General features: G+C 42.6%; 3 protein-coding genes across 3 annotated transcripts; 1 reads left to right on the forward strand and 2 right to left on the reverse strand.

Moving 5' to 3' along the window:
- Positions 1 to 5,010: 5,010 nt before the first annotated feature.
- Positions 5,011 to 43,067, reverse strand: LOC127640062 (retinoblastoma-like protein 2). The gene is made up of 22 exons (XM_052122439.1): positions 42,763 to 43,067; positions 42,060 to 42,190; positions 39,336 to 39,536; positions 38,978 to 39,042; positions 29,091 to 29,219; positions 28,801 to 28,961; positions 28,393 to 28,457; positions 28,128 to 28,299; positions 27,763 to 27,926; positions 19,787 to 19,899; positions 19,568 to 19,671; positions 18,999 to 19,136; positions 18,754 to 18,918; positions 17,205 to 17,292; positions 16,873 to 17,103; positions 12,896 to 13,149; positions 12,632 to 12,808; positions 10,248 to 10,319; positions 9,646 to 9,748; positions 9,291 to 9,505; positions 7,482 to 7,646; positions 5,011 to 6,693 (listed from the first exon to the last, which is right to left on the reverse strand). Exons 1-22 carry the CDS (start codon positions 42,898 to 42,900, stop codon positions 6,520 to 6,522), a joined length of 3,225 nt encoding a protein of 1,074 aa, XP_051978399.1. The 5' UTR covers positions 42,901 to 43,067; the 3' UTR covers positions 5,011 to 6,519.
- LOC127640075 (uncharacterized) lies at positions 7,653 to 9,280 on the reverse strand. Its single transcript, XM_052122464.1, has 2 exons — positions 8,168 to 9,280; positions 7,653 to 8,083 (listed from the first exon to the last, which is right to left on the reverse strand). Exons 1-2 carry the CDS (start codon positions 9,091 to 9,093, stop codon positions 7,777 to 7,779), a joined length of 1,233 nt encoding a protein of 410 aa, XP_051978424.1. The 5' UTR covers positions 9,094 to 9,280; the 3' UTR covers positions 7,653 to 7,776.
- Positions 43,068 to 55,813: 12,746 nt separating the features above from the next.
- On the forward strand, positions 55,814 to 62,117 carry rpgrip1l (RPGRIP1 like). The gene is given in 7 exon segments (XM_052123093.1): positions 55,814 to 55,831; positions 56,405 to 56,455; positions 56,593 to 56,715; positions 61,589 to 61,623; positions 61,625 to 61,703; positions 61,807 to 61,825; positions 61,828 to 62,117. Coding segments are annotated over 7 exon segments (615 nt in total).
- The last annotated feature ends 9,972 nt before the right edge of the window (positions 62,118 to 72,089 follow it).

Raw genomic sequence — 72,089 nt, forward strand, 5'->3', positions numbered from 1 at the left:
TTATTTTATTTTCAAATGCTTACTATTATGCTTCCGTGTGATTCTGGCCCATGCAGACAAAGCAGTGCTTATGGCCGTCAGACCAGTTGAAAACATTTGTGAAATACCATCTTTGAAAGACTTTGTTAAGCAAACCCATTTTTTTTCATTTAATGAAACATATGAAAAAACACAATAGCGTTACAAATAAGAAGATTGTTAAAAAGATTCACTGTTCGTCGGAGCAATGACAGGAAGAAAATAATCCATTCGCTGTTCAGGTGTGTATCACCTATTCAGGCATTCGGGCATCCAGAGCACAAGAGATGTTATCCCAACCCTGAAGAGAAAATTGCAGATGGAATGGCACTGTGCTCCGATTTATATGCCCAAGATGAGGCGTGCATCAGGAGAGGAGTATTAAACACTGTGTCACTAGATTGCCGTGATTTCATCTGTTTCAACGGCTGAAGAGCCTGAGCACCCTGGTCCCTGTGGGTGCATAGTAACTCTCGCGAGTGGGCCAGGATGAGCCAGTCGTCGAGGTAGTTGAGAATGCGGATGCCTGCTTTCCGAAGTGGGGCAAGGGCTGCCTCTTCGACCTTTGTGAAGACGCAAGGGGATAGGGACATGCCGAAGGGGAGGACTGATAGATTATAGATTTTACTGATACGCCTGGCCGTCGAACGCGGACCGTAGAAAGGGTCGATGTCAAGGAAATATTGAGACGTGGAAGTACGCGTCCTTCAGGTCTTCCGCTGCAAACCAATCTAGATGCCAGACGCAAGTTAGAATGTGTCTTTGTGTGAGCATTTTGAACAGGAGTTTGTGCAAAGCCGGTTGAAAACTCACAAGTCCAAGATCGGTCGTAAGCCGCCGCCTTTCTTGGGTACGATGAAGTAAGCGTTGTAGAAACCTACGTCAGCTCTTCATGTACTTCCAGGAAGAAAGGAACCGGGGGGAGGGGGGCAGGGCTGTGAGCGAGGAACCAATCATCCAGCTGCGAAGGCTTTGCGGAGGGTTCCAGTCCAGCCCCACGCTGACGGAGGCTCGGGCAAGCATGTCGGACATCTGGGCGTCAGCCTCAGACTGGGCATGCTGGCCCGAAGGCAGTGGATAGCGTCAGAGGCCGGACCACTCTCTGATGCAGCGGCGAGCTCATCCGGCTCGGGGGGCTCAAGAGGATAGGCAGGCTGGCCGTGAGTGTGTCAGAGGGCGGGTGGTTCGCAGGGACGTACCCGACGAAACCGAGCCCGCTGCCATCCCCAAATCACCTCCATCACCAGACGGATCGTCCTCAATCCCGTAGGAAGAAGGAGCACCAGGAAGGAGCGTCAGGAGCGGAGAGCACTCTACCGCATCCAGGAACTACACGGGGCGGAAAGGATGTTCAACGCCGCTGCGTATTTGCTCTTTTAGAGAAAATAACTCTTTTAGAGAAATAACTCTTTTAACTGCACTGTCGAAGCGCCCAAGGGCAAGCTGCACTGCTGTGCACAGAAGGAGATAGCCGCTAATATGCGCCGTAGATCCAACAGCAATCGCTCAGAGATGGGAGGAACAGACTGTGACTCGCAGCTCACTGCATACACAACCGATCGGCTCTGAAGAAAATTTCTGAATGAAACAGACCTCTCTTGTATGTCCAGGGGCGCGAGATATAAATTCTGTTTGCCAATTTTGGCCTTTTCTCATAGATCAGAGATGCAAAAGGCGCTCAAGAGAGACCCCTAGTGTCGCTTCTTCAACACAACGCCGAAGTGAGCGTCAGATGGGGAACTCAAAATTACATAACCCAATTTTATACATGGCGCTGGGTTGGATTTAAAGATGATATATTTATTAGTGTGTTGGAAAGTTTTTAATTCATATAGTATGTTTATGAGTAATGTTGAATCACAAAAGATGACAGGTTTATGTCTGGCTACAGCTATCTTCTGGTTATTGTAAGATTATGTTATTGTAGTTTTATAACTTGTGATATTTGAGGGCAGAGGCAGACAGACTCTTTGTGTCTGCTTCAGATGACTGCTTTGAAGTTTGTTGATGACACATAGGCTGTGAGCTGGCACTCAATGGACACTTCTTCCCTATTTGGGTAGAAATACAAGTAAGCATATCCTTCCCAGGTCTAATAAATAAATAATGGGTTATTATATTTTAATGCAATGCTTTAAAATGTCTGTGTGAAATGTGACATTCATTGTGTAAAGGTGTAATAGTAGAAATACATAACTCTAGTGCTCTATCTGCTGGTAAATATGAGAATGGGAATTAAATGACCTCATGGGTAAAAGCCACAAATCTGGAAGCAAGGTGTAGGCCTAACAGCAGAATTATCCATTAATCAGTTAAGCTTAAAAAAGAAATGCATATTGTATTTATTTGTATATTTGTAGTTGTGTATACTGTCACATATATTTCAGGCTTTCTTGGTCTGGAGAATCTTACAAACTTTGAGATTGCCTGGAATGTGATTGGCACACAGTGACTTGAGTTGCTACTGGCTCCAAAGCAGGAGACGACAGGCGAGTTGTGACATGTGATGGGAGCATATGCCGCCTTGGCAATTTATGTATGCTAATGGTGGTGGTGCTGTCTGATCGGATCAAGACGGGTTTGCCCTGAATTAGCGGGAGAAACCTCCGCAGGGCAAAAAGCACAGTCAACAACTCTAGGCAGTTGATGTGCCAGCGCAGCGGGGTCCCTTTCCAACGGCCTGCGGCTGCGTGCCCATTGCACACGGTGTCCCAACCCAATTTGGAGGCGTCTGTGGTGACCAGGACACATCGGGACACCTGCTGCAAGGGGACTCCTGTCCGTAGAAAGCAGAGGTCTGTCCGGGGTTTGAAAGTTTGGCGGCAGGCGGGGGTGATGAACACACGGTGCATGCTGAGAAAAGAGAAGCTCTGAACCGGGGTGAGCTTGCTCTTTTCCCAGTTGACCTGAAGCCCTAAATGGCTGAAGAGCCTGAGCACCCTGGTCCCTGTGGGTGCATAGTAACTCTCGGGAGTGGGCCAGGATGAGCCAGTCGTCGAGGTAGTTGAGAATGCGGATGCCTGCTTCCCAAAGTGGGGCAAGGGCTGCCTCTTCGACCTTTGTGAAGACGCAAGGGGATAGGGACATGCCGAAGGGGAGGACTGATAGATTATAGATTTTACTGATACGCCTGGCCGTCGAACGCGAACCATAGAAAGGGTCGATGTCAAGGAAATATTGGTACGTGGAAGTATGCGTCCTTCAGCTCTTCCGCTGCAAACCAATCTAGATGCCAGACGCAAGTTAGAATGTGTCTTTGTGTGAGCATTTTGAACAGGAGTTTGTGCAAAGCCGGTTGAAAACTCACAAGTCCAAGATCGGTAGTAAGCCGCCGCCTTTCTTGGGTACGATGAAGTAAGTGCTGTAGAAACCTACGTCAGCGCTTCATGTACTTCCAGGAAGAAAGGAACTGGGGGGAGGGGGGCGGGGCTGTGAGCGGCATGCAGAGCCGAGGAACCAATCATCCAGCTGCGAAGGCTTTGCGGAGGGTTCCAGTCCAGCCCCACACTGACGGAGGCTCAGGCAAGCATGTCGGACATCTGGGCGTCAGCCTCAGACTGGGCATGCTGGCCCGAAGGCAGTGGATAGCGTCAGAGGCCGGACCACTCTCCGATGCAGCGGCGAGCTCATCCGGCTCGGGGGGGCTCAAGAGGATAGGCAGGCTGGCCGTGAGTGTGTCAGAGGGTGGGTGGTTCGCAGGGACGTACCCGGCGAAACCGAGCCCGCTGCCATCCCCAAATCGCCTCCATCACCAGACGGATCGTCCTCAATCCCGTAGGAAGAAGGAGCGTCAGGAAGGAGTGTCTCGGAGAGCACTCTACCGCATCCAGGAACTACACAGGGGCGGAAAGGCATCTTTATAAAGACGTGTCCTGAAAAGGATGTTCAATGCCGCTGCGTATTTGCTCTTTTAGAGAAAATAACTCTTTTAGAGAAATAACTCTTTTAACTGCACTGACGAAGCGCCCAAGGGCAAGCTGCACTGCTGTGCACAGAAGGAGAAAGCCGCTAATATGCGCCGTAGATCCAACAGCAATCACTCAGAGATGGGAGGAACAGACTGTGACTCGCAGCTCACTGCATACACAACCGATCGGCTCTGAAGAAAATTTCTGAATGAAACAGACCTCTCTTGTATGTCCAGGGGCTGAGATATAAATTCTGTTTGCCAATTTTGGCCTTTTCTCATAGATCAGAGATGCAAAAGGCGCTCAAGAGAGACCCCTAGTGTCGCTTCTTCAACACAACGCCGAAGTGAGCGTCAGATGGGGAACTCAAAATTACATAACCCAATTTTATACATGGCGCTGGGTTGGATTTAAAGATGATATATTTATTAGTGTGTTGGAAAGTTTTTAATTCATATAGTATGTTTATGAGTAATGTTGAATCACAAAAGATGACAGGTTTATGTCTGGCTACAGCTATCTTCTGGTTATTGTAAGATTATGTTATTGTAGTTTTATAACTTGTGATATTTGAGGGCAGAGGCAGACAGACTCTTTGTGTCTGCTTCAGATGACTGCTTTGAAGTTTGTTGATGACACATAGGCTGTGAGCTGGCACTCAATGGACACTTCTGCCCTATTTGGGTAGAAATACAAGTAAGCATATCCTTCCCAGGTCTAATAAATAAATAATGGGTTATTATATTTTAATGCAATGCTTTAAAATGCCTCTGTGAAATGTGACATTAATTGTGTAAAGGTGTAATAGTAGAAATACATAACTCTAGTGCTCTATCTGCTGGTAAATATGAGAATGGGAATTAAATGACCTCATGGGTAAAAGCCACAAATCTGGAAGCAAGGTGTAGGCCTAACAGCAGAATTATCCATTAATCAGTTAAGCTTAAAAAAGAAATGCATATTGTATTTATTTGTATATTTGTAGTTGTGTATACTGTCACATATATTTCAGGCTTTCTTGGTCTGGAGAATCTTACAAACTGGATTTCAGACTCAGTTTAAACTAGAATAACAGCTTAATCAGTTCACAGGGTTTAATAAATGCTGGATGATCATTTAATGCTGGGTTGCTGTGTAAAGTGTAAAGCATAGAGCTGATCAGGAAAGGCAAACAGTCAGGAGAAAAGGCACTTACAACAAACACGCGTCATACTCCAGAATAAAAAGAAAGAAAACGTGTTGTTTTGTTAATAAATAGAGATTACTGAAAGAATTCCTTTCAGAACTGAAGAGGGAACAACAATTGATTTGAACACATCTAATACATGCAAAGAACAACATGACAAAATAAATATGACATTTCTGAGCACTCACTTTCTACTTTAAACATGATTGTTAGATGCCCGATGTTGCTCGTCACTATCTTTCCTAAGGTTAGAAAAATAGCATAAATATATAAACCAGGCATACACATACAAAGATAGCAAATACACAGACACATAGAAAGAGTTGACAGACATCTCTTGATTTCTGAATATTAACTCTGATACTATACTTTATAAAACTCTTTATGAAAAATAGCTCTTTATAAAACACACATGGTAAACTCAGCGCAAGATTTGCAACCAAATCCTTTAAGTGCTTTAAATCTCCTTCAAATCTTGTCATGACTCATCCGAGCAATTCTACTGCACACAAACTCTTCTTCTACAAAATACTTTTTTTATATTGAGAGTATGAGTCAATATCATTGGTTGACTATGACAGAAGTTTTGTTTTGACTTCATTAGCTGGTGCTTTTTTAAATGAAAACAGTTCAGAATTTTATGAGCAATGGTTATAGATAGTTGACACAAAAATGAAAAGTCTGTCATTATTTACTCACCTGCATGTTGTTTCAAACCCATATATTGCTTTATTTATATATTTTTTATATAAAACCATAAATGCAGTCCATACAATTTAAGCACTATGGTATATTCCAAGTCTTCTAAAGTCATATGATAACTTTAAATGTGTTACAAAATTTATCTAACTGATTATTTCCTGAAATACTTCTCTTGAAAATCTTCGGAATATTTGCGATCAGATTAACAAGTGGCAGGTCAATGTGTCAGGCCAAGTCAATAAATGGGTCAATAAAAAGACCTCATTGGTTTTTTGAGTGTGCCATAACAAAACGCGATGGGCCAGTTTGAAAATGCAGAATGGGATTTGTGAGCTGCATTGAAAGGGAATATTATCAGGAATAATAACTTAAATTGGTTTGTAAGCCAAAAAGACAACTTTTATGTTTTTTGTTTTTGTTTTGTCCTTTATGCAGCTGGACAGTTGTGATCACTTTGAACTGTTGTTGTATGAAAAAAAAGAGATGCATAGACATTCTTGAAAAATATAAATAATCATTCTATTCAAGAATAATTACAGAATTTCTAGTTTTTGGGTGAAGTACTCCTTTAACTATGAGGCCTTTTTGTGTAGGATGAATTGCTTGTATTTGTCAGTTGCTTTGGGTAAAAGCTTATCCTAAAAATATTTTGGGTGAGTTGTATGTTTAGATGTATTTGTAATTCTTATTCCAAGTATGGATACATCAGTGTGAAGAACTGCGATCGCTGGCTACGTCCTGCAGGCGTCTGAGCAGTGCTGTCTGGTTCTCTTGACAGAGTCTCTTGGCAGGGGACTGCTGCTCCTCCTCCAGGGCGATGCTGCGCTTTTTAGTGGGTGTCTCACCTGTCTGGATCATGACGTTAATCTCTCGCAGCCGCTGAGAAGGAATGAGAAATTCAGTGAAACATCTAATTAGATACAATTAATTAAAATATGCACTCAGTAGTTATTCTGAACTGGTTCCAAAAAAATTAAAAAATAATAATAATACAGGAACTGAATTAATTTCATGACTTTTGGTTGCATTAACGATTCTTAAACATGGATTCTTCACTACTATTTAGTGACAATGCAACACTGATACTAAAACACGATTAGCCGGTTCTTTTGAATCTACAAAAGAACTGACGGGGTTTGGGGTTCAGGTCAGTTTGTCAAGTAGGACTTCGGGTTCGGGTCTGGTTTGTAATTAATGAAAAAACGGATGAGTTAGGGGCCGTTCACACTGAATGTGTATTTTGCGTGCGTCTGTTCTGTTTCCCCATTGTTTAAAGACATGCTGGATGAATGTCTTTTACATTTGCACCAATCTATAATCTATAATCTTTTAAAATGTTAAAGAACAAGGATAGTGCTCCAAGTATCACTGGCTGTTATAAAATTAAAATATAAAACATTTATCTTTAACTGTTGAGGCCATTGCAAGTTTCCAACTTGTAATTGTGAGTTTGATGAAGGTGACATTATCATGGTTATTCCATCATGATGTGAACGCACCATTATACTGACACATAGGGGCATGGATGCATTACCATGCGAAGGCACAATTTTTCAGTTACCAATGCCACTGTAGAAATGTTTTACAAATTATTTGACCTTCAGTTTACATACTTTTGATCTTGAATTAAAAGATATGCTTTTCACATTGACGTTATGCTGTTTTACGTTTGATGGGCTGGAGCTGATGTAATAGAAGATCTTGTCTCGAGGTGTGAGGGGGCTGGCGCTCTTGTGTGGAGAGATGTAGATGGAGTGATTGTGGGAGAGGAGGACCCGGCGAGGAGAGCCAATCCGGGGTGATGGATATGGACACAGAGGAGGAGCTTCAGCCTAACAACACAAATATAAATTACAGTTAAAAGAACATTTCCATTTCTTCTTAAAAACCTAATTTAAATGTCTAGATTATTCTGATTTTCAGAAAAACTGTAAGGTACAGAATTCAGTGTTTACATATTATTTAAAAAGTGATAAAGTCAATATGAAACGTCATTTGGAACCGATTAAAATTTTGCCTCACAAAAAGTTTTGCGTTATGTTGTAATAGTTTGCGTTGCCTCACAAAAAGTTTTGCGTTCTGTTGAAATAGTTTGCGTTGCCTCACAAAATGTTTTGCGTTCTGTTGAAATAGTTTGCGTTGCCTCACAAAATGTTTTGCGTTCCGTTGAAATAGTTTGCGTTGCCTCACAAAATGTTTTGCGTTCCGTTGAAATAGTTTGCGGTGCCTCACAAAATGTTTTGCGTTCCGTTGAAATAGTTTGCGTTGCCTCACAAAATGTTTTGCGTTCCGTTGAAATAGTTTGCGTTGCCTCACAAAAAGTTTTGCGTTCCATTTAAATAGTTTGCGTTGCCTCACAAAAAGTTTTGCGTTCCTTTGTAATAGTTTGCTTTGCCTCACAAAATGTTTTGCGTTCCGTTGAAATAGTTTGCGTTGCCTCACAAAATGTTTTGCGTTCCGTTGAAATAGTTTGCGTTGCCTCACAAAATGTTTTGAGTTCCGTTGAAATAGTTTGCGTTGCCTCACAAAATGTTTTGCGTTCCGTTGAAATAGTTTGCGTTGCCTCACAAAATGTTTTGCGTTCCGTTGAAATAGTTTGCGGTGCCTCACAAAATGTTTTGCGTTCCGTTGAAATAGTTTGCGTTGCCTCACAAAATGTTTTGCGTTCCGTTGAAATAGTTTGCGTTGCCTCACAAATAGTTTTGCGTTCCATTTAAATAGTTTGCGTTGCCTCACAAAAAGTTTTGCGTTCCTTTGTAATAGTTTGCGTTGCCTCACACAATGTTTTGCGTTCCGTTGAAATAGTTTGCGGTGCCCCACAAAATGTTTTGCGTTCTGTTGAAATAGTTTGCAGTGCCTCACAAAATGTTTTGAGTTCCGTTGAAATAGTTTGCGGTGCCTCACAAAATGTTTTGCATTCCGTTGAAATAGTTTGCGTTGCCTCACAAAATGTTTTGCGTTCCGTTGAAATAGTTTGCGGTGCCTCACAAAATGTTTTGAGTTCCGTTGAAATAGTTTGCGGTGCCTCACAAAATGTTTTGCGTTCCGTTGAAATAGTTTGCGTTGCCTCACAAAATGTTTTGCGTTCCGTTGAAATAGTTTGCGGTGCCTCACAAAATGTTTTGAGTTCCGTTGAAATAGTTTGCGGTGCCTCACAAAAAGTTTTGCGTTCCTTTGAAATAGTTTGCGTTGCCTCACAAATGTTTTGCGTTCCGTTGAAATAGTTTGCGTTGCCTCACAAAAAGTTTTGCATACCGTCGCAATTATTTTGGGTTCCATTGCAAAAAAGTTTTGTATTCCCTCGCAATAGTTGGCGTTCCCCCCTCAAGTTTTGTGTTTTAAGAAAATAAATAGGCTCAATTTTGATTTCACGTTGAATGAAAACATAAAATAGTAAACAGTAAAAATTATGCATAAATAAGAGAACACTGTTTTCATCACATTGACATTAAATTGTGTAAATAGGGAATAGTGACCCCGTTTTTCGTTGAGTTTTTGGAGTAACGCAGTGCGAAATGTTTGATCTGTTTGATGTAGACGTGGTTATAGAAATGAATAAGGTCTCCTCGCTCCTCCTCCTGATCTTGGGGGCCCCCAGGGACCCGGGTCGGGGTGGAGGGGGCACTGCTGGGCTGAGGAATTGGCAGAGTGCTGCTGGAGCGCATAGACACGGGACTGCTCTCACCACTCACTGCAAAGAAATAGTAAATTACTTTTTACTGGACATAAACTGAGGGAACCGTCACTTTCATCTGAACTCGGTGTACTCTAAATGGTTGTTTGGATGAGTCTGCAAAAATGTCTGCAACAAATTTCTGTAATGTGTGTTACCATGTTCTGGTGCTGTGTCAGTGGGTGAGCTCTGTATGTGTGTGTGATCACTGCTTCCTGAGCGACATCTCCTCCTCCCAGAGATCAACACACTCCTGTACACCTGAAATCATCATTATAGTCATAAATATCATATCATCATATATCAAGCTACATGGGGATTGGTTGTAATGTCTATATTTGCAGAAGCATATTTTCTAGAAGCAGCTTACTTGCTCTGCAGCAGCAGCATTAGCAGATCTATATGTCATAACCACATTAACATGCTAAAGAGTTGTCATGACTGAAATGATATTAGAAGAACAACTTGAGTGAACCAATTAAATGAAAAATTAACATAAGAGAGAAATTAGCTTCTTTGACCTGTGACCTAGAAAGTGCAGAATATTAAATATTTATTCACTTTATGTCATAAAGCTTTTTTGCTTTGCATTTGACAAAATCCTAAAACTTTCTGTTTATTTCCAGGTTTAAATGTAGATTTTCAATTTCAGATTTTCAATGTGGACTTTTAAACCCCAATGTATATACCTTGAATACACTGTAAGTTGCTTTTAATATGAATAAATTAATAAAAAAAAAAATAATACATTCACACTCACAGTGCTGCTGGCCTGATGTTGAGATCTATAGCACTTCATGATGTTCTGGAAAGACTTGTCCTCCTTCGTTACCTACACAATGGACAATTTATTTGTTTTTTCACCCAATATAAATGTAAGAGTTTAGATGTAGGACTATATTTTTATGACAAAACAGGGTTCCCACACTATTTGACTATTTAATTTGCATGATATTTCCATTCATTTTCCATGATCTTTCCAGTCATTTGGATTACTGGATAAGGATTTTGTTAAATCATTTTATATAGATTGCACTCACAAAGAGCTATTGTTAAATATTTTAGAGCACAGCATATCTACAAAAACCTTATCCTTAAAACCTTATCCTTAAAACCTTATACAAAAATCCTTGGTTTCATTTTACTTTGGTTTTGCCGCACATCCAACAGGTTGCGATACCCAAATTTTCTATAAAAGAGCAGTTTCCTTAGGCTCTATTTCCGGTCTCCCTGGCCGTCATTATCACAATCGTCGCCCTAGATGTGATGGTCTCCACGGGCTTCGAGAAAGGCTTTAGAAGCTCCGAGCAGTTTTCTGCTTCGGTGGACAGTGGAAAGGAAGCTGTGACAGGACGTATGGTGGGGCCGGGTCGTGATTTACACACCTGGCCCCTTATCAGTCTAATCAAGCCTCCGAGAGGGATAAAGGCCGACTGCGGATGGTGGCGCGACAGAGAGAGAACGTTTACGCAGCTGTCCGTCCTATGTGTGTGTTTGTATCTTTTTGTTTCCGTTTTCCATTAAAATATAATTTATATTTTCAAGCCGGTTCTCGCTTCCTCCTTTCCATTTTTCCCTTTACAGAAGCGTTGTCTCCAAACTCACTGGGTTATCGATGCCATTACTATGGCATAACATGCTCAGCATGTGCTGCCCCTGCTGGCCTGCGAGCCCACTCTACCATGCGTGTTGTGGCTTCTTGGGCGTTGTCCCGCGGTGCCTCTCTAGCAGACATCTGTAGAGCTGTGGGCTGGGCAACACCTAACACGTTTGCAAGGTTTTATATCCTCAGGGTTGAGCCAGTTTCATCCCGTGTGTTATTAGATGACACAAACAGATACGTTCGTGTCAGCTGGCCAGTTGTACCGCTTGTGCATAGCGCCTTTCCCCTCCCTTGAGGCAAAGACGTGCAATCTTTCCCAGTTGCATTCACAAAAAAGTGAACCCTGGAGGCTCTTCCTCCTTAGCCCAGCAGCCGACGAGTCTTCGGAGAGGCTCACCGCTGCCCCAGTACATTCGTCACTTCGGCCCCCGTACTGGTAAGTGCTCCACATGTGCTGGTTGCCTCCTTAGGTAACCCTGTGTGATGTATATGCCCGCTGGTAAACCACATCTTCCTTGGGCAGAGGGCTCTCTCTCTCTGGTCACCGTATTTGTAGTAACTCCTCCCCTCCTTGGGTAGGACCTACCTCGGTGCTGCTCCACACGACGTGCTTCCGCTTCGACCCAGTAAGACTCTTTGGAGGGACACCCCCCAACGTGGACCTTATATGGCCTCCAACTGAACGATTTCTTTCCTTTTTTCAGTGAGAACAATAGAGAGAAGGCCACGGCTGGGCCAGCCAGTCCTTACACTTCTGAGCAGTTAGCCGCTCCCCAAGGTGTAGTGGGACCACATCATGCCTGCCAGTGTGTTGGGGTAGTTACGCGATGGCTTGCTGAGCTGGCTATGAGGCACACAGAGTTCTGCCCGTCTCGCAACACCTGTCTGCGTAACTGGGTTAGGCTCTTATGGCGTTTTCCATTTGGACACCTATGTCAACTCATCGACACAATGTCATGGTTACTGATGTATCCTCCATTCCCTGATGGAGGGAACGAGACGTTGTGTCCCTCTTGCCACAACACTGAACCAACCACTTAAATTGCCAGGTCTTTGGCTCGGCTCCTCAGAGCGAAACCTGAGTGTGTGTTTGCAAGCAGCACTCCTTTTAAACCTGTATGTCCGGGGGAGTGACATGCAAATTCCACATGCCAATTTTCAATGGCCTTTTCTCAAGATCAGAGACGTCTAGGCTCCCAAGGGTGACCCCTAGTGGGAACTCATCGACACAACATCAGTAACCATGACATTTTCCATGACTGAGGAAACCCTGCAAAAATGATAACTTATTTCCCTTGATATTGCAATTGCGATTTTAGTTTTTATTTAAAATAATATCAAATTTACAATCAAATACTACAATACAGGGCAAATTAATTTGTTGCTCTTTTATCTGTGATTCAAGACAGCATCTTTGCTTTATAACCCTTTTAGCATCTTCAAAACAAAATTGTTAGTCAAATTTTGAATAAATAATATACAATAACTGCAATCTTGATTATTTTTCAATTACTTGTGTAGCTATATTTAGAAGTAAATACCTTGGTCATGACATAGACGGCACACATGAGCAGCTGGTCTAGATGTCGATCCATCATGAGTTCAGTGCAGTGCACTAGTGAATATTCAAAACACGTCCAGATCTTCCTGCGCAGATCTGCGCTGATGTCCAGTTTAGCACATAGATCTCTGAGCCGCACACTGGCGAGGTGATAGACCTGATGGGGTTGAAATGAACGGTATTATTTTGGGTTGAATGACGATGTCCAATGTTGAAATGATACGAATGATATAGAATTAAACACCTTGCGGAAGAACAGGCTCAGTGACCCGGTCTTCTGTGCTCGGGTGGGTGTTCCCTGCTGAGGGCTCTTCTTGTCTTGTTTAGCAGGGTTGGGGTTGTTCTGGACTGTGCCCGCGGGAGTAGTGGTCAGATGCTGGGCGATAAGGGTGCCTGTCAGACTCTGGGCACTCAGAGTTGGTAGAGCTGCCCCACTTTGACCTGTTACACTCAATTGTACCGGGATAAACGTAATGCCTCCACTCTCATTTGCTATTCCTGCAAATTAAGTTTAAACAAAGATGAAAATAATCAGGCTTGTTTATTTATACATAATTATGATCGAGCAATTCAAATCATAATCATAATTTATTATTGAAAACATCTAGGTTACATATGTAACCTCCGTTCCCTGATGGAGGGAACGAGACATTTTGTCGAAGAAGCAACACTCTTGAGCACCGAGTATACCTCTGATCTATGAAAAAAGGCCAATGAGAAGTTGGCAGACAGAATTTGCATGTCCCGCCCCCGGACATACGGGTATAAAGGCGGGGAAATGCATTTGTTTCATTCAGGATTTTTCTGAGTAGCCGGAAATGGTCCGGTCACAACAGTGGCTTGGCTCAGCGACGTGGCAGACACTATGTCTCATTCCCTCCATCAGGGAATGGAGGTTACATACGTAACCTAGATGCTCCCCGTCTGTCACTCACTTTGATATTGTGTCAAAGAAGCAAAACTAGGGGTCCAATTTAAATCACGCCATGCGCTGAGCCGTGTATGTGTACTGCTGACACAGGAGCAGGCAGGTACTTGACGTGCCAAAACGACCAGCTGTATCAGACTGCATGTACCCTTCCCCAATGCCCCTTAAAGTTGTCAGAACCCTTACAGTTACCCTAGACAGGGGAACAAGGCGACGCTTACCAACCAGAGAACGGGCCGAGCCTAGCCAGGCCTCTTTTCTCTCAATGTTTCTCGCATAGAGCAAAATGGCTGGGGCCCTTACACGCATCATGGGAAGGGGGTCTTACCCAGTTTCCTATTCTTTCAGGGGGAAAAGACCCTGTGGAGACCACACCGGCCCGGAGAGGGGGAGGTAAAAGTGGCGAAATACACCACATGTGCTTTTAGGTCATATGTGGGAAGTGGTGCGGTGGTAGATCCCGCCTCTTCGGAGGGAGTTGCTACAGACACAGCGACCGGGGGGCAGCGGGAACTGCCCAAGGGAGACGTGGGTCCACTTGTAAGGAGACCGTGGAAAATACACACAGGAGGCAAGTCCACGTAGGAGCCCTAACCTGTCGAGCTTTGAGTACCCACAGTGGATTGGGTCAGCAAATTCCTCCGCCGAATTGCGGACCCACAGGGCTAGGGAGGAGTCATTTCAGAGAGCCGAGTGAGTGGGCTCTCCTGGGAGAAAAAGCGCACGGTATTACCTCAGCCGAGGGAAAGGGCACTAGGTTTAAGCAATTCACCTGGTCAATCCATCAGCGTGTTACCGAGTTCTACCGGCTCGGACTTTAGAAAACACGGGACGAGACTGACTCTACCCTGAGATTGTAGAATCTCGCAAATGTATTATGTGTTGCCCAACCCGCTGCCCTGCATATGTCTGCCAGGGAGATGCCTCCAGCCAGTGCCCACGAGGATGCAACACTCCTTGTCGAGTGTGCTCAGACCGCAGGGGGGGTATGTGATAGGCCAATGAAATGGCATCTACCACCCAATGGGAGATCCTCTGTTTGGAGACAGCATTCCCTTTCCGCTGTCCACTGAAGCAGACAAAGAGCTGCTCAGAGTGTCTAAAGCTCTGCGTGCAGTCGATACGCAAAGCACGTACCGGACACAGCAATGAAGGGTCGGGGTCTGCCTCCTCCCGGGGCAGCGCTTGCAGGTTCACTACCTGATCTCTGAAGGGTGTGGTAGGAACCTTGGGCACGTTGCCTGGTTGTGGTCTTAGGATCACATGTGTGTCTGCTGGACCGAACTCCAGGCAGGTGTCACTGATAGAGCACGCCTGCAGGTCACCGACCCTCTTGATGGAGGCAAGCGCGATTAGCAGGGCCTATTGATTCTAGCGGCTCAAAGGGGGAACTCTGAAGGCCTGAGAGGACCACTGAGAGATCCCAGGAGGGGAACAGGCATGGCCAGGAGTGATTTAACCTCCAGCGCCTCTTAGGAACCTGATAATCAAGTCGTGCTTACCCAAAGACTTGCCATCTACTGCATCGTGGTGGGCTGCAATAGCAGCCACATACACCTTCAAGGTGGATGGGGACAGCCTCCCCTCCAACCTCTCCTGCAGGAAGGAGAGCACCGAGCACTGACTACGCACTTCTGTGGGACTTCAGCCCGGGAAGAACACCAATTCGCGAACAAACGCCACTTCAGGGTGTAAAGTTGCCTGGTAGAAGGGGCTCTGGCTTGGTTGATCATGTCTACGACAGCAGGTGGTAGATCAGCTAGATCTTCCATGTCCCGTCCAGGGGCCGTGACGGCTGTGGGGAGGATGGAGGGTTCCAGTCCAGCCCCACGCTGGCGGTGGCCCGGGCAAGCATGTCGGACATCTGGGCGTCAGCCTCAACCTGGGCTTGCTGGCCCAAAGGCGGCATCCCAGACGAGTCATCCGCGTCAGATTCCGGACCGCTCTCCGATGTAGCGGCGAGCTCATCCAGCTCGGGGGGCTCTAGAGGATAGGCAGGCTGGCTGTGAGGTGAGCCGCTGTTGCCTCGAGCCCAGACGGAAGTCAATGAGCATGCAGGGGGTGGGAGGTTCGCGAGGACGTACCCGGCGAAACCGCGCCCACTGCCACCCCCAGATCTCCTCCATCGCCATCGGAGTGGCGTTCCTTTGGTTGAAGGAAAGCCGCAACCGCAATGTTGCCATGGTCATGTTCTTGCAGTGAGAACATGAACCATGCACAAATGCTGCCTTGGTGTGATCCCAGCCCAGACACATGAGACAGCGCCTGTGGCCGTCTGAAGCAGAGAGCACTCTACCGCATCCAGGAACTACACAGGGGCGGAAGGGCATCTTTATAAAGACGCGTCATGAAAACGCCGCTGTGTATTGCTCTTTTAGAGGAAAATACTTTTTTAGAGAAAATCATTCTTTTAAACTCGTAAGTTTGTGCTGTCGAAGCGCCCAGGGGCAAACTGCACTGCCGTGCAGAGAAGGAGAAAGCCGCTGATGTGCGCCGTAGATCCAACAGCAGATTGACCAGAGGTAAGAGGAACAGGTGTGTGTGACTCGCAGCTCGCTGCATGCACGACCATTGGCTCCGAAGAAAATTTCTGAATGAAACAGACGCATTTCCCCGCCTTTATACCCGTATGTCCGGGGGCGGGACATGCAAATTCGGTCTGCCAACTTCTCATTGGCCTTTTTGCATAGATCAGAGGTATATTCGGCGCTCAAGAGAGACCCCTAGTGTCGCTTCTTCTACAAAACGTTGAAGTGAGCCACAGACGCGGAATAGATTACTGTTGGGGTCCTGTTATTAATGTAAATTTCTGCTGATATTTTATTTTATTTTGATTATCAAAAGTGATCATTTACAAAAATGTGCATTATAAATATGTTGTTTATGTGTTCACTAGAAATACATTTCTAAAAACTAGTCAGAATGACTTTTAGTAATGAGGGAAACTTAATTGTAGTATTATGTTAAAAAAAAAAAAAATACTATTGTTTTCATTGTCAATTTATTTTTGTAATTTATCCACCCAATTTGTCCAATATGTGCATTTATTTTTTCTTCATTGAAAACAACTGTTGTTGTTGTTTTTTAATGTAATCTGTAATGAAAATTGTACTGGTGCATGCCAACATAAAACTTTAGAGAATGTTAAAATGCTTTAGTAAAATTAAATTTTAGCTTTTTTCCCAGTAAAACTTTAACCACACATAAAAATATAGATTTTATTTTATGAATAGAAAAACAAATGTGATGTATTTCATTGAGATTTTCACTCTCTTTGGTGCATGATTTCACACCTTGAACAGGTATGGTAACAGTCTGCCCGTTGTTTGCGGTGACGGTTGCTGTTGCCATAGTGACCACGGTTTGTCCAGCTGGGATGGTGCTGACCAGAGACGGTTGGGCCACCTTCACAGATTGGGCAGAGTCAGAGGTGGTCTCTCCATCAAAAAAGAGGCGGCGCCGAGCTGTGCCAGTAGGGGACGAGCTGTAGCGATCTTGGAGAGAGGTGGGGGCTGGAGAAACTCCTGCAGGAGGAAACAACACATAACAATTACAAAATTTCAGTTTATTTGGTATATGCTTGTTGATCTACAACCACTGTGAAATTTCAGAGTGTGCTCCTTACCTTTCCCTGCTCCTGTGATGTTCTCATTCCTTTTGGGAGTGTGTGTGCTGTTTCCAGAATTGTCCTCCAGGTGTTGAGGTGGCATTACCTGCCATACATATATTTAAACAATCCCACGTAAGCTATTTACTGCAAATGATCATTTACTGGCACTTTTCCACTGCACGTTACGGTTCGACTTGACTCGACTCTACTCGCTTCACTTTTCTGAGCTTGCTTTTCCACTGCTGTTTAGTGCCTTCTCAACGTGGGTGGGATTACAGGCTGATCATCATAGTTGCACTGCCTCTACTTGCTGTGACATCATCTTAAACACAACTAAAACATTACTGACCAAAACAATAACACAACCGCTAGCTGTTAGCTACTAGCTCATTGTGCTGCATAAAGCAGTTGTTGCATGGTGATTTTACACAAGTGTAACAGTTAAAATGGCCTGGTTGTTTTAGAAGCTTCCAGTAGCTGGTCAACTAAATAAAGTGAAGCTTTCAAGCAGAGTATAGAGTTAACGTATCAACCTCCATCGTGGACTCAAGCTAAAACTAGCGGGTTGATGTCCCGTATCGAAAATCCAGTGACGCTGTTAGTGATGATTCTCTTTGTTTTGACGTCACATTTAGTATCGGCTTGCTTGGAACCTCCTTTTAGAGGTGATACTAAAAAAAGTACCAGGTACTATCCACAGTGGAAAACCCCCAAAAAGCATCGAGTCGAGTCCAGTTGTACTGTGCAGTGGAAAAGCCACAATAGTTCACTGGAATAACTAAAATAAATATCCTGAGATATCTCATCAGTCTCTGTGACAGTTTAGACTTTGTAAACAGCATTCAAAAGTGTGTCTGCGGATCGCGTACATTGACACTTTTCGACAGTCAGTCATTTTGCTCGTTCTCATTTGAAGAGGATCATTGAGGCTGTGATTCATAATGTTTGTCACTTGAGAGCGCTATTGTGCCACTGTTGAATTTGACAGCAACAAACAATGCAGCTCTTTTGCTCGGTTTTGGTATCAAAATTATCTTTGGAGGGCGGGTTTTGGAATGAGGGGCGTGGCTAATTCAACGGCTCAGTCACGTGAACTCTTCAGAATGCTAAAATCGGTTACAACACCTTTAATTTGTTTCTTTGTTCTTATTTTATTACTGACTGTTTCCTTGTCTTGAATAATTACTTGACAACTTGAAACTGTTTAACCAATTAACAAATTAGTCAGTTGTAGTTTTTGCATCGAGAATCATCAAATTTCACTAGTATTGGTTCTGACTGCTGAAATGTTGGTATCGGGACAACACTGCCTAGAATGTATATATAAATTATGCATGGAAGATCTTATTGTAATAACATTATGAAAAAGATGAGCTCATGTCATAAAAGTGTCAGCAACCCTGATTTAAGTTATCATTCATGTCCATTGCGCAAATGGTGTGGGACAAGTTACATGCTGAAGTTTAATACTTAGGGTTACAGGTTTGAGCTTATCATTGACTGTAAGTACTAGTGATGTGTCTAATCATGTCTATGATGCCATAAGCAGTTGCACTGTTCTGACCTCCAGACAGGGGGGAATGCAGTTCTTGGCATCTCGGATGCTGTCCCACAGCGGTGAGCTCTCTTTCCAAGCCAAACGCTCCAGTACCTGCTCCTCAATATGATTCAGATGCTTCACCACCTCGCGGAAAAGACCCTCCTCGGCCCGCACCAGCACTTCAATTACCTGAGACAGAGAGAGACTATTTGAGGCTTATGAATGAATGAAAGCATTTAATGGTTGTGTTCTATCACTATATTAGTTACCTTGTAAAAGTGAAAAGCGGGCAGATCAAAGATCTGTAAGACTCGTGGGAATTCTCCTGGTGGTCGGTACAAAAAAATCACAATCTCCAGACAGCAGGTGATCAAAGAGCGCTGAAACACATCCTGCTCGAGAACACCCTGAGACACAATATTGCACTCAGCAGATATAATTTACTAAAAAACAATGGTACACTCAAAAATGAAAATCTGGTCATTGAGTGCGTTTACATGCATGATCTTATAGCAATTATACGTTGTAATCTGGTACCTTGTACCTTGTACAAGTCATGTGTTAATTTTTCAGTGCAAAAAAAAAAAAAATACAGGTTTGGAATCACATGAGCATGAGTACATGGCAACAGAGTTACATTTTTGGGTGAAATACTCAGCTGATGCACAACAGTTTTGCAGAAGTCAAAAAAGAAAATGAGTGGTTGGTTGAATCATTTTACACACCAATCACTACACATTTTAAATTATATAATGTCTGAGGTTATACAGTAGATTATATTCATGGCTCATTTAAGGTGTATAGTGTGATTTAGCTTTTGAATGAAGGTGAAACATACTGTCAAGTCCATGTCTCCAAGCCGTTTCTTCTCCTGGTTGATGATGGCTTCCAATGATTTGTAATACAGAGCCTCAGCTAGGCAGAAATACTTCACTGCAACATCTGTGAGACAGGAAGCCCAAAATTGTGTAATATCAGTATTTGTGAGATTATGAGCTATAAGTTAAAGCACAAAGGAATAATGTGATGAACAAAACATGACATGAAGGATGCAAACCTCTGGCCAGACTCTTGTTTTCCTCGCCTGTTCCCTCATAATTCTGAAGGAAGATCTCCGACATCTCCTTCAGTCTGGCTGCTATAGAATCACTTGGGTCTCTCACACAAGATCTGTGTTTAAATTATAACAGAAAACAAAAGTGATTACAGTGATCATTACAGTATATGTTACTGAAATCACTGGAATTACTATAATGCATTTTTTTGGAATTACTATATAATCACAGTTTATTGAAATCCTTAATTCACATATAATGGTAAACACAGTCTGCTGGATTTAGTATAATCACAGTTCTTTGGAATCACATTTAAAAGGGATTACATAATACCATGAACTAGAATCAAATTTTACTGGAATCACTATAATCACAGTTAACTGGGATAAAATTTGAGAAATCACTGTAATTGCATTTTCCTGGAATAATTGGATTAACATTTTACAGTTTACTGGAATCACATTGTACTTGACTCATAATAATCAGTTTACTTGAATCATTCGATTCACAATTTACTGTAATCACAGTTCACTGGATTTACAATAATCATTGAAATTACATTTTTGTGGAATCAAATCAAATCAAAATCAAATCACTTTATTGTCACACTACCATGTACACAAGTGCAACAGTAGGTGAAATTCTTGTGTGCAGTTCCGAGCAACATAGCAGTCATGACAGTGACGAGACATATACCAATTACAACAAACAACATACTTACACAACAACAATTTACAAATCAAATGTACACATACTTACACAACACAATAATTATATACAATGTACAGTAGACAATACACACAATATAGAATACTCTAAGTAAGAGTATATGATATATATATATATATATAAGTAGTTGTATTGAGGAGAATATGTTGACAGTCCAGTGTGAGATTATAGATGAATAAAGTGCAGTGCAAATTATTGATCATGATAGATCAAGTGTTCAACAGTCTGACTGCTTGGGGGAAGAAGCTATCATGTAGTCGGCTGGTGCGGGTCCTGATGCTGCGATACCGCCTGCCTGATGGTAGCAGTGAGAACAGACCATGACTCGGGTGGCTGGAGTCTCTGATGATCCTCCGAGCTTTTTTCACGCACCGCCTTGTATATATGTCCTGGAGGGAGGGAAGCTCACCTCCGATGATGTTTCTGGCAGTTCGCACCACCATTTGCAGGGCTTTGCAGTTGTGGGCGGTGCTACTGCCGTACCAGGCGGTGATGCAGCCAGTCAGGATCCTCTCTACAGTGCTGGTGTAGAACCGTGTGAGGATGTGTTGGTTCATTCCAAACTTCCTCAGCCGTCTCAGGAAGAATAGGCACTGGTGAGCCTTCTTCACAACGGCCTCAGTGTGGACGGACCATGTGTGTTCCTCAGTAATGTGGACACCGAGGAACTTGAAATTGCTGACTCTCTCTACCGGTGCTCTGTTAATGGTGATGGGGCTGTGTTCTCTGTCTTTCTTCCTGAAGTCCACTACAAGATCCTTGGTCTTACTGACGTTGAGGGAGAGGTGGTGCTCCTGACACCAGCGTGTCAAAGTGTGCACCTCCTCTCTGTAGGCTCTTTCATCATTGTCAGTGATCAGACCTACCACCGTCGTATCGTCAGCAAACTTAATGATGGTATTGGAGCTATGTACAGGAGTGGGCTGAGAACACAGCCCTGCGGGGCTCCAGTGTTGAGGGTCAGTGATGAGGAGGTGTTGCTGCCCATTCTAACCACCTGACGTCTGCCTGACAGGAAATCCAGGATCCAGCTGCACAGCGAGTTGTTTAAGCCCAGAGCCCGGAGTTTCTCATCAAGCTTGGAGGGCACTATGGTGCTGAATGCTGAGCAGTAGTCTACAAACAGCATTCTCACATATGTGTTCCTTTTTTCCAGATGGGAGAGAGCAGTGTGTATTGTAGATGCAATAGCATCATCAGTGGAGCGGTTGTTGCGGTAGGCAAACTGCAATGGGTCCAAAGAGGGGGGCAGAACAGAGCAGATGTAATCTCTGATTAATCTCTCGAAGCATTTGCTGATGATGGGGGTCAGAGCAACAGGACGCCAGTCATTTAAGCAAGTGATTATAGCTTGCTTCGGTACAGGCACAATGGTTGATGTTTTGAAGCATGTGGGGACTACAGACAGGGAGAGGGACAGATTGAAAATGTCCGTAAAAACGCGGCTTTACGGATGTTCACCCATCGGAAGGATCAGGTTACATAAACCAACATCTGCAGTGTCAGCCGCGAGCGCTCTCTCCATGAGGGCGGTGTTATTGTCTTCGAAACGAGCATAAAATGTATTAAGTTTGTCCGGGAGAGATGCAGCGGTGTTCATGGCGAGTCTTTATTCCGTTTGTAGTCCGGGATGGTATTAATTCCCTGCCACATACTTCTGGAGTCAGTGGTGTTGAACTGACCTTCAAATTTGTGCCTGTACTGGCGTTTGGCTGCACTGATAGTGTTACGGAGGGCATAACTGGCTTGTTTACGCTTCCTCCGTGTAGAAGAATTAAAAGCGGAGGTCCGCGCAGTGAGTGCCGCGCGAACATCGCCGTTAACCCATGGTTTCTGGTTGGGGTACATCCTTATTTTTTTGGTCGGAACAATGACCTCTACGCACTTCCTGATGAAACACGTTACGCTGTCAGCGTAAACCTTGATGTCGTCATCAGAGGAGGACCGGAACATCTCCCAGTCCGCATGATCAAAACAGTCTTGTAGCGCAGAGTCTGATTGGTCCGATCAGCACTGAATCGTTCTGAGGGTGGGTGCTTCCCGTTTCAGTTTCTGCCTGTAAGCGGGCAAAAGCAGAACGGAAGCGTGGTCCGATTTTGTAGCCATCCCGGAAAGGAGAGTAACAATGGTCTAAAACCCGGTCCCCTCGTGTGTTGAACTTTATGTGTTGATGGTATTTTGGAGCGATTGTTTTGAAGATGGCTTTGTTAAAGTCCCCGGTAACAATGAACGCAGCCTCAGGGTGCGCGGTTTCCTGCTCACTTATACACCCATACAGTTCCCTGAGTGCCCGGTCTGTGTCGGCTTGTGGGGGGATGTACACAGCTGTGATGATGACCGCTGTGAATTCCCTCGGTAGCCAGAATGGTCGACACAGAAGCATGAGATATTCCAGATCAGGAGAGCAGAAAGACTTGATGAAATCACCGTTTACTGTTCTCTGGAATCCTTTTAATAACATTTAAATATAATCATATATTATTGGAATCACACTTCGGTGCATTCACTATAATTACAGTTAATTTGAATCACATTTTAAAAGAATCATTTTACTGGTTTCAAATTTACTGGAATCACTCTAATCACAGTTCGCTCTGTCACTCACTCGAAGTTGTGTCAATGTAGTGACACTAGGGGTTGCAATTGAGAGCCCCAAATACCTCTGATCTTTGAGAAAAGGCCAATGGGAAGTGGCGACTAGAATTTGCATGCCACTCCCCCGGACAAACGGGTATAAAAGGAGCTGGCTCGTAACCACTCATTCAGAGTTTTATCTTCGTTGCCGAGCGGTTGATTCACAGAGAGCTGAATTCCACTGCTGGCCCATTTACCTCTGCATACTTTTGGATTAATGGCGCATTACAGCGGTTTCTCCCCCTTGTGCAAGGATTGAGTGCAGAGAATACCCCTGGGAGCTTCGACAGCCTAAAAGAGTATATATTCTTACAAAGAGTATATTTTCTCAGAGTGGCACTGATGGAGAGCGTCTTTTTTAAACATGCCTTTCCGTCTGAGTTTAGTTCCTGGTTGTGGTCGCTACCTCTCCGGCTGTGATGGCCATGATCGCTGTCTCACCTGCATGGGCGCGAACATGACCATGGCAATGTTGTGGTCGTGGCTTTCCTTCTTAGGAGGGAAAGCCACTGCAGCTGCTCCCTGCCCTGGTCCTTCTACTTAGGAGTATGTGGCCGCATCGGTTAGCACTGGGGGTGATTTGGGGACCCCAATGGTAGTGGTTCTGCTGGGTAATCCCCCACGGACCTACCATTCCCAAGTACGCTTGTTTGCCCAAGTCGAGTTCTGGGATAAGGCGAGATTAATATCTTGTTATTTGCTCGGGATCAGGATGAGCTCTCGATCGCAGCATCGGAGAGCAGGCTGATCCAGTCAGACTCGACTGGGCTCCCACCTTACTTTCAGAACGCCGCTCATGGGCGCAACCCGCCACGTTCCCACTCTTCTCGGAGGTGCACGAGGAGCTCACGAAATCGTGGTATGCACCTTTTACTGACTGGACCCAAACTCTGAACTCTTCTGTGACCGCAAAATGCTGCAACCTGGCGGGATCATCCGAGACTCCCCTCCAGGGCCTATAAGCTCACATCGTCCCTGGTGACCAAGGCTTACAGTGCCACTGGGCAGGCCGCCTCCGCACTGCACGCCATGGCTCTCCTGCAAGTGCAACAGGCCAAGGCGCTGAGAGAACTGCACGAGGGTAGTCCTGACCCATCTTTTTTCTCGGGATGGAGATAAGACTCAATTTCTGTGATAGCAGTCAGTGCTGAACTGCCTTAAGTCATTCAGGTGGAGAACGGTGGTTGCACTGAAACAATTTCAGGGGCCACTGGGGCATATGGCATCCTCAGCGGCGGTCACGCCGCTTGGGTTGATGCATATGAGACTGCTCCAGTTCAGGCTTCAGAATCGAGTCCCAAGATGGGCATGGCACTGCGGCACACATCGCGTGGCCATCACGCCGAGTTGCCACCACTTGTTCGGCCCTTGGACGGAACTTGCATTTCTGCAGCCAGGAGTCCCCTTAGTGCAAGTGTCCAGGCATATCGTTGTTACGGCAGATGCCTCCAAGCGAGGCTGGGACACCGTGTGCAATGGGCAAGGTGCGGGATCCTGGACAGAGCTGTGACTGCATTGGCATATCAACTGCCTCGAGTTGCTGCTGGTATTGCTCAACCTGCAAAGGCTTCGGTCGTTAATCCAGGGCAAGCATGCACTGGTCCGGATGGAGAACATGGCGATGGTAGCGTATAAAAACTGCCAAGGCAGCTTACGCTCACGTCAAATGTCGCAATTCGCCCACCGTCTCCTCCTCTGGAGTCAGCAGCAACTCTATTCGTTGCGAGCCACTCACATTCCAGGCAACCTCAACGATGCAGCGGACGCACTGTTGCGGCAGGTCATGCTCAGGGGAGAGTGGAGACTCCACCCGCAGAATTACATTTTAAAAGAATAACAGTTCACTGGAATCACTACAATTACATTTTACTGGAATCATTGGTTTCACATTTTACTGTTATCACAGTTCATTGGAATCTCATTTTACTGGAATCACTATAATCACAGTTCACTGGATCACTATAAATGAAGTTATTAAATGAAAGTTCGGGAGGACCTGGTTCATCTAATCTGCCAATCAACCTGCAGGCTGCTGAGTATATAAACCGCTGCTTACCTCACTCTAGCGACAGTCTTTCCACCATTTGGCCCTGCCCACAGATCCATGCAATGTCCTTTTACTCCACATGAAGCATTTGTCCTCCTTATCGGATAAGCTATTTTATCAAAATAATTATGTTATTCAATGGAAGCTGCCGCAGCAGCTCACTATTTGCATACATTGTGATAATGGTGGCTATCACTTAAACAGTGGTTTTCTACCCTGCCTTTCTTCCTTTTTAATCATTACTCGCCAAAACAGATCCTATTGCGTTGAGGCTGCCTCCGCAAGTCCAGCCACTGCTTTGCCGTTTTCCAGTGCTACCGCTTCATATGGAAGCGCACAGATCTTTTCATCTTAACTGTCTACATTTATTCCCACGCACTTCATTGTTTTAATTCCGTTATAACGCACAGTTGGTTCCTCTTAGCTTAACTGCGGTGCTTCAGCTGTCTCCTCTCTCACACTCTCATAACTCCTGAGAAAACTCCTCATACATTGGAGCTTGAGGAGCCCAGTGTGAAAGCTGGAGGAGCTGAAAATGCAGTGCCAGCAGAAGCCTGGTCTCTGATTTCTTGGAGGTAAGGTGGAGTATCTCCTCCTCACAAAACTACTGCAATGCAGATGCATCACCCATACAAGATGTATATTGTACAGTAGGTGGAGGTCATACTCCTAAGGAGAGAATGGCCACAAGTGAATCCTTCAATAATGATCGCAAGTCCATTTCTCTTGCATTTCCATATGCAGTGCAGAGCTAAAGCTCTTTTTTTTCTCAAATCATTTTATGCTGTTGTTCACATTGTTTCTAAAGCTGTACAATATTTCACAGGAAGACCATTTCCTTATGCAGTACAGAGCTGCAGCTCTCTTTATTACTAGATAGTTTTATGCTGTTGGTCATATTATTGTTTCTAAATGCCTCTATTATTTATTTTTCTTCTCTCTAGACTTATGTCCCCATAATGTGCGCAAATGTGCCGTCCAGGTGCCGCAACTGCGGAACCTTTCAGGCCGTGCCACTAAGCCTCCCACAACTCCGAAACATTGCCGTGTTTTCCTCTTATTAAAAGTCTAGGGGATTAGCTCATAAATATATACCCATCGCAAACCACAATTCAGCAAGGTACTTTACTCAGCGGCACCCACCATTCGAATGCAGTGTGAGCCTAAACAATTTGGCCACAGGTTCTCCCGTTTGAATGCAGTGTGAGCCTCAGCACATTGGTCGCAGGCTCTCCCATTCGAATCTCAGGGTGGGCTCTCCCATTCAAATGCAGTGAGAGATTTTATGTCATTCACTTCATGGGCTCTTTTGTCCGAAACGCAGTATGAGCTCTCCCATTCGAGTGCAGTGGTGGTGCAGTAATCTTAAGAGCCTTATATAATTTCCGGTTAGCCTTCGCATTGGCTTTTCTTTCGCTCATGGTTAAAATGAGCCCAACACACTGAACTTGATATAAACTCCAAAATAACCTTTCCTTACAGGCATGTATAAATGTAATAAAGCCATTTGTGCCCTATTTGATACTGCCGCAGCAGTGCCCCGGCCATGCGAAATGTAATAAAGTTATGTATTCCTAACTAAAAATGTGCTTCCCCTACAGGCGTGTACAAACGTAATTGTCATGTTTTTCCTAACTAACATTTTGCTTCCCTTGCAGCAGGGATGGATTACTGACTGGGCAAATGGAGCTTTAAGGTTGCACCATCCAATTTGGTGATCTCCCTGCTCGAAAACCCATCAACAATGAAAACGAAAATAACCGCCCCCTTGGAGATAATTGGCCCCGAGGCCTTTGCAAGTCATTATCCGTCCCTGCCTTTCAGGTATGTATAAATGTAATGGTTTTGTTTTCTTAACTAAGTTTTGCTACCCTTACAGGTGTGTACACAGTTATTTCTATTTTCTCCACAGGTGCTTTCAATTTCTATATTCCAAACATTTGTAGAACTGCACTCACAGGAGCTCCTTCACTAATAAATACATTTAATGTAGAGATATTCCTCGAGCCCCTCCTTTGCGGAGAGCAAATCACATGCATTTACCCTTTATCACTCAAAGATTATATGGGCAGACGAACTCATGAAAAACATTTAACCAGAATCCCATTTCATTTCATTTCACCCGAATCATTGGAATTAAATTGTACTATAATCACAATTCAATGGAATCACCATAATCACAGTCATAGGGATCATTAGAATCCCATTTGAGTGGAACCACAGTTTACTGGAATCACTATAATAACATGGAACTGAAATAACATTTTACTGGAATCAATATAATCACAGTTTACTGGAATAATTTTATTTTAATGACAGTTCGTTGGAATTACTGGAATCAAATTGTCCTGGAACCACTCCAAAAATATCCAATGGAATCACATTTTACTGGAATAACTACAGTATGATCTCAGTTCACTTGAATCACTATAATCAATATTCATTGGAATCACATTTAACCTGTGATTGCAGTAGAATGTCTGTGAATATAAGTGCTTTACAGCTTGTATTTAGCTGTATGTAGCAGATTGTGATCAACAGATGTGAAAATAATTTGAAATGTATTACCTAAATGTGTCTCTGAGTGTCATGCTGGGTCTGTGTTGGAATCCTGTCAGCAGCGTGTGCAGTCGGCCCACATTCTGCATTGCAATGGAAACAGGGGTACCGACGCTGCTGTCCGGCATGTACCTCCTTCCTGTCAGAGTCGACGATACTTTAAGAGCAGACGTCTGTGACACACACACGCAGGCACGCACGCACACACACACATTTAATGATAAAGATGACATCATTAATGTTCATAAAGTCATTAAACAAGTTTAATTATGAATATATTTACAAATGTCCTTAAATTCTATATTTATTAATTATACTAAAATGAGTGACTGTTCAGGAACTCAAATGAGACAGAATTTTTTCAGCATGCGTACTGTGAAAGAGTTTTGAAGCGTGTTGGGAGGTCGTTCCTGGTTCTCTATCCCCTCAGAGAAACAGGGTCCTGGAGTACCAATGTCTTCTCTTGCTGCTTCTCCCAGAAATATTCTGTCATCCAAAGAACCGGACGATAACACGTGTTCCTCATACACACGGTTCAGAGATGTGCTGCAGAAACAGAGAGTGAGGAGATCACAAACTACTGTAAGAAAATCTGAGACGTTTAATGTGAAATTAATGTTCAACTGTAAAGTGACTCACAGACTGTCACCAAAATTGACTGGCTCCAAGAATCCGGTCAGTGTGTCTTCTTTACCTTTCAATACCTGTCAGAGCAAAAAAAAAACATTTAAATAAAAGAGATATATAGAGAGAGAAAAAAGGAACTGATAAATTAATTTGATTGGATTACGAAAAGTAAGCCATGATATTATTGTGTTTCCCCACCCATGTGGTCTTTCCTACATCAGCAGAAAAGAAAAGTCGTTTCAGAGGTGGAGAAAGTTACTACATTTTGATGAAATTGTACACTGGTGAATCGTGCACAATAAGACCAGCAAAATTCATTCAGAGATTAAAGAAGATACATTTTGATTTTATGTGGACACAGATCAAAATAAAGGCCATATAGAGATGTATTGCATAGATCTTTTGTGTTATATCCAGTACCTTTCGTTCAAAAAGTTTCTTCATGAAAGGTTTCCAGAAATGTTCCTTCACTCCTTTGGCCTCCAGCACCAGCCCATCATGCAGTTCACACAGCTGCTCAATGAAACATAAAGATCCTGGACCTGGTTTATAATCTTTACTGCTGAAGTCTTCAGGCAGTCCTGCACACAAACACACACATAAACACCAATGTTATGTGGATCTTCAGTGATCTCCTAATGTCTGGACAGCTGATTTCTAAAGTTTCTAAAGTGTGTGTGCATGTGCATGCGTGCGTGTGTTTATATCACCTTTAAATGAAGGGTTGAGTAGATCTTTACGGCTGGAACACAGCAGTGAGTTGCAGTAAACCAAATCCAGAGCGCACAAGAGCAGGTGATACGAGTTTACCAGATCATCACTGATCATCGGGAAATTTCCTGCATAACAGAGCAAGACAAAAAGAGAGAAATTACATTTGTGTTGACTAGTTGAAAAGGAAATGTGTCAAAAACACAAAAGGTTATCAAGAGATTGATTGAAGCATTTTAAAGGTACAGCAAAGATCCCTGTTCTTATCGAAAACATATTTTTGCTGTCTGGAGGTTAATGAAGTATATGATCTTTCAATATTGTGGTGTTATATATGTTATATATATATATACCATATGTGGTGGTGGCGTAGTGGCTAAAGCACAGGGCTGTTAATCAGAAGGTTGCTGGTTCAAACCCCACGGCCACCACCATTGTGTCCTTGAGCAAGACACTTAACTCCAGGTTGCTCCGGGGGGATTGTCCCTGTAATAAGTGCACTGACAGTTGCTTTGGATAAAAGTGTCTGCCAAATGCATAAATGTAAATTATGTTGTTCAGCTCAGTGTATTGGTTTCTGGGTTCTTTGACAGCCCCACTCCGTAGATGATTTTCCATAGAACTAGAGAATAAGACGTTATTTATGGAGCTAACAGGTTCTCCAATGGCATCAGGCTGTAAAACACTTTTCTAATTGAAAACTTTATTTTTAGTTGTGAACATACATGATGTTTCTTTAGATGAAGCTATATGGTCTACCAAACATATCAGAGAAAGTTAAAGGACATTAGCAGAACACCACTATTAACTGGACTACAGACATATGGAGACAGGCTGCAAGATCCACATCAACAACAGGAAAGGTCTTGTGCTGTTAAGCCACAGTGTTTGGATTTAAAAGTACCAGAAAAAGAAGGCAAAGAAAGCATTGAGCCTAAATGTAAAAACAGTGATATCACAAATAAGGCTCCATTCATGAAATACACATTTTAGTTTTTACCCCATGTCTGTTAGATTTGAGGTAATTTACATGATAGTGTATTCCTAAAAATTGATAAATTGCACTTTTAGCAGATATGTACATTTAAAACGTACAGCCTATGCTCTATATCTTCCAGTAAAATGGACCAGAAAAAAAAAAAGAGTTGACATCATTTAACAGTGACCCATCTCATTATATACTGTCTCATTCAGTATAATGTAAGTATGCTAGTACTCCATTCCCAGACTTCTCCATGAGTAAAACCCTTAAAGAGCCAGCCAGACAGTAGAGAAGCAGACATGTTGATAACATGAATACATGCTCTTATACTGACTCAGAAATCATTAGCCCACCCACTTGTATATATACAACAGATTTGATTACTACATGCAGGCCTGAAAACATGCACTACGCATTCTGTGCATCCCCTCACTTCTTTACATTTCATATACATAAAAGGATTTATTATTGTTCCAATTTCATTATAAAACAATACATTTGTAATAGAAAAAAAAATGGTCTTACTCACATGCAATTTCTCTTTATATTCTTCAGGTAATGCGACAATCATAGACATTTTAATGTTTAGACAGTAGTAAGCATGTTTCCCTGCTAGCAGAGCTGAAGAATGAGTGTTACCCAGCAGGAAAGGAGGAGAGGGACACAAACCTGCCCCAGCCGTGCCTGCTGTGCTCATTCACACACAGGCAAGCCCCGACATGTCATTTGTGCGGTTGCTATGATAAGTGATGCATACTGCACAATAATGCAATCAGCTGGAACCCTTTATATCTGCTGCTCTCAGCTTGAGGGTTCACTCTAGGTGGTGTTTGATAAAGCTAGCATCACTATTACTATTGGGTTAGGATTTGAACAAACTCTTAACACAATGTAACTTTGTGAAACGTATGCATTTGTGTTACAGACATGACTGTTACCTCAAATCATGCAGCTTGTTAATGAGACATGTGCTAATATTTTGTAAGGGATCAGACTTACGATTTTCATGTGGTGTACAATAAAATAGGCAGAAAAATTCCATACCCTTACACTGAAGGAGGGACACCAGTCATACAGTATCTAGAGACCAGAATATCTAGAGACTTCAATTGGGGTGGGCTAATGTTAGGATTGGCCCTTAAGTATCAAGTCAGGTCTGCTGTTCCTGCCTTGATCCGGATCCTTGCGAGGGCAGAAACGAGTGTCACATTTACAGAGCATGCATCAAAGATTTCTCATACTTTATTGTTCAGCACAGCATTATGTATCTTTGTAAGAACAGGAAAAGCAGTACACTAACTACATTATCCAATGAGATTAAACATTACTCTATTTGGAAAGACGTATAAAGATTCTGAATTAATTATGTAAACGATTATTTCGTAACCTCCGTTCCCTGATGGAGGGAATGAGACATTGTGGCGATGTAGTGACACTAGGGGTCGCTCTTGGGAACCCCAAACACCTCTGATCTTTGAGAAATGGCCAATGGGAATTGGCAAGTGGAATTTGCATGCAACTCCCCCGGACACACGGGTATAAAAGGAGCTAGCTCGCAACCACTCATTAAGGTTTTGTGCTGAGGAGCCGAGACAGGGTCCCAGCCATTTCTTTTTTCTTTTCTTTCTTTTCTTTATTTATTAGGGACCATGCACAATTTCAAACATAACCGGGGTCTCAGAACCATATATGAGTATTCCGGACCGCACTCCAGGCACGTGTCCTTGACAGACAACACCTGCAGGTACCCTACCCTCTTGATGGAAATGATCACAGTCAGGAGGGCGGTCTTCAGCTCCAACTGACTCCAAAGGCTCAAATGTGGCTCCCCGTAGGTCCCTAGGACCAAGGAGAGATCCCATGAGGAAATGAGGTGCGGTCTAGGAGGATTCAACCTCCTAGAGCTTCTAAGGAACCCGATTATCAGGTTGTGCTTCCCTAGGGACTTACTGTCAACTGCATCGTGGTGCGCCAGGAAGGAAAGAACTGACCTGACTGCACATCTCTGGGGGTCTTCGCGTCGGGAAGAACACCACTTAGCGAACAGATGCCACTTCAAGGCATACAGGCACCTCATAGAGGGGGCCCTAGCCTGAGTGGACGTTTCTACCATCATGGGTTGTAGGCCACTTAGGCCTTCCACGTCCCGTCCAAGGGCCAGACGTGGAGATTCCAGAGGTCTGGTCGTGGGTGCCAGATGGTGCACCGTCCCTGAGAGAGGAGATCTCTCCTCAGGGGAATTAGCCTGTCACGAGTAATGTGGGGCTACTGGCCCACCCAGAGAACCAAGTCTGAGTGGGCCAGTATGGTTCTACTAGGATGACCTGCTCCTTGTATGTCCGGGGAGTGGCATGCAAATTCCCAAATTCCCATTGACCTTTTCTCAAAGATCAGTGGAGATTGGAGTTCCCAAGAGCCACCCCTTAGTGTCACTACATCGACACAACGTCGAGTGAGTGACAGATAAGTAACCCCCATCATTTCCCCCTACCCAAACCCACTCTGTTCCTCAACAAACATCCCTGTGGTCAAAGCCTAAATTACACAATGCACACATATAAACACACAAACTAAAATATTTCAGATAATAAAAAATATAAAAATCCACAAACGAAGAGAAAGAAAGAAATCCACAAAGAACAGAATCCACAATTACTACCAAAATTTTGTCTGTCTCCACATGGTCCTCAATGAGTGCCTTCCAGAAAGGACACTGTCGCATTTCCTACCATACGTGTCCAATCTGCCAAGCCACTTATATTATATATTTTCAAATGCCGCCACCATGCCTGAATTTGAAATGGGGGCGCGCCTATTGACTTCCATCCTCTAAGAATTATTTGTCTGCCAATCATTGCACTAGACTGGACTCAACATTAAGTATATTTGTCACCTACTTCAATAACCACCCCATCACCCAATATACATTGTCTGTGGCAGAATGAAATGTGAGTATCAAAAACCTCACAGATAAAATTCTGGACTCTAATCCAAAATTCTTGAATCTTAGTGCAGAACCATAGAGCATGGGCTCTGTCTCCATCCTCCAAATGACATCGCCAGCAGGTAGGTGTGTATTTTAAACCAAGCCTAAACAATCTAGAGGGAGTCCAGTAGAAACGATGCAAAATCTTAAACTGAATTGCATCCCTAGACATGGTTTTAAAATAAAATTAAATTCTTTCCCACTCCCCATCCTCCAATACCAAGTTCAAATCTCTTTTCCATAACCTCTTAAGAGCTGTTAAGTCCCCATCAGCAAGACTCTGAATCAACAAGGAATAACACACTGATGTTTCAAGCCCCTTTCCAAAAGCTGTGAGCACCATACAGACCATACAGAGGGTGTCTGCAGCTTTAGGAAGATGTGTACTATCAACAAAAACAGTACAAAGTAAATGGCACAGCTGTAAATACCTGAAAAGTTGAGACCTAGAAAACCCAAATTGCTGTGTTATATTTTCAAATGATCTCAAAGCTCCGTTTTCATAAAGGTCACCAAGTGTAGCAACACCACTCTCCATCCATTCTTTCCAGCAAAAGGGTACTTGTTAATACATAATTTGGGGTTCAGTCATATCTGAAATCTGAAATGAATCCATTAGTTTGCACTGCCGCTACTGGTTGTTTATAAAGTATCTTAATCCACCCAATAAAAGATCCCAAACCCGTAAATTTCAAAAATCTTAAAAAGATAATCCTATTCCACCCAATCAAACGCCTTCTCGGCATCAAGTGAGATGGCAGTGATCTGGGTCTGATCATTCGCTACTGACCACATAATATTTATAAAACAATATTTATAAAACATCTAATATTATCAGAAGATCTACAGCCACAAATAAACCCAACTCGATCTACACTCACCTAAAAGATTATTAGGAACACCATACTAATACTGTGTTTGACCCCCTTTCGCCTTCAGAACTGCCTTAATTCTACGTGGCATTGATTCAACAAGGTGCTGAAAGCATTCTTTAGAAATGTTGGCCCATATTGACAGGACAGCATCTTGCAGTTGATGGAGATTTGTGGGATGCACATCCAGGGCACGAAGCTCCCGTTCTACCACATCCCAAAGATGCTCTATTGGGTTGAGATCTGGTGACTGTGGGGGCCATTTTAGTACAGTGAACTCATTGTCATGTTCATGAAACCAATTTGAAATGATTCAAGCTTTGTGACATGGTGCATTATCCTGCTGGAAGTAGCCATCAGAGGATGGGTACATGGTGGCCATAAAGGGATGGACATGGTCAGAAACAATGCTCAGGTAGGCCGTGGCATTTAAACGATGCCCAATTGGCACTAAGGGGCCTAAAGTGTGCCAAGAAAACATCCCCCACACCATTACACCACCACCACCAGCCTGCACAGTGGTAACAAGGCACAATGGATCCATGTTCTCATTCTGTTTACGCCAAATTCTGACTCTACCATCTGAATGTCTCAACAGAAATCGAGACTCATCAGACCAGGCAACATTTTTCCAGTCTTCAACTGTCCAATTTTGGTGAGCTCTTGCAAATTGTAGCCTCTTTTTCCTATTTGTAGTGGAGATGAGTGGTACCCGGTGGGGTCTTCTGCTGTTGTAGCCCATCCGCCTCAAGGTTGTGCGTGTTGTGGCTTCACAAATGCTTTGCTGCATACCTCGGTTGTAACGAGTGGTTATTTCAGGCAAAGTTGCTCTTCTATCAGCTTGAATCAGTCGGCCCATTCTCCTCTGACCTCTAGCATCAACAAGGCATTTTCGCCCACAGGACTGCCGCATACTGGATGTTTTTCCCTTTTCACACCATTCTTTGTAAACCCTAGAAATGGTTGTGCCCATTGAAAATCCCTGCGTGAAAAATGGCTGCGTGAAAATCCCAGTAACTGAGCAGATTGTGAAATACTCAGACCGGCCCGTCTGGCACCAACAACCATGCCACGCTCAAAATTGCTTAAATCACCTTTCTTTCACATTCTGACATTCAGTTTGGAGTTCAGGGGATTGTCTTGACCAGGACCACAACCCTAAATGCATTGAAGCAACTGCAATGTGATTGGTTGATTAGATAATTGCATTAATGAGAAATTGAACAGGTGTTCCTAATAATTCTTTAGGTGAGTGTATATGTATAATAGATTTTTAGACAGATGTTACATCTAACTAGATCAGGGAAATTGAACGTTAACTTTTACACTCATTAGGGCCTTTATCTTTGTTAAGAATGAGACTGATCAGGGCTTGCGTCATGGCAGTAGTTCACCTTTCTTTAATGACTCTGTGTAAACTTCTAACTATAAGTGGAGCCATTTCTGTGACAAAAGATCTAAAAAATTCTGCAGCAAAACCATCTGGCCCTAGTGCCTCATCTGTTGGCAAGTGTTTAATAACCTCAACAAGCTCCTCCAAAGTAATAACTGAGTCAAAGTCTTTTTGATTACTTGTCAATTTAGGGAGTTCTAATGGCTCTACAAAGTTTTGATTTGAAACCTTCTGTAGGGTCAACGGTGCTCTAAAGCGTCTACACAGCTTTTCATCACTTTGAATCCATGAAAAGATTGAAGTCTCCATCCAAAACCATATCATTAAGGATCCCAACTGCTTGTAACTTTCCCTCAAAATCTATAAAAAATTTCTGATCATCGGTATTGGGTGCATAAATATTAGCCAAAATAAGATTTTGCCACCTGTATGTCACGATTCACTGTTGTCTGCCCTGTGTTTTGCCTCTGTCATCTGTTCCCCATGGACTACACTTCCCATCATCCCCTGCTCTGATCACCTCCAGCTGTTCCCCATTGTTCCTCACCTGTGTTTAATTTTCTCATTAGTCTTTGTGTATATAATGCCCTGATTTCTGTTCAGTCTTTGTCAGTTGTTGAATATGTTTAGACCTACCACATTTTGCCCTTGCCCTTGCCCTTGCCCTTGCCCTTGCCCTTGCCCTTGCCCTTGCCCTTGCCCTTGCCCTTGCCCTTGCCCTTGCCCTTGCCCTTGCCCTTGCCCTTTGTGGATATTTTCTCCGGTTTATGTTATTGTTTCCCATCACGGATGTTTGATTTTTTACCTTGTTTGTTATTATTGTTTTTCATTAAAATCCTAGCAGCATCTAAATCCAGCTCTCCTGACTTGCTTCACTGGTTACACTGTATTTCAGCCAAAACAATAATGACTGAGACATTTAAATTGTAAATGTTTATCAATGTGATGACTCCCCTACTTTTACTCAAAGCAGTACTATAAAACACATCCCCACCCCACACCCTGGCAAGTTTTTCAGCTTTCTGTGGAGAAAGGTGAATTTGTTGAAGGAACACTATATAATTTTTTTTATGAAAAGATATAAGGGGCCTTGGTAGCTCAGCAAGTAAAGATGCTGACTACCACACATGGAGCCGCGAGTTCTAGGGAATGCTGAGTGTCTCCAGATACGCTTCAGAAACTTGACCATATCTTGACAATCTTTGCCCTTTGGGTATTCAAACGAAATTAACATTATTACATTTGCTTAGATTTTTCATATCCTCTTATTTTTACAACATCTGATCCGTATCAGATTTGGTGGATGGCGGGTTAGACTGCAGCTCTTTTCCAGCTGCTTCCAGAGACTCGATTTTCTTTTCAGCCTCATCAATTCTTGTGATCAGGATAGAAAATTTCGCCTCCATAGATGTGATCGCTCAACATATTTCTGCAAGGCCCTACATATTGATTGAGATTTTCTTTAGCATTGCATACATTTTTGCAATATCTTGAACAACATCCTGAGGTGCGCTGCCATTCCCAACTGGACCCCCGCCATCTTGTTATTGAGAGGCGTCAGACGTGTATGACCGTAAATGTCCCCACAGGGTGACGATTACAAATTCTTCGACATCCTACACTCCCCATGGAGTTTAACAATCAAAACTAAACCACTGAGTATTGTTGATTGAAAGGATAATTATAGCAAAGTGTAACGAGAACGCCACAAGGCTGCTTCCAATCGCATAGCGTCATGTGACCATTTTTTAATGTAGCCACAAGACATACAGTACTGTTAATAATATGCATGTAAATATGACTTTAGTGTGACACAATCACTACTCTTTTCTGTGTAAAGTTATAGCCAATTTGACAACTTTGTTGCCATGACAATGTAATATCAATGTGGCAGGGTGGAGGGCGGGGAACTACACACCCGGTCCTGTATTAGGCTAATTACGCCTCCGTGAGGGATAAAGGTCGACTGCGGGGGATCGTGCGGGAGAGAGAGATCGTTTACGGACATGTCCGTCATGTGTGTGTTTGTGTCTTCTTTTAAGTTTATCATTAAACTATTATTTATATTGAAAAGCCTGTTCTCGCCTCCTCCTTTCCATTGATCCCTTTACACTGGTGCCGAAGCCCGGGAAGGAGGAGGGATGCCCGTCGCGGAGTCCTCGACACTGCCCTCCACCCAGGGGAGCGCCACTGCCATCCACCGGGGGAGGGAGTAGACCGACCAGCGGACGAGGTGAACGGCCTCCGTCCGCGAGGCGAGTGGGGACTGGACTCCTCGACCGCCTGGAGCGATGGAGCAGCTGCCAGGGGCGGAGGAGAGCCCTGCCATCCCCCAGATATGCGGAGGGGTCGATGTAAGACCGCCGTCTGCGAGGGGAGGAGGGAAGTGTCTCCCCGACCGCCTGGAGCAGTAGGGCCGCTGCCAGGGGCGGAGGAGTGTCCCCACGAGTCGCCGAGAACGTGGAGGGGCGTTCTTTCCGCCGGGGGTCGTGAGTCTGACTCCGGTCTGCCCGGGGAGAAGCGGCTATCATCCGCCTGAGAGGGTGGAGTAGTGATCGAGGACAATGCGACGGTGTGTCAGAGAACCGGTGAGTGTTTTTTAAAAAATTTGTATCTCTCTCTCTCTCCTCTCTCTCTCTCTCATTTAAATTGTACAGTGTTTTTTTGGGGGGTAATACACTGTTACCCCTCCCATTTTAATAATTTCTGTTTCCCTCACCTTGCCCCCTCCCTCGTCCAGGTAGATGGGGATGACCTGCCGGCAGACCAGGCTTTAAGCACGCCCTGCCCCAGGGAAAGGGGGGGAGGTGTACGTCAGGCTGGGGGCTCCCCAGCCTGAGAGAACGAAGGAGGAATGTGGCAAGGCGGAGGGCGGGGCTGGGTTGTGATCATACACACAAATTATAAGCTTCACGTTTTTGCGTTTAAACCCTCCAAAAATCAACATTATACCATAAATGCTGTCGAATGAGCTTAACTTGTATTGAAACTCAAAATCAAAAAGGAACACTTCTGATTTGTCTGCAAATTTCAAAGCACTTGTTCAGTTTTCCTCATAATGTCTACATGCATTGTAAAGTATAATCCTATTTTGTGTAGGTCAAAGATGCAGTAATTCATATTTTGATAAAAAAAATATAATTCTTGCAGGCCCGCTTAAAGGGTTAAACAAGTGAAACCTTTCAACAAGTCAGGAATGTGTTTCAAGACAAATTCACCTGGAGCTTAAACAAACATTAACCAAATGTGATGAGCATATGTGTGATTATATATGAGGAAATCCTCTGTGTCCCCATTAACATGTGACTGATTCAAACATGCCTGTACAGGCCCAAACAATGAGCCCAGGTCACATGATCTTGCTCTCTGTGCTCTCAGCCAATAGCTGCCTGTCTTTATTTTAGACACACACTGTATGGCTTAAGACTCTCTTTAGGGACCCTACAGGAGGAACATAACCCTTAAACACTGCATCTCCTCCTGCTCCTTTAGTCCCTAGTTACAACATTGTTGTGTCAATAAAAAAATAAAAATTAAATGACAATTTCGATTTTGTGTATTTTGATCATGATAAATGTAGTCCTTCATTGAACTATGGCTTATCATACTCTGTTAAAATGCACTGTGAAATACTATTGTGAGTGATCTGTTACCTTTAGCATGTATGAAGAGGATCCAGCAGAAATTGAAGACCTCAGTGACAGTGCAGGGATATCGTCTGAGGACACAGGAAATATCAGCTCAGTATAAAGGTCAGAGGTGTCTGTTATACTGTATGTGAATGTTCATTTCTTCCATGCTTCTAGACATTTTTATGTAAATTTATATTACATTTTTTGGAGTGTTTATAAATAGAAACATTTAAACTGTGAAATCTCAAATCCAGATGCATGAAATGTAATAGTTTGCTCATTTACTTCAGACAATTGACGTATCATGAGATTCTTTATCTTATACAAACACACACATAATGAAGTTCATACATTGTTCATGTACTTGCCATAAACTCACCTCTGTTTCCGGCCTCTGTGTGTTCTTGGTAATTCTTCAGTGGGTGTTTTAAATATATCTTTGAATATGGGCACATATTTTTTAAAGATGACAGACGTGACAGTGAAGTTTCTCTCTAGTTTCTCGGTACTCTGCTGGAACTCTTTGGGCAGGTTGGTCATGTCCTGCCATTTCTTCAATTTATTAAAAAACTCTATCAAACTGAGAAATGAAATGAAGAAAACTCTTATTCAAGGGGTGAGGGTAGACATTTTGCATGGCATCTACGCTAATGTTCTTCTATTTGTTTATAATCATAATAATAACTTTATTTTTATAGCACCTCACAACACATAAAATCAAAACACACTTAGTAAAAGAATTTAGTTTCTCTCTCTCAACTTCATGATATGTATCCCAAGGTTAACAGAGCCTGCCAGATATTGCTCCGGTCCTGCCTGATGTCCTACTCCCACTGTCCACTGTCTCTGATTGATGACTACTAACTGCAGCCAGTGCCAACCAGACATCACTTCAGTCTACGGCGATATATTTCAGAGGATAAACTGCTGCCAATCCCAAACATAAGACATGGGATACTTCACTGGCCACTGCCTGAACTTTTAAGTACTTTTAAGTACTTTTTCAATCTACTTTTTTAAGTAACTATCAATCTCTACTTTAATTCTCACTTTCATATTCTTCTTCCACCTACTAGGCAGGGAGGAGAGTATATAGTAAGAAATTACTTAAATATTGATGTTTCTCACCCGTATCTATCATATTGCATAATACTGTAGATTTAACCACTGGAATTATATTGATTCATTTTATCCTGCCTTTATGTGCATTTGGAGCTTTAAAATGTAGGTACCAATTAATTTGCAATGTATGGACTTACAGAGCTGAGATATTCTTCTAAAAATCTTAATTTATGTTTAGCAGAAGAAAGAAAGTCATACACATTTTGGGATGGCATGAGAGTGAGAATTTTTTTGGGTGAACTATCCCTTTGAGCAAAATATAATTGTGAATCCTCATTTCTTTCATGTTACCCTTGTAAATGCCTGATTAAGATTGTATGACAAAAACGTTACTGTGTAAAAATAAATAAAGTAATCTTTGCAGAGACAGCAGTGTGTGGGACCTTCTCCTATTTCATATCAGTGCCCCCCTCCCCCCTCCCCCCCCACACACTCCTACTGATTACCAATCAGGTGTGATAGGGTTCTTTTTTGTTGTTGTTGTTTATTTGATTAGGGGTGAAAATGACCCAGACATATACTTTCCAAGTTTCCAAGTTTCAGAATATTTCACCTAAATATCAATTTATGATATGGTGTAGCAAGATGGCAACAACTTATTTTCTTTCTCTTTCTCATCTTTAATAAAAAATAAGAAAAACTCAACATAATGCATTTTTTGTAAATTGAAATGCAGTTATTAAAGTAACCAATAAATGCTGTTTTTAAGCCGCATTCAATTTTATTTAGTCTCCAAGAGAATTTCCTGGGTCACACTTGTTGAAGTGTTGCCCAAATTCACTTTTCAGTATGTTTCTTCTACATCATGATTTGTTTTTATTTTTTGCTGCATATTTGATGAGTTATCCAGATGGTGTTGTGTACTGAATACAGCTGAACTTTATCTACAAGTAACATACTGCAGTTTTACAGATTATTGAGAAAACATGAATGTTGCCATATGTCAACACTGTATAACAATGGGAAAAAATTGCTGAAGTACTACAAAGGAATTGCACTAATACATTTTCTCATTGGGAATTTTTATAGATAGTGCATGTCATCTATTATATTATTGAATTTATTTATTTATTTGGAAAAGTTTACCATAACATAACTGCATTTATGCATAAATAACACAATTATAATTTGTATTTCTACTTTTCAGACAAAAATTCAAATAGCAAGAAGAGTGTGCAGTACACTGTTCTGTTTGAGAACAATGACGATGAGCTCGGCTTTACTCACAGTGAAAATATTGAAGAACACATGATTATCATTCACTCAGTTTTTGCTTGTTGGAGTTCCAAGTCTACAATATACATGAATAAAATTAACATTTCTTGAATTAAATGAAGGATAAACTGATTCTTTTTTAAAAAAGAAAATCGTTTTTGAACCATTTTCCATTGCGGTACCATTTCCATTTAAATTTAGAAATATTTCCCTTTATTATTTCTTTTTTTATTAATATTATTTCTTTTTAAATTATTATTAGAGCTATTTTATGCCAGAAATAGCTCTAATAATAATTCCAAGTGTGGAAAAAATATTCAACTGTTAGTACATAATGCATAATATACAGTGTTACAATTGTACATATGTACTGTTTATAAAATCACAAATAACTGCTATTATTTTGTTATGATCATCAAACTTTATCTATTTAGTCTATTTTTCTGTTGCTGATCTGTAAGACTGTACAATACAAACTCATTGCTGAAGATAAAAGCAGCTCTCCAGATGCTAGCTGATCTGTATGCTGTCTTGGCAATAAGAAAACATGTTGCTGAGCAACAATAATTAAACATTGTACTGTCGCTTTAACAGACCACTGACAAATGCAGAATTGATAATAACACATCTATATACATCTATATCTATCTATAGACAAATGCATCTATCTATCTATCTATCTATCTATCTATCTATCTATCTATCTATCTATCTATCTATCTATCTATCACCAAGTGTCAGAATAAGGTGAGGCTGATTTCCTGACCTCTGTTGTGAAGAGCGCAGGATCCTGGTCAGTGACACATAGTTGCCCTCCACTGTGCCTTTACTTACAGTGGGCACCGAAGATCTACACGCCACATACAAAGCACACGCCAACCAGTGCAGTTCACTACCCTGAGACACAGAGAGACAAATAAGTTCCATGGTATTTGACATTATGATATAATACAATATGGTAATCATTTGATATAATGGTATATGTCTCAAAATACTATGCAATTACCATCCGATATCATGACTGTGCCATGGTTCAGCTATAATACTTTTTTGTAAGGGCATTCTACTAACCATAGGGGGCATTAATCCCTATATATGGAGCATTTCTGGGGTATTAAGAGGCTATTAAGATTAACTATACTTCAGGTATCAGGATTTAAAACAACCATTATTGAAATAATTTTGCTGTACAGGTGTTCATTTAGATAAAGCCCCTGATGATGTCATATGCCCTCACCCCCTCACGCGCATTCTGCACTCATGTCAAATATACAGTACTGATACACATACACACGCACGCCTTAAACATTTACGAGCACACCTGTACATTTTCCTGGATATATTTAAGCACGATACTCAATATTTAAAACAGGAAAAACAACAACAACAACAACAACAACACGATCACACACACACTTGACAATGCTTGCGTGAGTACTACATTAGGCCTTTATACGAATACAGTTTACCTCGAGAGTGTAATTTTTGCTGATATTTTCATAACTTCTCCATGCTCCGTTACTCGACTCCTCGTCCACATTTAGAGCTCGACACAGATCTTCAAATGCATGTCTAGTTTTCTGCAATGTGTCTTCTTCCTCGCTCATTTTGGCCTTTTCGTGCGTAGCTATACTGAGATCCGAGTGATTTTATTCTCGATATGCTATACAAGACATGCAGAAAAGAAATCAGCGACAATGATTTAGACTGAATCAGGAACGTAGTTATTTCATGACAGCGCGAGCGAGTGTACAGTTCTGCACTGTGTAGCCATTTAAATGTCCCTTGACTGACAGCTCATTCCTGCCGTATTTGACTTACGCTGAGAGCGTGCCGAGGCATACGACATGAATAGATACGCCGAGTACTTGACGTAAGAATGACAGCGAATATAATTCTGTGCGCAGAGCCTGTCACACGGAAGTGGAGGCCCCTCCCACTTTCTTTCCCCTTGACATAACATATCGTAAATTACTATTTTACGAGTCTGAACCTGAATTTCTGCTTTCACATAACACATATTTACATTTTTACATATTTACATATTTAATGTACTTCAAGTATAATAATAATAACCCTTGTTTCGTTGGTTTGGTTTATTGGTCCTGTTAAATTTTCTGTACAAACCACATATAGATAAGTGGTACAAACACATCGTGTTGGAAGCCCGTGCTATATTTGCTCTAACATTTAGAAATTAGTATACTTTTAATTTAATATATTGTCATGCTGTGGATGTTATTTACATTTTTCGCTGACTGCAGTGGGATTTCAGATTAAATTTAGCAGTTGTTTTTGAGCACAGTTCATTGGAACTAGTTTTAAACGCGTAATGTGCCGTTAAAACTACATTTCCCATAAACCCATTTGTCGAAAGTCAAAAGTCTTAAAGCGGAAGTGGCTGAAGTTGTTTGTTAGCAACAGTCGCTGTGGTCTGTGTGTGACGCTTTTGAATCGGTGAAATCCACTGATCTATATATATATATATATATATATATATATATATATATATATATATATATATATATATATATATATATATATATATATATATACTTATATATAATTTTATATATATGATATAATGTTTGGATGTAAATATTTTAGTTTTAAAAAGGTTTGAGATGATCTGTCACGATTTTGTACTTGTCTGTTTACACAAGTGTTTTTTATTTAAGACTATTTATATTAAATTGTCTTAGAATAGATTACTACGATATCACTTTTTGTAAGTGGCTGTAATTTACGCTAATTAATGCAATATTTGTTTGTTTGTTTGTGTGGGATTTGATCTTGTTTGATTTAATACGAATCACAGACTGCTCCAGATAGTATTAAACGAGATTAATTATTAAAAGTTTGTTTTTGTTATTGTTAATGCTACATTTCTGACCTCACTGTTTCTATATGTCTGATTGGACTGATTTCAGTGTTGTATGTATGTGTAGTAATAATTGCATATGTAAGGAGGATTTATTTGTTTTCAGATTGAATGACGTTTGCTCATGCTGATGAGACAGCTGCTGATATTCCTGTGAAAGACATCATTGTCAACACAAATGGTGCAATGGGCACATGATCAGGTCTCTAAAACTCACATCATAAGATTTTTTCCTTTCTCCAAAGTTTCATAATAAGTTTGAGCTTTTCTGCCAATGATCAAAATATGACCATGTTTGTAAAGGCTTTACTGTCTCAGAACGTCAGAGAGAGGAAAGGTGTGCAAGTTTAGCAGGGAGGAGCTAGAGGACAAATATTTACATCTGCAGGAGGAAAACGTAATGCTTAAACAACACACATGCAAACAAGAAGACAAGATTTGAGGGTACATGCATGTTTTTTTGTTCATCTATCCAAGCAATCTGCACAGTTTCATTACATATATACTGTATATAGGTGTTGTTGCACACATTTCTAGAAAGTAAAATAACACTTTCACTAGTTTATTTAATGTGTCTACTAACAATGTCCACAGTGTCTTGTTAGGGGTATAACAATTATGACCCGGATCAGATATGGAGAAAGAAAACCAGGAGTCAGAAGTTCAATCAAAAGAATCCAAAATTTACTGAAGAATAGTTTGCAGTGAAATTGGTACAGCCAGAGGCAAAGTCTCACGAGGAGATCGAAAGCTAACTCATACCTTACACAAAATTTTACATCAATTATACCATTTGCAAGGACGTATATTCTATTATTTAACTCCTGATTGGCTAACAGAGCATAAAGTCACAACATATAGATAGCTATAGCACATCAACATTAATCAGCGCAATTGTCATCCTGGCCCGAGATTTACATCTGAAGTGACCTCGCAGATGGTCTCGGGCGTCTTCGAAGTCTGCCTGCTGTGTCTCCCTGGGTTCAAAACCTGGGTAGAAGGTCAATACGCACACACGAAACACTGATCGAACGACAGTGTTTCTCTCGCACTAAGGGAACCAGAGCACACATTTATCAGGTCATTTTAACCAAAACAGTGAGATAAGAAATATTCACCCCTCAGGCAAAGGAGAGGAAAGAAATAATAAGAGAAAATGTACACTTCTACTTATTCAAGTGCTATTACATAGGATTTTAAATCATATAATTAGTCATGGACAGGTAAAAATCAACCACAGAATACATCTGGAACATATGTTTAACATTCCCCCTGGTGTCTCGTCTCAAGCTTATTCCCAAGACGACCTTCAAGTCAGCCTCCGTGCAGAACAGATAGAGAGGCTTCAAGGAATGTGCATGAAATCAAAAATTAACTCTTAACACACATATGATTCGAAGTATATTTCAGTTATGCATAAGAAAAATAAAATTGATTATGTGCGAATGCATATAGTTAATTCATCACTTTATTAAAGAAGTTTAAGCAACAGAATATAGATACATAGTGATCAATACATCTTTATATATGTATCGATATAACTGAAGAGACAAGGGATTTTTGACCTTCCCCCTTCAGTCTGTACATGCTTGGCAGAAGATTTATGTAATTTTTTTTTATTTTTTCTGAAAGTCATGAAACATTCCCACCACAGTGTCATTTCCAGCACATCTCAAAATCTGTATAATGTTTAATAGAATTCTGTACTGGAAAAGATGCTAATGGAATTGACATGACAGACTCTTTTGTTTTGCTAAGGCTAATTTCATAACTAACATCAGATGTATCTTAAATACAAATAAATAATATGTTCACACTTTTTGCATAATTTGTTAAAATTACCAGAATGATCTCATGAACATTACGTGACCGTGGCAACATTTGTGCCATTACATGTTTTGCTGCAGTTTCCCAGTGAAATGTCCAGCAGGGGGCACCAAATGCGAGTGAACTGCTGTCATAATCAGACAAGATTTGAAGGTGATAATTGTTTATGAATAAAATGTACATCTCTAACCTAAAACTTTAACCTAAACCAAACCAATAGTGATCTAAAATCAAATGAGAGGTGAACAAAACAGACATCCTACCCTAAAACAACACCTAAACATCACCGATATTGTCCAAAAATAGATGGCGCTTCCTACCCTTTAAAAGCCGGTTGAATTCATGTGTATGTAGCTTCTTCGAATGATTACAGCTTTGCCTGTTAGCTCCTGGTTGTGTGTATTGTCAGTGGCTCATTGTGACATGTTCATTTTATGTTCACTGTTTATGTGACTTTTCATTGGTGTTATTTATATAACTCGCTGCTCTTCTAACCAGAGTGGAAAAATGGACAGGTAAGATGTCACGTGACATACACTATACATCATGTAGACGGTTATTTGTATTAGACACCTTAGGTTAGGAGTGAGTGCCAAACCCTGTACTTTTTATGTTTTTTGTGGGATCAGGTAGAATAGTTTAGATATTGGTGTTTCCAACGTTGAAGACCTGTTTTAATTTCTTTATTATGGTTTTGTTTGAACTGACAATTTAATGTGATTAGAGGTTTAAAAAATGAGAAAAATTAGATTTAAAAAATTAGAATTGTTTTGTTCTGATTCTTTCTTTTCTTTGGCTCCACTCATGTCCCTTTTCCCTCTGGTTTCATTATTGGTATATTCTTTGTATTATATGTAAATACTCTTTACTCATTTATCATTGACTTTTCATTTCGGCGATATACAAAATAAATGACTTTTGCCAACCCAACACACACAACAAAAAATCCATTCACAATTAAAATGTTACATATATATGTTATATATACATGGTTTTCTTCTAAACACTGTCTACTCCACTCCAGCTCCTATTCTGCACAGGAACTGCTCTGATAGAAGAGCTTTAATTGTAAAGTCTCTTGTACTGATGTGATATTTTGCTTTTTAGGCTGACTATACAGGATAATGTGGAGATGATAAAGCTACAGAAGCAGCTGGTAGAGAAAGCAAACACACTCAGTGCTGGAGCACGGATTTCTGCAGCGACAGGAGTTGAGCATTAAAGCCTATATAAAAATACTAGACTCTTTTCAGCCTATTTTAGTTTCCCAAATATTATTTTAGCTTTGTCTTTTGCCATTCTATTATGAGCGCATGTTATTCTGTATAGTAATTAATCCTATTTTCATCATTGGTTCTGTCTAAACAGCTTGGTTCTTTAAAATAAGTCAACATGAAAATGTTTTAGTAAATGCTTTTTTGTCAACATAGCAGTTGATTAGTGTTATTTATGGTGCAGCATTGTAAAGGTCTTCTCAGCACTCTGCTGGTGCTCATGTCAATAGCAGGTACTATGTGTGTGGTGATTTGTGTAGCGTGTGAAGACTCTGAAGTCCAGTCATGAAGTGAGCAGACAGCTGGAGGAGGAGAGACTGAAGACTTTACAACTGGAGACAGATACAATCCAGAACTCTGGAGCAGAGACTCACTCAAGAGGTACAACTGACGTCATACACAGACTGATAAACATTTCATAATGCAACAATATTACAACAATGCAAGGAAACATAGGCATTACTTGAATGCAGATACAGTATGTAATAATTAGGGCTGTCAATCGATTACAGTTTTAATCTAATGGTATGGCGTCAAATGAATCAAATTAATTGCATATTTAAATATTTGCTGAGAAACTTACAAATGACAATAATTCAATCTATAATGATTAAATAATTATAAATTGTTATAATTAAATAATTATAATTATTTTTTGTCATTTCATTTAATCATTATTGTTGCAGACGAGTAAAACATTGATAAGACAAAGTTGCTTTAGAATTCAATACATTGTTAATTTCAATATTATTGAACATAACACTATCATTGGCCTACAGTCCATGGCAATCCATTTGCAATTGAATTCATCAATCAGTCCGAGATAGATTTATTGTAAGGGCTTGTCTAGTACCAGGAATGGAAAGATTACTGAAAAATCATCCTCAAGTAGAAGTACTGTTGCTTCCCAAAAAATGTTGTGTGAGTAGGTAGCTGTCCTAAAAACTACTCAAGTAAGAGTAAAAGAGTAGCTCATTTAAAAGTACTCATGAGTATTGAGTACTGAGTTGTAAAACCTATGCCACATTATAATGAACACTGTATGCCAACTTTTAAAATACATCACTTATCTATGATAAACACTACATGAATCTGATTCCCAAAAAAATAAAAGGGAGACATGATAACAGAAATGAAAAGATGGAAATGTTATTTTCAATACACTGATCACCATTTTAAATCTTGAAGTATGAAACAATTACATTCAAATCAGTTTATGTGTAGGGTCTAAATTTCCCTTAATGCTGACAGAGCATTATTGTTGTGCATAAAATTAGTCAAGGAATGCAAAACAAATGCTAAATAAGCAGGATCACATGGCACGTCATGTCCTGCACAATGGAGGAGGTGTATAAATTTATATGACATTGCCTACTAGAAATTGCTCTATTTGTGTAATGATGTGGAAAATAAGGGAAAGGCAGAAGGGTGTGCGGATCCAAATGCAGCTTTTTTACAATATCAAAACAAACAAACACTGGAGCAAATAAAAAGTCCACGAGGGGAAAAGTAAACTCAGACACTAACTAACATAACGCTGAACACGAGTAGACAGAACATCCACGGAGGGCTGGAGACAGAACATCCACGAAGGGCTGGAAAACCTGGAGTAAACACGAATAGAGAGGATACATAGGCATAGGCATAGGCATAGGCATAGGCATAGGCATAGGCATAGGCATAGGCATAGGCATAGGCATAGGCATAGGCATAGGCATAGGCATAGGCATAGGCATAGGCATAGGCATAGGCAAGAACATGAAACGGCACAATCAACAACGACCAACGAGGGAATGGAGGAACGAACAGGGTTTAAATACACAAGGAACAAACAAGAGAATGAGGGACACCTGGAAGAAACAATCAAGGGAACACCAATCATAATAACAAACTACAAAGGACTACAAAAACCAAACAGGAAACAGGGACTAAACTGAACTTCAACATAAAAGCACAAAGACAAAAGACACCAATGAACATGACAATTTGGTTACATGTACACTTCAAGTCCAACATTTTGATGCAAATATGCTTTTTGTCCCACTGTTTAAATTCACTTTAGTCATAAACTACTGCGTTTACATTAAATCCTCAACAAGACGGACATTGACGGAATTATAATGTGTATTTGATCATTTAGGCGCGACATAAGTGCTCAAACATTAGCCAGCAGCCGCCTGTCATTCAAACAGATGTCAGGAAATAAAAAGTAAATATTTTATATTTTATCTAGATCAATCAACCAGTGGTACTCTTGATATCGCGATTTATGTAATGAACACCCCTGTTCCTATGTATAACATAGGCTAAATATAAAAAATTACTCAAAAGTTTGATTGAGGGTATCTTTCTATTTTCTTCTAAACATCTAAATAATTTTTATTTCCCAGCCCTTTTGATAACATTGCATTAATCTCTCATATCAAACACAATAATCTCAGTGATAGATAGTTAAATTACAGGCTACATTATAGACATACAGAATCTAGTAACAGAATTATGAAATTGACTTCGATATGTTTCTTCAAATTAGAGGCAGGATTAATGCTGAAATCTGGCTTGAGCAAGTTAAACTCACATGACACGATCAAGCAATTGGCCTTTTTCACTGCGAAAATCTCTTTCAGGTGCGGCCGTGATGTTCAGCTGTAAACTGTGCTTGAGGAATCCTCCACATCCATATCAAATGGCACCAGATCTGCAGCTGTCGTTCAAGTTTTTTATGTGTGTTTTGATTTGACGGGAGTCACAAGACTCTCCTTGCCAATCATGTTTATAGATAAAAATATAATTAGGACAGGGAAGTAGTGAACACAGACGGTTGGAAAATAGCGCAGTAAAAGTACAGTTACAGCACTTAAAATGTACTCAAGTAACAAGTATACACTTTTTTAACTACTTAAAGTACAATTCTTGGGAAAAAGTAGTTAATAACAGTAAAGTTATTATTTGTAATTCATTACTTTTCACCCCTGCTAAGGATACGTCAATGTACACATGCGTCAGACAAACAGGGAAATGGTCCGGCCACCACAGTGGCTCGGCTCAGCGACCTGGCCGGGAGGACACACAGTCTCGTTCCCTCCATCAGGGAACGGAGGTTACATCCGTAACCTAGACGTTCCCCGTCTGTCGCTCACTTCGACGTTGTGTCGAAGAAGCGACACTAGGGGTCAAAATTAAATCACGCCATGCACTGAGCCATGTACGTGTACTGCTGACACAAGAGCGGGCAGATATATTTACGTGCACAGGTGACCAGCTGTGTCAGACTGCACGTACCCTTCCCCAATGCCCCATAAATGTCGTCAGAAACCTTATGGTTACCCTAACAGGGGAACAAGGTGACGCTTGCTAACCTGGGAACGGACGAGCCTTGCCGGGCCTCTTTTCTCTCTATGTTTCTCGCATAGAGCCAAACGGCTGGAGCCCTTACACGCATCGTGGGAAGGGGGTCCTACCCAGTTTCCTATTCTTTCTGGGGGAAAAGACCCTAGAGAGACAAAATGGCGCGGTGGTAGATCCAGCCTCAAGCAGGGGGGAGTTGCTACAACACAGCGACCGGAGGGCAGATGGAATTGCCTAAGGGAGACGCGGGTCCACTCGTAAGGGGACCGTACCTTGGAAAATACACACAGGAGGAGTCCACGCAGGAGCACCTATTCCAGTACAGGGTAGATTCGAGTACCCACAATGGATTGGGTTGGCGAATTCCTCCGCTGAATTGTGGAGCCACAGGGCTTGGGAGGAGTCATCCAGGGAACCGAATGAACAGGATCACCATGGAGAGAAAGCGCACAGTTTTACCTCAGCCGAGGGAAAGGGCCCTAGGTGCAAGCGATCCACCCGGTCAGTCCGTCAGCATGTACCGAGTTCTACCAGCTCGGACCTGAGAAAACACGGGACGATACTGACTCAACCCTGAGATTGTAAAACGTCGCAAAAGTATTAGGTGTTGCCCAACATATGCTCTACATATGTCTGCCAGGGAGGTGCTCCTGGCCAGTGCCCATGAGGACGCAACACTCCTTGTTGAGTGTGCTCAGACCCGCAAGGGGGGTGGGGGTGGGCATGGCCTGGGTGTGATAGGCCAATGAAATGGCATTCACTACCCAGTGAGGAAGCCTCTGTTTGGAGACAGCGTTCCCTTTACGCAGTTAGCATGTACCGGACACAGCAATGAAGGGGCTGGGTCTGCCTCCTCCCGGGGCAGCGCTTGCAGGTTCACTACCTGGTCTCTGAAGGGCATGGTAGGAACCTTGGGCACGTAGCCCGGTCGTGGTCTTGGGATCACATGTGTGTCTGCCGGACTGAACTCCAGGCAAGTGTCGCTGACAGAGAACGCTTGCAGGTCCCCAACCCTCTTGATGGAGGTGAGCGCGATCAGCAGGGCAGTCTATAGAGAGATACTGATTCTATCGGCTTCAAGGGGGGTCTCTGAAGGCCCGAGAGGACCACTGAGAGATCTCAGGAGGGGAACAGGCTTGGCTGGGAAGGATTTAACCTCCGGGCACCTCTTAGGAACCTGATGATTAAGGCGTGCTTACCCAAAGACTTGCTGTCTACTGCGTCGTGGTGGGCTGCGATAGCAGCAACATACACCTTCAAGGTGGACGGGGACAGCCTCTCCTGCAGGAATAAGAGCACTGACCTAACTGCACACCTCTGTGGGTCTTCAGCCCGGGAAGATTACCAATTCGCGAACAAGTGTCACATCAGGGCGTAAAGTTGCCTGGTAGAGGGGGCTCTGGCTTGGTTGATCGTGTCTACGATGGTAGGTGGTAGACCAGCTAGATCTTCCGTCCCATCCAGGGGCCAGACGTGGAGGTTCCAGAGGTCTGGGTGTGGATACCAGAGCATGCCCCGTCACTGATAAAGAAGGTCTTTCCTCGGAGGAATTCACCAGGGAGGGGCTGTCGCGAGGAGTATGAGGTCCGAGAACCAGGCCCGGGTGGGCCAGTAGGGAGCCACTAGGGTGATTGCTCCTCTTCCTCCCTGACCTTGCACAGCACCTGTGCAAGAAGGCTCACTGGGGGAAATGCGTACTTGCACAGCCCCGAGGGCCAGCTGTGTGCCAGTGCGTCTGCCCCGAGGGGAGCCTCTGTTCGGGCATACCAGAGTGGGCAGTGGCAGGTCTCTCGGGAGGCAAACGGGTCTACCTGGGCCTTGCCGAATCATTCCCAAATCAGCTGGACTGACTGGGGGTGAAGCCTCCACTCTTCACTGTGCAAGCATTGTCATGACAGCGCGTCCGCAGCCACATTGAGTTTGCCGGGGATGTGAGTGGCGCGCAGCGACTTTAGAGAATGGGAGAAACTTCTGCAGGGCAAAGAAAACAGTCAGCATCTCTAGGCAATTGATGTGCCAGCGCAGCGGGGCCCCTTTCCATTGGCCCGTGGCTGTGTGCCCATTGCACACGGTATCCCAACCCAATCTGGAGGCGTTGGTCATGACCAGGATGCATCGGGACACCTGCTGCAAGGGCACTCCTGCCCGCAGAAAGCAGAGGTCTGTCCAGGGTTTGAATGTTTTGCGGCAGGCGGGGGTGACCTTCACATGGTGCGTGCCGCGGCGCCATGCTCGTCTCGGGACTGGAGTCTGAAGCTAGTGCTGAAGCAGTCTCATATGCATCAACCAAAGCGGCGTGACTGCTGCAGAGGATGCCATATTCCCCAGGAGCCTCTGGAAATATTTAAAGGGACCGCTGTGCCCGGCTTGAAGGTGGCTAGGCATTCCAGCACTGACTGCACACGCTCGTTGGTGAGACGTGCTGACATTGAGACTGAGTCTAACTCCATGCCGAGAAAAGAGATGCTCTGAACCGGGGTGAGCTTGCTCTTTTCCCAGTTGACCTGAAGCCCCAAACAGCTGAGGTGCCTGAGCACCTGGTCTCTGTGAGCGCATAGTAACTCTCGGGAGTGGGCCAGAATGAGCCAGTCATCGAGGTAATTGAGTACGCGGATGCCGGCTTCTCGGAGCGGGGCAAGGGCTGCCTGAAGACGCGAGGGGACAAAGATATGCTGAAGGAGATGACTTTGTACTGATATGCCTGGCCATCGAACGCAAACCATAGGAAGGGTCGGTGTCGAGGCAGAATTGAGACGTGGAAGTATGCGTCCTCCAGGTCTACCGCTGCGAACCAATCTAGATGCCGGACGCAAGTTAAGATGTGTTTTCACGTGAGCATTTTGAACGGGAGTTTGTGCAAAGCCTGGTTGAAAACTTGCAAGTCCAAGATCGGTTGTAAACCGGCACCTTTCTTGGGTCGATGAAGAAACCCTTCTTCATCTCGGTTGGAGGAACAGGTTCTATCGCGTCTTTGTGTAATAGAGTAGCGATTTCCGCACGCAGGGATTTGGCATGCTCACCGTGCACTGCGGTAAAGCGGATGCCCATGAAAGGGGGCAGAGGCCTGGAAAACTGAATTGCGTAACCGAGTCGGATGGTCCGGGCCAGCCAGTGTGACGGTTTGGGAAGTGAAAGCCATGCATCCAAGCTCCGTGCTGGGGCACCAAGGGGACGATTATTTTTGACATACCCGGTGGTGTTTCACAGCAGGGCGGAGCAGGTAGTACGCCGTCGGGAGGCAAGGACGAGTCCTGAGGCTCTGGTGCTGAGAAAGGACTCAAAGCACTTACATTTCTTCGCTGCAGGAGGACGCCCTTCGCGAGCAGACTGGGCATGGCCCATCTTCACCGCGGAGAGGTGCAAAGCCATGGCGTGTCCAGTGGCGCTGTAGGCTTTGGCACTCAGTGAAGACGTTGTCCTACAGGCCTTGGAGGGGAGCACAGGGCAACCCCGCCAGGTGGTAGGTTTCTCGGGGCACAGGTGGAGCGCATAGGTGGAGCGCCGCGGAGGCCCCAGGAACCAGTTATCCAACCGCGATGGCTGTGGGGAGGACGGAGAGTTCCAGTCTAGCCCCACGCCGGCGGCGACCTGGGCAAGCATACTGGACATCTGCGTGTAAGCCTCAGCCTGGGTGTGCTGGCCCGAAGTCGGTAGCCCAGGGGAGTCATCCGCGTCAGACGCCGTGCTCTCCGATGCAGCGGCGAGCTTATCCACCTCGACCTCCAGAGGATAGGCAGGCTGGCTGTGAGGCGAGCCACTGTTGCCTCGAGCACGGACGGGAGTCAACGAGCGTGCCGGGGTGGCGGGTGGTCCAAGGGGGCGTACCCGGCGGAGCTGAACCGGCTGCCATCCCAGATCACCTCCATCGCCAGCCGCATCGTCCTCAATCCCGTTGGAAGAAGGAGCAATGCGGGGGGCGGCTGGAGTGGCATGCTTTCTGTGGAGAGCACTCTACCACATCCAGGAACTACACAGGGGCGGAAAGGCATCTTTAAAAAGACACGTCCTGAAAAGGGTTCAACGCCGCTGTGCAAAGCTCTTTTAGAGGAAAATACTCTTTTATAAAGAAAATCACTCTTAAATAAACTCTTTTAAGTTTTTTGCGCTGTTGAAGTGCCCAGGGGCAAACGGCACTGTTGTGCAGAGAAGGAGAAAAGCAGCTGAAGTGCGCTGTAGATCCAACAGCAGGCAAAGCTCAGAGAAACAGGAACAGGTGTGTGACTCGCAGCTGACTGCATACACGGCCATCAGCTCCAAAGAAAATTTCTTAATGAACTCGACGTATTTCCCCGCTTTTATACCCGTATGTCCAGGGGCGGGGTATGCAAATACTGTCTCCCTACTTCTCATTGGCCTTTTTTCATAGATCAGAGGCATATTCGGCGCTCAAGAGAGACCCCTAGTGTCGCTTCTTCGACACAACGTCGAAGTGAGTGACAGATGGGGAACAAAACATTATCTGTTCGCAGTTACAAGATCGAATCGAGACTTGGAAGAGCAGAGAGACTTTCTCTAAGAAAACTGTGATAAATTAGTTAAAAGTTTTTTACATTTATCAATTAAAAATTTTAATTCATACAAAAGTCCAAACAAATATTTTTTCCTCAACTTGTGACATGTTGTCTAAATGTAAAACTCTTGTTAAAGAGTCAATGACAGTACATACCAAAGGTCTCATCCTTTTGTTTAAATAGCTAATAGCTTACATTGCTTAATCGTTGACTTCTTAGATATATACCTATATTTACAAGATTAGTCATCAATATTTTGGGCTCATTTTCCTGGAAGAGAAAGACTGTAAATTTAACATTTTGAATCTGCTAAAATGTTATTTTGTCAACTTTAAGAGAACACCTACCAGATGACCTCAAATCACCACAGACACCACAAACTCCAGTTTTGATTACAAAGGAATGTGCTTTCACTGAATTTGTGTTTATTAATTATTCTGTTGTACCAGTACATTTGATGAAAATCTGGAGCAGAAATGGAAGACGAGAGAACAACAGCTCAAACTGCAGATTGCTCAACTGGAGATGGCATTAAAATCTGACCTCATTGATAAAAAACAGATACTGGATAAGATCCAGATAAGAGAGAATTAACTGAACACATTACATTAGGTGTGTTAAAACTATAGATGTGTGAGAAAACAAACAGCTTAAAAATGAGGATGAAATTAAAGACCGCATGAAGTTCTTAACCAAGGTAAAATGCATTCGTTTTTGCAGAAGAGGAAAATGGTGCATCATTTAAAGGAATATTTTAACCAAAAATGTAAATATGTCATTTATGAATGATTTATGCTGTTCAGACCTGTATGACTTTCTTTACTTTATGGAGCACAGGAGACATTTTGAAGATTCTTTATGCAGCTCGTTTTCATACAGTGAAAGCAGATAGTGACCAGGGGCTATTAAAGGACAAAAAGCACCACGCAAATATAATTAAAGTATCATAAAAGTCCAAATAACCCATGGGTTATATTCCAAGACTTCTGAAGTCAAATGATAGCTTTGTGTGAGGAACAGACCCAAATTCAAAGTTGTTATTCACTGAAAATCTTCCTGCAGTATATTGCCAAATGCCATTGGATTTCACATGTCACGTAACTCAACATAATGTGGCATATTTTAATATACACAAGTTTTAATTTTGGGTTAAACTTTCCTTTATGAAAATGACCAAATTCACTTTTTAAATAACTAATAATTTTGAGAGAAATACTGGCTATTTTATTTGTTACACTTTGATGCTTGAGTCTGATTGTGTTCTCTACAGGAAAGTGAAATAGACGCTGCAGAACTCAGTGAAGCTCTGATGCTCGTAAAGGTAAGTACTTTAGATTAGAAGCTACCAAGAAACTGCAACAAGTTGCCAAGAGATGGGATCTATTTTTGGCATTTTTAAAGAAACTGTCATTGTTATTTTTTATTTGTATTATTTTAAGTCTCTGTGTAGGTGCACAGGAAGTGAAGGAGGATTTGTAACATTCTCTGAGAGAACGGCAGGCCACACATGCCAAGACCATATAAGAGTTGAAGACTAGAAACATTCACATCATCCAATACAAGATCAATAAAGACTATCAGGTGATGAACGTTACCTGCAGATAGTCCACTGACCTTTATAATCATCATGACTATCACTGTCTGGGAGAATTTGACAAAAACTGTCAAGAACATGTCCAGGTCATATTTCACCCCAAAATCAGGACCATGAAGATTTTTTGCATTGTGACATTATATTCATGACAATTAAGCACCCAAATCTCATTAGTGAGATACAGAAATTTTTTAATTCTCATTACCATGTTGCAAAAAAGAATCCCGTTCTTATTATGGTTCCGTAAAAAAAAAAAAAAAAAAAAAAGATTGAATTCTCATTACCATGATGTGAAATTAAAACTTATAATAAATTAAATTCTTGTTACTGTCCATCCATCCATCCATCTTCAACCACTTATCCTAAGTCGGGTCGCGGGGGCAGCTGCTCCAGCAGGGGGCCCCAAACTTCCCTATCCCGAGCCACATTAACCAGCTCTGACTGGGGGACCCCGAGGCGGTCCCAGGCCAGTTTGGAGATGTAATCTCTCCACCTAATCCTGGGTCTTCCCCGAGGCCTCCTCCCAGCTGGACGTGCCTGAAACACCTCCCTAGGGAGGCGGCCAGGGGGCATCCTTACCAGATGCCCAAACCACCTCAACTGACTCCTTTCGACGCAAAGGAGCAGCGGCTCTACTCCGAGCTCCTCACGGATGACTGAGCTCCTCACCCTATCTCTAAGGGAGAAGCCCAACACCCTTCTGAGGAAGCCCATTTCGGCTGCTTGTACTCGCGACCTAGTTCTTTCGGTCATGACCCAGCCTTCATGACCATAGGTGAGGGTAGGAACAAAAATTCGGCTCAGCTCTCTTTTTGTGACAACAGTGCGATAGAGCGAGTGCAATACCGCCCCCGCTGCCCCGATTCTCCGGCCAACCTCCCGCTCCATTGTCCCCTCACTCGTGAACAAGACCCCGAGGTACTTGAACTCCTTCACTTGGGGCAATACCTCCTTCCCTACCTGGAGTACGCACTCCATCGGTTTCCTGCTGAGAACCATGGCCTCAGATTTAGAGGTGCTAGTCCTCATCCCAGCTGCTTCACACTCGACTGCCAAGCAATCCAGTGAGAGCTGAATGTCACGGACCGATGATGACATGAAGACAACATCATCTGCAAAAAGCAGCGATGAGATCCCCAGCCCACCGAACCGCACACCTTCCCCACCCCAACTACGCCTCGATATCCTGTCCATGAATATCACAAACAGGATTGGTGACAAAGCGCAGCCTTGGCGGAGACCAACCCCCACATGGAATGAACTCGACTTTGTGGCGAGGACCCGGTCACAGCTCTCGCTTTGGACGTACAGGGATTGGATCGCCCTAAGAAGGGACCCCCCCACCCCGTACTCCCGCAGCACCTCCCACAGTCTCTCCCTGGAGACCCGGTCATACGCCTTCTCCAGATCCACAAAACACATGTAGACCGGATGGGCATACTCCCAGGCCCCCTCCAGGATCCTTGCGAGAGTAAAGATCTGGTCCGTTGTTCCACGGCCAGGACGAAAACCGCATTGTTCCTCTTCAATCCGAGGTTCGACAATCGGCCGAATCCTCCTCTCCAGCACCTTGGAGTAAACTTTACCAGGGAGGCTGAGAAGTGTGATACCCCTGTAGTTGGCACACACTCTCTGATCCCCCTTTTTGAAGAGGGGAACCACCACCCCATTCTGCCACTCCTTAGGCACTGTCCCAGATTTCCACGCAATGTTGAAGAGGTGTGTCATCCATGACACCCCCTCCACATCCAAGGCTTTCAGCATTTCTGGTCGGATCTCATCAATCCCCGGGGCTTTGCCACTGTGGAGTTGTTTGACTACCTCAGTGACCTCCCCCAGGGAAATAGAATCTGATCCCCCATCAGCCTCCAGCTCTCCCTCTAGCATAGACGGCGTGTTGGGATTTAGGAATTCTTCAAAGTGTTCCTTCTACCGCCCAATAACCTCCTCGGTTGAGGTCAACAATGTCCCATCTTTGCTGTATACAGCTTAAATGGTTCCCCGTTTCCCCCTCCTAAGGTGGCGGACGGTTCTCCAGAAGCACTTTGGTGCGGACCGAAAGTCCTTCTCCGTGGCTTCTCCAAACTTTTCCCACACCCACTGCTTTGCCTCCCTCACGGCCGAGGCCGCAGCCCTTCGGGCCTGTCGGTACCTTGCAACTGCCTCCGGAGACCTCCAGGACAACAAATCGCGGAAGGCCTCTTTCTTCAGTCGGACGGCTTCCCTGACCACCAGTGTCCACCATGGTGTTCGAGGATTACCACCCCTTGAGGCACCTAAAACCTTTAGGCCGCAGCTTTCCACCGCGGCTTCGGCAATGGAAGCTTTGAACATTGTCCACTCCGGTTGAATGTCCCCAACCTCCGCAGGGATGCCTGAAAAGCTCCGCCAGAGGTGTGAGTTCAAGATCTCACGGACAGGGACCTCCTCCAAACGTTCCCAGTTCACCCGCACTACTCGCTTGGGCTTCCCAGGTCTGTCCAGAGTCTTTCCCCACCCCCTGACCCAACTCACCACCAGATGGTGATCGGTTGACAGCTCAGCCCCTCTCTTCACCCGAGTGTCCAAAACATATGGCCTCAGATCCGACGACACGATTACAAAATCGATCATCGCCCTTCGGCCTAGGGTGCTCTGGTACCACGTACACTTATGAGCATCCTTATGTTCGAACATGGTGTTTGTTATAGATAATCCATGACTAGCACAGAAATCTAATAACAAACATCCACTTGAGTTCAGATCGGGGAGGCCGTTCCTCCCAATCACGCCTTTCCAGGTGTCCCTGTCATTTCCCACGTGTGCGTTGAAGTCACCCAGCATCACTATGGAGTCCCCTACTGGGGCCCTATTCAGGACTCCATTCAGGGTCTCCAAGAAGGCCGAATACTCTGAACTGCTGTTCGGTGCATATGCACAGACAACAGTCAGAGTTTTCCCCCCACAACCCGTAGGCGTAGGGAGGGGACCCTCTTGTCCACCGGGGTAACCTCCAACGTAGTGGCGCTCAGCCAGGGGCTCGTGAGTATCCCCACACCCGCCCGTCGCCTCACACCCTGGGAAACTCCAGAGAAGAATAGAGTCCATCCCCTATCCAGGAGTACGGATCCAGAGCCAAAACTGTGCGTTGATGTAAGCCCCACCAGATCCAACTGGTAACGCTCCACCTCCCTCACCAGTTCCGGCTCCTTCCCCCCCAGTGAGGTGACATTCCACGTCCCCAGAGCTAGCCTTTGCTGCCCGGGTCTGGTCCGTCGTGGGCCCAAGGGATGTAGAGGAGGGTTTCACGTCGCTTTTTCGGGCTGTGCCCGGCCGGGCTCCGTGACAAGCCCGGCCACCAGGCGCTCGCCGACGAGCCCTCCATCTGGGCCTGGCTCCAGACAGGGGCCCCGGGCTTCCTCCGGGCAGGGTAACTCCTCCTCCTTCCGTTTTTGCCATAGAGTCTTTGTGAACCATTCTTAGTCTGGCCCCTCACCTGAGACCACTTTACCTTGGGAGACCCTACCAGGAGCACATGGCTCCAGACAACACAGCCCGCAGGATCATAAGGGCACACAAACCTCTCCACCACGATCTTGTTACTGTAAGGCAAAATAGTTTTTTTAAATTGTTTTTGAATTGTATTTTGCATTAATGCATCACGTTTAATTTTTTATATTTAATTTTATTTATGCTGTTCAAATCATTGTATGTACACAGAATGATTTTCATTACCATATTACAGTTATACGTTTTTTGCATTATAGTTATGTGTATTTTCTCAATTAAAAAAAATCTTAATGGGCTCAAACCAGGCTAAGATTGTTTATGGAAAATATTATTTCTTTTTTTATTATTTGATATTGAGGTAATATATAACCTGGACATTTCTTTGTGAGATTAATTAAAGCCCTTCAATAAAGAATATCTTTTGCTTTTTGCTTTATCTTTTTACCCTTGAAATATTTAGCCTAGGATCATTCTAAAATCTAAATCCTTTATTCTTGCCTAAACTCTTTCACACTGTTCATACTTTACCCTAGGTTAGAATGTATGGCATTTAAAGGGGACCTATTATGCAAAATTTCCTTTTACATGGTGTTTGTACATAAATGTGAGTCGGCAGTGTGTGTACACAACCACCATAATGTGAACCCTCTTTCTTATATTTCTATTAATCAAAAACAGTGTGTTAGAATTAATGGTTTTTGTTTCTGCTCTAATGTGATGTCACGTTCGAGCAGGCCTCGACCACGACTGGTGATGCACGTAGCTCCAATTTTTTCTGCTTTGTACAACATATCAGTACCACGAGGGATGCTGGTTGCCAGACTGACTCACCACAGCTGTATAGTGTCAATCAATCATTCAGAAACGTCCTGGTTCATTCTCACAGTTGTGACTTCTGCCGGAGTCTCTCCTTCATCAGTGTCTGACTCTGGATCATACATATATGGCTGAACTCCAGTATTTATGCTGTCAGTCATATTGGTTCTGATTTGTTGTTGCTGTAGTTTCCAAATCAGTGTGTTTTTTGATTCCACCTAAAAAGAGACATTTATAACATGGTATAATAAATGATCCGTGGGGTATTTTGAGCTGAAACTTCACAGACACATTCTGGGGACACCAGAGACTTATATTACATCTTGTAAAAAGGGCCATAATAGGTCTCCTTTAAAACTGGGACAGCGTTCTTATTTGCATATTTCTGTTTTTATTTCGAAAAAAACTGGCTGTTACATTCTAATACGGCACCATTTCATACCCTATACCTTTGGCACCACAATCCAAGTTTACTACCACAAAAGCAGTGCTAACACTACTCTCGAAGGGTTAAAAGTGGTGCTATCCCCCTTTTAAAGGTCTGTGTTTTTGTAGGCTGAGATTGAAGTGGCCACTCGTAAGTTGGATGAAACAAGAATTAAAATCGGATAAACATGCTCAACTTCTGGACATGTCAAGAGCTGTCAAGATAAAGAAACTAGAAGGTTTTGCTGCATCTGAAACATGTTCTTCATATTTCTGATGTCAACGATGTGCCAAAACTAATGTTTGTCCTTAGTAAACCTGATTCATTGTTTACACATGCAACCCAGCTTAAAGACATTGCCTACGGGACCACATTTTTTGTGCTGATTATGATGTTTCAGATGAGATTGAAACACTTCACCTGGCTTGAGGAGAGAACCTTCTGGAAATTCACTTGGGAAGAGCTCAGTTCTCTCTGTAGAGAGCTGTAGAGAGTCTAAAGGACATAGATCCCTCCACCTTTTGAACATATTCCTTTTATGACTTTGAGCTGCAGTACACAGCTGTGGTTCATGGTGCTTTTCCAGCATGCAGCTTCATGTGTCAGTATCTCGTTAGGGTTGACAAGCTCTTATTAAACTATCTCCATGCCAGCTGATTTTTAAATCTAGAATAATCTAAATAAAGAGTGAAATAAACAATTTCAATAATTATGTGAAAATTATTTCAATTATTATTCATCACTTATAAATTATGGCCCTCAGCTGCACCATAATGACTAAAGGACCAACAACTTAGCCACTAATAAATCTTTTGTATCTGTAAGTGTAAATAACATGCTTAAGATAAAATATTAAACATGGTTTTCATATTTTTATTGTGTCAAGCTGTAGTTTTGTAAATGTATACAAATAGTGTGAAAATTGTATATAATTGTGTCTATTTAGGGTACATAAAATGTTAGCTATGATATTAGCTTTAGCAAGACAAAGGAGTCAGCTATTTTATTTCACAAATATTTACATAATATATATTTTTAATCCTACAAAGTTTTGCTCAAGTAAATGTACCTTGTTGGATGTTTATATATTTGCTAATTTTTATAGATGTTTCAAATAATTGTTATAATGATATAGTGCTTTTCTGACACTACACTTAAAGTGCTTTACAAAGTGAATAGGACTCTCCTTAACCACCACCAGTGTGCAGCATCCACCTGACTGATGCGACGACAGACTAGTGCGTCAGTACACTCATCACACACCAGCTATTGGTGGAGAGGAGAGAGTAGAGTTATAGAGCCAATTAATGAATGGGGATTATTAGGAGGCCATGATTGACAAGGGCCAATGGGGGTAATTTGGCCAGGACAACAGGGTTACACCCCTACTCTTTACGAGAAGTGCCCTGGGATTTTTAATGACCGCTGAGAGTCAGGATCTCGGTTTAACATCTCATCCGAAAGACTTACATTGGCAGTTTCTCTCATTGATTCCCTCTTCAGGTTTTATCGGCTCCTGTACGCAGTTCTTCATTATTGATGAATGGGGATCTAAATGAGCTACATGTCACTGTACACTCCTCAAGCAGTAATCTCAGATCCAGAGGTCCACATACTCAACCCAGCACTTACATCATCTACAAACTCTGCTACTTCCCTGATTACACCAGTCATGTAGTGCAGTTTGAAGATCACATGGTTTTCTCTTTGGCCATGAACTCTGAGCTTAATGCATTCCTGAGGTCAGAGGTTCTAGATGTTGAAGATGAGATATATTTGGGGAAAGCCAGAGTCCCTCTCATCTCACTGGCCCACGATAAGGTGCTGCTGATACAGTTCTACTCAGCAGTCATTGAGTCTGTCCTCTGCAGTTCAGTAAGTGTCTGGTTTTGTGCAGCTTTGAAATCAGATATCAGAAGACTACAAAGAACATTTCGGACTTCTGAGAGGATTATTCTTTGCCCCCTGCCCTCCCTTCAAGAACTGTACACTTCCAGAGTGAAGAAGGCTGGAAAGATCACTCTGGACCCCACTCGCCCTGCCCACTACATTTATGAACTGTTGCCTTCTGGCCGATGCTTCAGAGCTCTGAGCACAAGAACCGTCAGTCACAGTTTTTTTCCCTCAGGCCATCCATCTCATGAACAGATATAACTGACCCATTGAGAAATAATTATGTATAATACACAGTTTATTCATATTATATTTATCCAACACATCCAAACTCTTCTGCCATTATATAACACATACACTGTATATAACAGATTTATATTTAAATTTGCACTACGTAAGTGTATGTGTGTGCTGTGTGTGTGTGTGTGTGTGTGTGTGTGTGTGTGTATATAAATACACATATATCGTCTTATTGTGTATTCTACAGGTGCTGGTCATATAATTAGAATATCATCAAAAAGTTGATTTATTTCAGTAATTCCATTCAAAAAGTGAAACTTGGATAATGTATAAATTCATTCCACACAGACTGATATATTTAAATAGGTAATTCCTTTTAATTTTGATGATTATAACTGACAACTAATGAAAAACCCCCAAATCAGTATCTCAGAAAGTTAGAATATTGTGAAAAGGTTCAATATTGAAGACACTGGGTGCCACACTCTAATCAGCTAATTAACTCAAAACACCTGCAAAGGCCTTTAAATGGTCTCTCAGTCTAGTTCTGTAGGCTACACAATCATGGGGAAGACTGCTGACTTGACAGCTGTCCAAAAGACAACCATTGACACCTCTCACAAGGAGGGCAAGACACAAAAGGTCATTGCTAAAGAGGCTGGCTGTTCACAGAGCTCCGTGTCCAAGCACATTAATAGAGAGGCGAAGGGAAGGAAAAGATGTGGTAGAAAAAAAGTGTACAAGCAATAGGGATAACTGCACCCTGGAGAGGATTGTGAAACAAAACCCATTCAAAAATGTGGGGGAGATTCACAAAGAGTGGACTGCAGCTGGAGTCAGTGCTTCAAGAACCACCACGCACAGACGTATGCAAGACATGGGTTTCAGCTGTCGCATTCCTTGTGTCAAGCCACTCTTGAACAAGACACAGCGTTAGAACACAAAAAGGACTGGACTGCTGCTGAGTGGTCCAAAGTTGTGTTCTCTGATGAAAGTAAATTTCCAGAGTCTGGAGGAAGAGAGGAGAGGCACAGAATCCACGTTGCTTGAAGTCCAGTGTAAAGTTTCCACAGTCATTGATGGTTTGGGGTGCCATGTCATCTGCTGGCGTTGGTCCACTGTGTTTTCTGAGGTCCAAGGTCAACGCAGCCGTCTACCAGGAAGTTTTCGAGCACTTCATGCTTCCTGCTGCTGACCAACTTTATGGGGATGCAGATTTCATTTTCCAACAGGACTTGGCACCTGCACACAGTGCCAAAGCTACCAGTTCCTGGTTTAAGGACCATGGTATCCCTGTCCTTAATTGGCCAGCAAACTCGCCTGACCTTAACCCTATAGAAAATCTATGGGGTATTGTGAAGAGGAAGATGCGATACGCCAGACCCAACAATGCAGAAGAGCTGAAGGCCACTATCAGAGCAACCTGGGCTCTCATAACACCCGAGCAGTGCCACAGACTGATCGACTCCATGCCACGCCGCATTGCTGCAGTAATTCAGGCAAAAGGAGCCCCAACTAAGTATTGAGTGCTGTACATGCTCATACGTTTCATGTTCATACTTTTCAGTTGACCAACATTTCTAAAAATCCTTTTTTTGTATTGGTCTTAAGTAATATTCTAATTTTCGGAGATACTGAATTTGGGATTTTCATTAGTTGTCAGTTTTAATCATCACAATTAAAAGGAATGAACTCTTGAAATATATCAGTCTGTGTGGAATGAATGTATACATTATCCAAGTTTCACTTTTTGAATGGAATTACTGAAATAAATCAACTTTTTGATGATATTCTAATTATATGACCAGCACCTGTATATATACTTTATTTTCTATTCTGTTTTTATTTATTTATTTTTTATTATTATCTCTATCTTGTTACTGTATTGTATTGTTTTGCACTGGAAGCTTTTGTCACCAAGACAAATTCCTTGTATGTGTAAGCATACTTGCAATAAATCAGTCAAGGCTTTGTTAATCCTTTCATATTTCCTGTTCTTCGATGCCCAATCCAGTGGACACTGACGAAATCAACAGCTAAAAGAGTTTCTTTTGCGGATGTCTCAGAATTGAAAAACAGGTAAATGAAGTTGTGAAGCATGTTCAGGTTTTATTACTAGAGCTGTTGCAGCTGTTGCATCTGCCTTTGACCTCTATATAATCTGTTGTCTGTTGATTATGCATTTTGTGTGCACAATCATTAGATGGAGCCGACTGCAGCCTCTGATGATCATGAAGATGAATAAACAGGGTCATCTGTAACCCCTTCACCAAAGGTAAGTTACAAACACGATTTGAAATCTTATAAAGAATGTGTGTTGATGGATAAGCAATGTGTCACTATGTTCCTCAGACTGTGGGAGTGATGGATGCCAGACTCTGAAGTCTCAGTTCTCTGAAGTCAGTTGATCACAACCACCACCTCTCAATCTGAGTCCGACATCTCTGAGGATCTGCAAGAAACACCAGCAGGTGTTTGTTTATTTACGGTTTTACTTTTATTAAAGAAAAAGCTGTTATTTTACAGTGGAACACCAAAGCTACTCTACTTGCACTACTCTTTTCCACATGACATTCATAGTTCACAGTGACCATGTAAGTTATAAACTTTTGGTCAAGAATTTCCAAGGGCCTGGGTAGCTCAGTGGTAAAAGACGCTGGCTACCATCTCTGGAGTTTGAATCCCAGGTTGTGCTGAGTAACTCCAGCCAGGTTGCCTAAGAATAATTGACCTTAATTGGCCTCCTTAAGTGGCTCCCCATAATTGACCTCCTAATTGGCCCGGTTGCTAGGGAGGGTAGAGGGTCCTCGTGGTCGCTATAATGTGGTTCGTTCTCGGTGGGGCACGTGGTGAGTTGAGCGTGGATGGCATGAAGCCTCCACACATGCCATGTCTCCGTGGTAACATGCTTCACAAGCCACGTGATAAGATGCGTGGGTTGAGGCAGGTGGGATTCGTCCTCTGCCACCCGGATTGAGATGAATCACTATGCGACCAGTTTATATATTTATATAATGTGTATATACATTATTATTTATTAAAAAGTTAAAGAATATTGTGATTTAAAATTTTGCTTCTTTCGGCCACACATACCTGCAATGCATTTAACTTGCATCATGCATCCGTATTAACATGTGACTTGACTTTATCCATCAGGATTTGATTGGATCATGAAAAGTGAGCTATGATATTATTGTTCGTTTCATTTTCCCTGCCTATATGTCCTTCACTAAGGGAAAGTCATTTCAAATGTTGCACTGATGGATCATGCCCAATTAGTCCAGAAACAATTTTATTTAGTAGGTAAATAGAATCAATTCATGATTTAATGTTGACGTGTTATTTTATAGATGTTTTAAATTCACCCTCGTTACTATCAAAAAGTGCTTAAGGAATGGAAAAGTGTGCGTGTTGTGTTGTAGGTGTTATTGCGGGCAGGAAGGCCCCTGTGCTCCTTTACCCCCAGCAGAACTTGTATTCAGCAGAGCCACATATGAGTGTTTTGGTAAAGCATTAGTTAGTATTCAGTTTCATATGATACAGCAGCTGTGTTATTGTTTGTCAGATGGAGAAGCATTAATATTGCATTCACTGCTTGCCAGTAATCTGATGTGTTTTCTGTTGACAGCCAACAACATAAATGTTAATGTGTGTTGACCTTGGCCAAGAGGCTGTTTAATGTGTTCATGTCTACCATGTCTCTCTTACCTGCTGTTGGCCGCTTGAGACCACAGCAAGAATATAAACAAACCAGACTGTCAACAGCTTCCATATGAAACACCACTAACAATGATCCATCAAATAATATTTTCTGTGCTTAACATTCTGTATTACCAACTGTTGCGAAAGGAACAGTAATGAAGGAAAGGTTTGTGCTGTTGTCTTAGCACACCAATGCTTCTGCTTTTAGGCCTATGTTTGTGAAAATATGGCCTACATAGCTGACCTGGTCAAGGCGAAACTTACATTTGGCAGGGTTTAACTTGAGGTTAATCTCACGTGCTCGGCTGAGAACTTTTTGTAGGTTTTCATCGTGTCCTTCCGCTCCACAGCCTCGAATGATAATGTCATCGACAATGATTGCACATGGGAAATCCATAAAGAGCTGTTCCATCGACCACTGAAACACCTTGCTTGATGAGTTGATGCCAAACGGCATTCGAGGAAACCTATAGTGCCCAAACGGGGTACTGAATGTGGATATCATTGAAGATTTTTTTGTCGAGGCTTATCTGCCAGAATGAATTCTTTGCATCTAACACAGAGAACACTGTAGCTCCTTGCATTTGCACAGCTACTTCCTCCTCCCTACGCATGAGGTGATGAGGTCTCTTTAACTCTTTCCCCGCCAAACACGGAATTTTCCGGGTATCCGTGTTTTAGGTGGTATACGGTAAGGAAGACCCGCGCGCATGTTTTGAAAGAGTACGCAACTCTTTGATCAAAGAAACAGACTGCGATCGTCTCAAACGTGAAGTGGAACACCATACTAATACTAAAGCACTTGTTTGATAAAAATGCCTTTTTATCAGCTTTTTGTCCGAAATGTTGTTTTTGACAAAACCTACCTCTGTTCAAGTGGCAATAAAAAAAGAACAAATGAAGATAAAATAAAATCATTTATTTGCCTAAAAGCAGAGGCTCAGATCTTTATTTTGATATATAGCATCTTCATATATTCATGGAAGAAAATATTCTGCGGGCCATTAAAATTTAGCGAAAATCGTCAAAAACCCTGGCAGTGGCTAGCAACTTTTTTAAAAAACGCTGGCGGGGAAAGAGTTAAAGCAGTGTTGATGTATTTTGGATTGTGGCAGCGGGGGCGTGGTCAAGCGCCCGTCCAGGAGAGAAAAGCGGTAAGGGCGCTTACACCTGAGCTAGATTAAGCCTAACACCTGTGTCTAATTGCAGTAGCGTGAGGAGAGCGGATAAAAGCCAGCAGCCACAGAGCTTCGAGAGAGAGCCCGACAACAAGGCCAAGAATACTTGTGTGTCACAGACATATATATATATATATATATAGATAAATTAAGCTGAGAAAAAAGCTTACCCCTTAAGCTGACGCCTGTTTCCGTCCCTTCCTTGGTCCGTTTCACATGGATTAATGCAGATTCTTTTGTCATGTTTGTCCTTTTTGTGTGTTGCTACCATGGAAGAGACCCAGTCGGTGGTCTCTGCGACTGTGGTTATAACACCTGAGCTTTGCATGCGGTCAAGCTCAGCTTTGACTTTTTCTTGCATCGCCACAGGAATGCGGTGAGCAGGACGGACGACAGACTGAACACTTCGATGCACCATCATGGAGTATGCGATGGGAACTTTTCCAAGGTCATCAGTAAACAGGTCTTTGTATTGCGTGAGGATTTGCTGAGTGAAGTCAGTTTTGTTTTCTACACTGACCTGGTGGACATCTGGATTTATGTTGACAATCCCCATGTTTAGACATGCACTGAATCCCAGCAGTGGTTGAACATTCTTGTCTACTATGAAGAACGGAAGCAAGTGGTTCTGTCCATTTAGACAACACAACAGCGTGACAAGACCTTGTGTTTAAATTTTGGTTCCACCATATACAACGAGGTTAGTGGCTTTTTCTTGCTTTCTACCATTGACGTAGAAAGTCTCATCGCTGATTGTGGGCTGGTCTATTTCAAGCTCATGTACAGACTTTCTGTAATTAATGTTCTTCTGATGGACTTGACTGTGTGACCTGCAGCAGTTCTTATAGTGATTCCATTTTTAGCAGTTGTCCAAAAGCTGGGCATTTGTATTTCTTTGCTGCATGATTTTTTTCCACAATTTCTGCAGTTAGTTATTGACTGTAGATAATTAATGCGTCTACATTTGTGGCCATGTGAGACACTGCCAGCATTCTGTTTATCTCTTCTGTCATTTCATGTATACAACAAATTGAGATTGCTTTTGTGAGCGTAAATTCACTGTCATGTAGCAATAACCTCCTTAAACTGTCACTAGTGATACCACAAACTATCCTATCACAGATTAGTTCATCTGCAGATTGCAGATTTCACAGAATTTTCTTTTCAGGCACTCAGGATCTTCTCTAGATTCGGCAGGAACTACGATTTCCTGCAATATTCCCATCGAAAATGAGTGGGTCTGGTCTCCTAAATCCGTCGGCCATAATGCAATAATGTCCAGCAAATTAGTGGTATATGCGTCGGCTGCTCACAAAAATAAGTTACTCATAGGCGAAAGGTTTGTGCCGTGTTCTGACACCATGTAAAATATGTTTTCATCCACAGGGTAAATGAGAACTGATCATTTATTAGTCATGCAGAGAGCATATGATACACAAACACTGTGTCAATGTGCAACCACCATGTGCCAGGCCTTACGTGAGCGTAAGCACGTATATTACATAAGCTTGTAACAAGTACGGTCTCTTAAAGTGTCCAGACGCAGTTGTAGAAATGTGTATTCAAAATCATCTACTCTAATGATCTACACTTACAGTGTGATATCACATCCTAATGTTTGTCCTTATGGCCTGCAGTGTTGCGTTTGATGGAGCACTGATGTTTAGACCCTTATGAACTTGCCTAATGAAAAGCCTGTAATGGCTCATTAGCCAGCGCTTTGGCAGGTGGCGATATTATATTGAAGGTGCAAAATGAAATTGAACTGGATTTAATAGGGTTCAATTAAGCTCTTTAAAATGCGAATGCACATTTCCACGTGCGTCGAGCCGTGGCGTGCATGCAGATGCCCCGCTCTCTGTTTTCTTGTGCGATTTAGTGCGAGAAGAACTCTTACTGTTATCTGCACTGATGATTTTAATACTTGATATTTCTTTATAGGGCTGCATGTGATGAAAGGACAAATATGATGATTGTGTATTTTTTTATAGAAATAGATGCTTTTTATTTTTATGTAAATCTTTGCAGACACTGAAAAATCTTTGCAGACACTGAAATAAAGAGAACGTGTAAATGTTTTGTATTGATGAATATTTATTATAACGTTATTAAAGAGTTTCAATGTTTCAGTACTTTATGCATGGTTTCTGAATCTTGTATTCGCCAGGACATTGCATATTTTGGCTCAAATGAAGAAGTCCTGTATAGGATGCCTAATGTCCTGTACTCAAGTGTCAAAATGCTCAAGGGGGACTGTACGATTATCAAAACAGACTATATATTTTTCCACTCTCTACAACCATTTGCTAAACAGTTTTATTATAATGTAATGTAGGAACTTTGATTCAGTGGGATATTTTGCTTAAAAGTGAATGTTTATTATTACATTTGTACATCTCTCGGTACCGACATGTTTGCGCAAACATTGTGCTCTGCATCTCTGAAAAATCAAGTGTCCAAGTTTGAAGTCTGACTTCAAGTGGCAGAAAATAGAAAATTTTGACTTTCTGAATTAAATGGAATGCAGCATCAGTTCTTGGTAAAAACATTTGAGGCGTAAATGCCATGTGACTAATGAATCTGTCCATTTCATGCTGTTTTAAGAGCACTCCAAAATAATTGTAAACTGGTAAACATCTACATTATAATTTAAACAGCCTGGCCAAAAAATAAATAAAAAAGTTGCATACTTTAATATTTAGTTGGACCACCTTAAGCTTTGATGGTATTAGCATGGTACATGCACAAAAACACAGTATTGCAATTTAATGTCTCCAAAAAACATGGCATTGCAATTTTGTGTGTGCAAACAACATGGCATTGCCATTGTACATGTCCAGAAAACACTGTATTGTTTTTCACCCCCACACTCATCTGGGAGAGAATTTTTGGGTAAACTATTCCTTTAGATAAGATTCACAGTTGGTGAAATAAACCACCACTTGGTGGCATGATGACATCATTCTTTCCATTGAGGTCCTGTCAAAATCTCTGTCTCTCTAGCTTGAATACTCTTTAATGGGATTTTTCTGTCACAAGACACATTGTAATGTCCTCACCTATCGCCCAGTGAGCTCTGTTACCTGCCCCGTTTTATCATAATAATTAGTTGCATAAAGAGCATTTGTTTGGTCAGTTTGTTACGAGAGGACTTTGACATTCCTCACTCTCAGGTCATGTGCTCCTGACCTTGTTTTCATTGGCTCCCTAACAACACTTTAATGTATGCGTGGCATGTCACCTCCGGGAATTACATTTTCAGATTAGCTTTGTCATGCTCAACTACACTGTTAATGATTCACAGTGTTGAAGCTACTGTACACTAACTCAGTTGCTCGCTGCTTTTGTAATATTAATGAATGGCACAGAGCAATCCAGCAACACTTACAGAGAAAACTTTATTAAACTTATGAACTACATTAATTTTACACACACATACACAAACCAGAACAAAAGCCTTCACTGGCCTGTATTTAAAGGTATTGATTTAAACACTGACATACAAAGACTAACGTGCACTTCAGAAGCATTTACGTGTTCTTCACTGCACTCACACTGTCACTTGACTGTTTTTCAAACAAATGCTTTTCTCACATTTAAGTTATATTTAACACAG

The sequence above is a fragment of the Xyrauchen texanus genome, chromosome 49 (genome assembly GCF_025860055.1).
Source record: "Xyrauchen texanus isolate HMW12.3.18 chromosome 49, RBS_HiC_50CHRs, whole genome shotgun sequence".
Lineage (NCBI taxonomy): Eukaryota > Metazoa > Chordata > Actinopteri > Cypriniformes > Catostomidae > Xyrauchen > Xyrauchen texanus.

Excerpts from the sequence above, each read along its gene's own strand:
- LOC127640075 (XM_052122464.1), bottom strand. The coding sequence starts at position 9,093 with ATGGAACCCAAAATAATTGCGACGGTATGCAAAACTTTTTGTGAGGCA. Across the intron at positions 8,084-8,167 it reads AACGCAAAACTTTTTGTGAG|GCAACGCAAACTATTTCAAC; the intron begins GCAACGCAAACT and ends ACATTTTGTGAG.
- LOC127640062 (XM_052122439.1), bottom strand. The coding sequence starts at position 42,900 with ATGAGCGAGGAAGAAGACACATTGCAGAAAACTAGACATGCATTTGAA. Across the intron at positions 19,900-27,762 it reads ACACTCAGAGACACATTTAG|ATCTTGTGTGAGAGACCCAA; the intron begins GTAATACATTTC and ends ATTTAAACACAG. Across the intron at positions 19,137-19,567 it reads TTGGAGACATGGACTTGACA|GGTGTTCTCGAGCAGGATGT; the intron begins GTATGTTTCACC and ends ATTGTGTCTCAG.